The sequence below is a fragment of the Peromyscus eremicus genome, chromosome 9 (assembly GCF_949786415.1).
Source record: "Peromyscus eremicus chromosome 9, PerEre_H2_v1, whole genome shotgun sequence".
Lineage (NCBI taxonomy): Eukaryota > Metazoa > Chordata > Mammalia > Rodentia > Cricetidae > Peromyscus > Peromyscus eremicus.
The window spans coordinates 42,530,778-42,602,505 of record NC_081425.1 but is presented as its reverse complement, the minus strand read 5'-3'; the positions used below and the strand labels follow the sequence as shown (position 1 = coordinate 42,602,505).

Below are 71,728 nucleotides of genomic sequence, written 5' to 3'. Positions count from 1 at the left end.
CACAGAACTGAATGGGCTAGTAGAAAGTATCTATTATTCAATGACTTAATTTCTCAATTGATTAAGAAAATTCAGGCTAAATATCACCTGAATCAGGTCTCCAGTTCTGAGGTTTAATTGACAATTCACTGCTATAAAACTGTATTATATTGTTTATTTATTTAGACTTAAAAGAAATTTGTGTGTGTGCTTGTTTTGCATATATGCATGTATGTGCCCCTCATGCCTGTGGAGGTCGGAAGAGGGGGATTGGATCTGCTGGAATTAGAATTACAGGCAGTGTCAGCTGTCATGTGGATGTTGGGAACTGAACTCTTCTGCAGTCCGGGCTGGTCTTGGATTTGCTGCAAGGCCATAGATGGCCTTGAACTCTTGATCCTCCTGCTTCTATCTCCTAAGTACCCATATACCATCCTACCAAGCAATTATTTTTCTTAAAGATATAATCATGAATTTTGCCAAGAAAAATATTGTCTACTCAAATCTTCTCAGGCAAGACACTCACCCTTACTATTGACTTTAAAAGTGTGCTAGAGAGACTAGCTGTATGCCAGGTCAAAGACCCATTACAGAATCTGCATCCATATCATACAGAAAATTGATAGTTAAATGAGTAATATACATCCATAAAGTAAGCCATCTGTGTGGCAACATTGACCTTAAATGTGGAGTTTGCTTCTGTCTCTGTAGGAAGACAGAACGGACTGTGCTTTATGGTTGTTCAGTATAATTGTATGAGACCAACATACTAAATAATGAGGAGGAGATTCTAAATCGCACAGTATTCTACCTTCTATACGGAGAGAAGGGAAGATTGTGGTCAGTGAATATGACCAGATTATAAACTAAAGTCACTTCTGTGAGTTTTCTGAGATTTCTCTTAGGAGTAGCTGATTTTAAAGGCTTGTCACATTTAATTCACTCATTTTATATGAAGCCTGCCATGTGCCAGGCCACCATAATTAGGACTACAGTGTAAGTATATTCATCTGTCTTTGCATGGGTCCCACATTTGTGGGTTCAACTAGCTTGTGATTGGAAAGTATTAGGGGGAAGAGTTGTTTCTATTGAGTACCTATTATACAGACTTTTTCTTGTTATTTCCCAAATGATACTACATGACAAGCTCCCTGATAATACCTAGTATTGGATATTATGGGTACTCTAGAGATGATTTGTAGTGTAGTGGAAAAGTATGCCTAAGTTATATGCAAATTCTGTGCCATTTTATATTAGAGACTTGTAGCATCTGCAGATACTGTAGTATGAGATGCAAGGGTATGCCTGAACTCTCTGTAGATGCCAAGGGATATTTATGTTGGTAAAATATAGTCCATGTCTTTGAAGGACTCTCTTCTTTAGTTCTAGTCATCAATGAGAAGTAGACTTAAGGAGAAACTTTTAAGTGGATGTGATGGTAATCCTAGTACTTGGGGTGCTGAGACAGGAGGGTTGTGAGTTCAAGGTCAGTCTGAGCTGCATAGTAAGACTGTCTCAAAAACAAACAAGAAAAGAAAAGGAGGCAGTCCTTAAATTGCAAAGGTGCAGTGTGTATTAATGGTAGTTACATAGAAGACTGATTGTATGAGAGTACAGCCTGGTAATTAAGAGTCTTAACAAAGTTGACTGGTTGAGTCAGGTGTGGGGGTGCACACCTTTAATTCCAGCATTCAGGAAGCAGAGGCAGGTGGATCTCTGAGTTTGAGGCCAGCCTGGTCTACAAAGTGAGTTCAGGACAGCTAAGGCTATTTCACAGAGAAACTCCATCTCAAAAACTAAAAAAAAAAAATAAGAATAAAAGAAAAAAAGTTAATTGGCTGGCAAGGTGGCTGAATGGGTAGGGTGATTGCTGCCAAATCTGATCACCTGAGTTCAATTCTTGGGTCCTCTGTGGTGGAGGGAGAGATCTAGCTTCCACTAGTTGTCCTCTGGCCTCTAATGTGTGCCACGGCATGCCCATGCCTTTAAACATATGTACATGCACATACACTAACTAAATGTAATTTAAAAATAAGAGTCAAAGACCACCAAGAGGTGCTGACATTCATGTTTGGAAGATAAATAAAGATCTAAAAACAGGAAGACAATAGCACCCCATGCAAAGGAACTCAAAGGAGTTTTGCAAAAGGCATTGGTTATCTTGAGTTTCCAGTTCAAAGGATATATAACTTCCTGTGTTTGTTAGTAATACAGCCAATTAAAAGACTGTAGATTTCAGGAATTCACATTATATTCTTCTATGATCCATGTCAGTGAATTTTTATAATAAATGCATGGAAGTTGTATTTCTTTCGAAGTGTGAACTTTAGCCTTTAACAGATGCACTGTCTCTCCAGTTCAAGTTTTAAATATTACTATGTATTGCTTGACACTTGGCCATATTCTGAGAAATCTGTTGGATAATTTTCATTATTAGGTAACACCATTGAGTGTGTTTATACAAATCAGGCATATGCTGTCCTATTGACCTGTACCCACAGCTTAATAGAACTTCTCTATATTATCAAGAGTTTTGGTAAATAGAAGATGTTTGAGGCTGCTGCAGATGTAACATAGAATATTCTTAGAGTAGAATGTGGTGTGTGTGTGTGTGTGTGTGTGTGTGTGTGTGTGTGTGTGTGTATTCTAAAATTACAATAAAAAATCTAGCTTAGTAAATAGTCAAACTAATTGTTGTCAAATATTATGTACTGTATATAATTGTATGAGCTGTCCTTTCATATGGCTGGCAGCTTGATGAGTTTGAACTAGAGTTATGTACTGTATTGTGGCTATTATTAATGGCTACAATATCACTAGGCAGCCAGAATTCTTCAGTTGTGTTGTAGTCTTATGACATCAATATTGTAAGAGCAGTTCATTGCTGACCAAAACATTTTTATGAAGTGCATGACACTATGCACATGTTAGGATTGTTGGGGAGTTGCATATTCACTGCCTTATAAGTAGACAACCAGTGCACAGGATGCTGGCTTGTGTACCTCTGTTGTATGTGCCTTAATTAAAAAACGAAAAATTCAGAGTAAACTAGAGTGTGTTTGGCAATGAGGGAGCATTAAATGGGGACCCTTAAAATTCTGTTTAACTGGTGTAGAAAGTTTATTTTGCCTGGCTTTTACTGTCTTCATCAAAAAAAGATTATGTCATTTTGAGAGGAAGGAATTTTATTTTCATTTAAGGAGAGTTTTCCACACAATGCCTCTACTGATTAGCAAGTCCATGGTCCTTAGTATGGCAGTGTATATGCACATGATGTGCCTATCTAATTACTCTAGAGTTGTCTTTTGTCAGGTGTCTGAAATTGTTAACCTCTCTGGCAAGCCTATGATTAAATAAGAGTGTTGAGTTTGTATTGAGTTATTTTAGTCCCTATGTTTGGGAGAGTATATTTGGTTCATTTTAAGGAAAATGTTGCATTTTGATATATAAGGCAGGAATGAACCTTTTCTTTTCTTTTTTTTTTTTTTTATTGCAGATGGAGTCTGGTGGTACAGTCTTGAGTACCAACTGGTCTGATGTAGGTAAAAGAAAAGTTGAAATCAACCCTCCTGATGATATGGAATGGAAACAGTACTAAATAAATCAATTTGCTATCACAGTATTGCGTTTGTTCACGAGTGCTGTGCTTTATCACATTCTTGAATTTTGAACAATATCTTTTTGAAAGATTAAACCCTTTGCCTCTTTGTGCTTTAGAAATGACTTTCCTACAAGTATTCTAAAGAGTGATGATCACATCTTATCACTTCTGTCCATAAGGATTTCACACGTCCTGAAACCAAATGAAATGTCATCTGTTCCTAGATAGATCAGCTCTGTCTAGTTATGGGAGTAGAGAATCTTTAATAACATCTTGGGTAATTGCCTTATTTTTGATGCAGTATTCTGTTAATAATTTATTAGACCTGGCAACTTTTTGCGGGCATACATTTTTCAACTTCAGTGTTGTATTTACTTTTAAGAGCTACTTTTGAATGAGTTATAAAGACAATTTTTCTATGAAGGTTGGTTTATTTACCTTTCTCTTAAGTTTTTACTGAGAACATTGAGAAAGTACTACAGAGAATTTCCTCATTTGGTTTTTATGAGAAGTATTTGTAATTGCACCAAGATTTTGGTTCTGCCTTCCAAATTCCAGAATAAAGCATAGGTTCTAGAGTTTAACAGCCCACAGATTTAGCTGTTTTAAAGGTAATCTGTAGCAGAGGCCAAGAAAAGCGCAGGGCGGCTCACTCAGGTCCTGCTTCCGTCTGTGCCGGGATTGCTCTGGCTTCAGTACTTTAGTGTTTTGCTACTTTGAGTGTAAATTAATATGCATGTGTTTAGTATTTTGTGCCTGAAATCTGTAGATTCTTTGAGGATAATAAAAATGAATAGACATCATTAATTTTAGAGTTTATAATATAGCTGAGAGAAAGCTGTTTAGGAAAAAGTTACAAAATGGTTGAATGTTGGACTAAAGAGTTTTCAAACCAAAAAATGTACGTATATACCACAGTCAACTTGCAGATTGGGGATCGTTTTCACAGCCTTTACAGCCTAGTGGTGGGTCTATGTTCTGTTAAGTGTCACTGACATTTTTGTGGCAAGGCATTCTCTTGTCTCCTCAGAGCTGACGGTGAACTGAGTGAGAAACATGTTGGCAAGCATTTCATTCAGCTGTAAAGGTGTAGGGCTTGGGCTCCTTCCTTTTAGCCATTCGATACGACATATTAAGAGAGTTGATACAGTTGCAGCGAGTAGGTTCCAGGTCCTTTGTTAAAGGCTTGTGGAAGCACGCTGGAGCGTAGGAGAGCTGCCTCTGCATTCCTGCGGCTCCCGCCTCTCCTTCCAGTGTGCGGTGTGCTGGCTGCTGGCGTCACGGGACCACACACCATATTTGCCTTGTTTTGTTGGTGTCACATGCTGGAGTCTTGATCTGTCCTTTTGCCCACATAAAGTCACAGGCTGCTGCCTTGTTCTTGAGGGCCAAAGGGAAGGTGAAAGCGACTTCTTGTTAGAGTGGAGTTCTGATAGTCTCTCCTTTGGATTGTGTTCTAATGTTAAATTTCCTCAGTGTTGTTGATCCTAAGTGGAAGGGAGGCTGGCTACAGAGACTATTTAATAAGCCAGGATACTGCACAAGATTCCAAGTCCAAATCTCTCTCACTTCCTAATTTTCAAGAGTTTAGCCTTTTTCCCCAACAAATTTATTTGTATTTTGTGTGTATGTATGTTTGCATGAATGTATGTACAGTGTGTTTATATGTGAGTGTGCACATCCAGTGCCACAGAGGCCAGAAAGGGTGTAAGATCCTCTGGAAATGGAGGCACAGACACTTGTGAGCCTCCATGTGGGTGCTGGGAACCAAACCTGGGGTCTGTAAGATTGACAAGTGTCTTAATGCCTGAGCCACCCAGTTTTAAGCCTGTTATGTCTTAATTCCTTTATTAAATAATATCTAGCATCTTAGAAATTATAACTAATATTTTGTGAATATAAAGAAATCATTTTTACTATTCAGCTTTAAGAGCTTTTTATATTTGGTATTATTTTTGCATTTATTTTTAAAGCTATATTGTATAGAGATGCTTTTTCATTAGCTATATTTGCTTTACATTGTTGAGATTCAGGATTTTGTTAGAGTAAATAGATTTCCTAATGTATGACTAAAAGCATTATAAAATGTACCTAAGTACATTCGATTTATCTGTCAGAGGAATTTTGAGAAATAGGCCAGACTTACCCCAAAGTGCCCATTCCAGAGTGCTGCTCCTGTTTCCCTGGTCCAGATCCTGGAAGCTTGTAAGTTTCCACAGAATTCTAAGTAAAAGTCTCTCACTGACGTCTTTATTTTCTACTCTCAGTGGACCTAGTCATTGCTTTGTCTTTTTAGACTTCCCTGTTTATTCCTCACGTTTTGCTTCTTTTAGTGTCCTAAATTAGCGTCAAATATACTGTCACCTTGGACTCCAGTCCTCCTCTACCTTCCAAGAGCTGCTATTACCATGTCTGATGCACACTGTCCCCTCCCCCTTTTCTCTCTCAGCTTAGCGAATGAAGTACTATGGTGTTCTGAATTTTCTGATAAGCCTTGGGTTATTTAGAGAATATCTTTTGCTCTAAATCCTTCTAAAACATATTAGTCTAAAATGATAAACTAGAAAATATATTTGTAGTGAAGCAGTGTGAAACTGAATAAGGGGGAGCAATACACAAATGATTTAGAATGTGAAAAGATGTTCAAATTTACACATAATTAAAGACAGGCAAGATTAATTGGCAGAAGACCTAAGTTATGCAGCTAAGACAATGGCAAAGATGAACAGGTTTGATGCTGGAGGTGGAGCTGAGTGGTAGAGTGTATGCTGTTAGTGTAGACTTGGTCTCCCCTCTTCTCTTCCTCTCCCAGGTAGGATCTTCTTATGGAGTACAGGCTAGCCTAGTGTTAACGTAGTCAGTCCAAAACTATCCTTGAACTTGCTGCAACTCCCGTGCCTCAGTCTTCTGAGCACAGGGATTGCAGAGAATCTGGGATTTCCAAGCCAACCTGGGTTACACGGCATCTGGCATTGGAGCACAGGTCCTAGAGCTGGAGGTTGCCTGATGGGTTTGCCACATACTGAGCAGAGAATGAGGCCTATAGATTCCGTGCTACACACGCAACACACACACACACACACACACACACACACACACACACACACACTCTCCCAAGTATCAGTACAAAAAGTGTTTGGAATGACATTAAATGTTAACACGTGACAGATGGAATACAAATTAGAATTTGTACTGCAGTGTAATTTTACTGTGAATACCCTGATGATATAGATGTGAATTAATTTGCATGGTGTATTTTCAGTAAACTCTCAATCTAGTATTCATCTTATTTCTACCCTTTCTTCCCTACACACCAAATTACAAGTTATATCACATTATTGTAATCTTTGCTTACCAAAGCAGTTGTTTTGGAATGTAAGTACAGTTACAGCAGAATAAATATGGAGATGAGATTGGATTACATGGATTTACTGGTTGTGAACAGGGCCTTAAGGATAAATGTGTATAAGATTTTATATTTAATGGTTTTGTTAAAACCAGATCAGCAGAACACATTTTTATGGGCCATCTGCTAAGACTAAAGGTTGTTTTGGAATCTCTCATTCCCTTAACCATATATTTGCATTCCTGCCTGTCAAGATGAGGAGACGAAAGGGAAACAGATGGAGAATTCCAGAGCTAGAGTGGATCTTAAATACTGTCTGGACCCAACCTTTCGTTTACAGATGTGCCCCCCCCCCCAAGTGCGCTCACAGCCTTTTTCTTCATAGTGATTCTTGAATCTTAGCTCACCTAATCGCCTAGTGACATCACAGTTTCTCAAAATATCAGGCAGCCGGAATTAGGGCACTGGGAAGGTGCTTCGCATAATATTTAGGATAGAGTTCACCTGGAAAGCTTGGGGGTTTTGTTTCTTTTTCTTTTTTTTTTTTTTTTCTTTTTTTTTTTTTTTTGGTTTTTCGAGACAGGGTTTCTCTGTGTAGCTTTGCGCCTTTCCTGAAACTCACTTGGTAGCCCAGGCCGGCCTCGAACTCTTGTTTCATTTTTTAAATGTAGACTTTGGCTTCTATCCTGAAGGTGTGGATCATTAGGTCTGGGGTTATGTAGTAATCTGTAGTTTTAATGATGTTGGTTTTGAAGCAGATGACTTGAGAGGAATTTAGAGCAATTAGTCAAGGAGAAGGTAAACAACTGAGGTTACACTCCAGTGCCTCCCAGCCATTTGAGAAGAGTGAAAACAAGGTATTGCTTTGAAGAACTTGGTTCCTGTTCATTAACAGGAATTAAATGGCAGGGCTGGAGTCTAGAAAGATGGCTTGTGGAGTTAAGAGCACTTATTGCTCGTGAAGAGAACCTAGGTTCAGTTCCCAGCACCCACATGGCAACAAACAAGCACCTGTAACTCCAGTTTCGGGAATCACATGCCCTCTTCTGGCCTCCCCGGGCACCAGGCATACACACAGTACACATACATGCATGCAAGGAAACACTCATTTACATTAAAAAAACAAAAAGGCAGGGCCAGGGATATGGGTTATATTGGTAGAGCATTTTTCCCAGTGTGTTTGAGGCCTTGGATTCAATTCCCAGTGATAGTGAAGATTTTCTGTTTATGTTTTTATAAGGTAGAGGCGAGTTGCTCAATGATTATTTTGAACCTTGGGGACCCTAGGATGAAGTCATTGAATTGGTGTCTGGCCATTGCCGTCATAGTGAAACACTGAGCATAGGATTTGGGCAAGACACACGTGTATAACTTGTGTTTAACTGAACAGAGAACAACAGAGGCCCATGCCACTGATTTATGATGAGGCACTGTTGCTGTTATTGCCTGTATGTTATTCATAGGACAGAGTGACTATTTTAAAGTGAGTGCTGAGCACAGTGTGGTAACGTATACCTATGGAGATCCTTTCTGTTGTTGCTTTTTACCGCTTTTATAGTTTACGTAGTAACAGGAGTGCAGGGTTTTTTGTTGTTGTTTGTTTGTTTGTTTGTTTGTTTTGAGACAGGATCTCTAGGACAGGCTGGCCCAGACTTGTAGCAATCCTCTTGCCTTGGTCTCTCAGTGCTGTGATTATAGACATTGCACCATGCCTGGTTTTTGGAATCTGATTTTAACTGAAAACAAACTGGTTACGTTTAGCCACATTATGCCCTGCTAAGAGAAATTTCATGCTTGACTAATTGTTCCATGTTTTTTGACTGTCAATATAAGTCAAACTCATTATAAAAAGAGAGATAATAGTGTAGGCTAATTAATGATACAGGCTTTTGAAAAGAAAACTCTTGGCTAGTAAATAATCTACAACATGGAATGCAGAAGATAGGAAGCCACAATAGTCCCATTTCAAAAAAGTAAAGTAATTGCCAATAGAGTTGCACACTTCAAGTCAGTTTAAAAGGTACATGTAGGTAGGTATTCTAGGCTGCCTTTTTGCTTTTAGAAGTTCTGTAGCTATCTACAGAAGAGAACATTTTTGTTTTTGTTTTTTTGAGACAGGGTTTCTCTATATAGCTTTGGTGCCTGTCCTGGATCTCGCTCTGTAGACCAGGCTGGCCTCGAACTCATAGCAATCTGCCTGGCTCTGCCTCCAGAGTGCTGGGATTAAAGGCGTGTGCCACCGCTACCGCTGCCGCCGCCACCACCACCACCTGGCTCAGAAGAGACTTGTAAAAAAGGGATGTGTGTGGCAGTTTTCTGGGGTTCCAAACCAGTTGCTAGGAATCATGGGTGAAGAGAATGTTTGTAAAGGAGCAACTTCAGCATAGTGTGGGTATATTATTTCCAGTCCCAGCACCACTTTTTGTCTCTCTGATGGTAACGTACAGTACAATACTAGAGACTGACTCCTGTGTTTTTATGTAAAAACAACTAAGATGTGAAAAGGGTTCAGTGACGTAAATGTCTTGGAAAATAGTGTTAACTATTTGCTAAGCTTAGATTATACATGCACAAATCTGTATTTGTATATATGCATATGTATATATCCTCACATTAAATATCTAAAAAGGAATTAAATACATTTGAATATAAACAGTTTAAATAAAACCTGTGGTGATTCCTCCAGTTAGTTAAAACTAACTCACTTTATAAATTTGATTCTAATATTGGATCTTTTTTTCAAAATGAAATACACTTGTATATTCATGTAGAATATGAGCATGCATATATATAAACATCCTTTAAAAGGGGTTCAGCTTTCCTTCATAACCAAAACACTCTATGCATATAAAGTGTGTGTGTGTTTTTTTTTTTTTTTTGCTAAAGTTAGTGTCATTGCTCAGATTTGCACCTTCACGTTTGTGATAATACTACCAGAACTAGCAATGCATGTAGGTTTTGTCAGTTCCTTCCATTCCCAATAAACCAGTTAGCTTTCAAAGTGTGGTCATTTCTATAAAGTACACATCGTTGAACTAATCGATACAGCCAGCTTACACGGAAACAAGCCACTCAAAGCGTTTGTGTTTTGTAAAATGGAGATTGTATTTCGCTGTAATAAAATCTGGTGTAAAATAAATGGTTGAGTGGGTTGACTAATTTTAGCATATCTTTTCAATGTTAGAATCATTTTAGGTGGTAGAAGAGATGTAGGGATAAGGCCTATGAGTTTTTAGACTGGTTGCAATGCAGTCTGGCATACTTGAATGATACAAGTTAATATGACCACACTGATACGTAAGTGAAGCCTTTTCTCTGTGTGCCCGTTGACACCTACCACATCTAAGACTGAATCAGCCCATTGTTCTGTTCTGGGTCACATTAGGACCTTGGAAACCAGCCTACGATGTTCTAAGAGTAATAGTGTGCACCATTACTGAGAAATAAGTGTCTAAAATATTGTGGCATCATTTAATACAAGTGTGAACACAGTGATATGTTTCAGTCAAAATTCAAAAGTCAGCAAAAGTCAGCTGTATTTGTAGTTTGGGATTGGCCTGCTTAGAGGCAATAGAGGATTTGTATTCAGTGATGCTTTATAACAGTGGTCCCTCATCTGTAAAAGTAAAACATCTACTTCTATTTTTATCTAAAGGTTATACTTTAACCTGGTAGAACATTTTCTGTTTTCATCTACTTGTGCTTCCATCTGGTAGAATTTTAAAAAGGAAGCGAGCATCTTGCAGAAGACAGCTTCCCGTTATGACCTGTGCTCCTTGCTAACCTACCCTTTGACCTCTGGAATGCCCTAGGTTCTCAGGAAAGCTACCCAGGTGACTGACCTACTATGAAAACCTAATCAGCCATCTCCTTGCCTAGAATTGGATTGGTTCCCACTTCTGTATCTATCAAGTTGACATCCTGTAAGGTGTAGCTTCTGCCTCTTTTTCCACCTTCACATTTCCTACTGAAGTGCTCCATTTCCAGTTTTTCCCATGGAGTGTCATGCCTGTGCCTTTCCCCAACACACTCCCTCTGGAACACACACTCTCTCACTTCACAGACTGGATCTGGCTTACGTGAAGCCCTCCAAGTAGGTGTTCTCCAAGAAGCTCTTTGCTTCCATCCTTCTAGGGATGGTATACTGACTGACTAACCTCTTTTGATCTTGTTTCTAGAACTCAGTGCAAATAACTGGGCTCTGTGGATGTGTGAGCATGGATAGAACTATATGGCCCATGTTTTGCTTGGTTAATAGGAAAGCAACCACCTTAAAGATTAAGCTTGAAAAATTGAGCTGCGGAAAGTATCTTCTGCCTGAGAACAGCATGACCAGGACATGATGCATGACCAGGACATCATGTTCTTTTATTCTTCTTTCTCAGGTGCCAATGCAATTTATCCCACTAAGTTTGATAACCAGGCTTTATGAATTCTGTGTCTTACAGATTTTAATTGACAAATACCAGACATGCAATCATAAAGCTTGTTCAGAAAGAATGTGTGTCAGCATTAAGACCCTTCTGTCACATTAGAATATTGTTTGGGTAAAAATTTCAGGAAAGTTATTTTTTTCTGTCTCTCTCAAACTATGGGGTTCAAAACTAAAATGTCACAATTATAAAACACTTCGTATCCTCCTGATCTAATATTGCCATTTCTGAAGACAATGCTTGTTTCCTTTGTCATAAGGAAGCAGGCTGTTCCTTCCCAGCTGCACCTGCCAGGCGGCTCTCCCAGGCCTGTTGTAGGAGAGTAACTGGCTGGTAATTGGACTGCCTTGGCAGCCTGATCGGTACTACAAAGGTAAAACCATTGTGCTTCTTGCTCTGTGGTTCCTTATTGGAAACACATGGAGTGTGAAGATGAATGTCACAGTTACTCCCTGTGAGTCTGATGTACCTTCTTGTGTGTTCTTTAGTCTAATGCTTTCTTCCTGGAAGGTGACTCAGTGTAGTGTTGCCCCTTGTTAGTGATTTGTCGTGGGAGTTAAAGGTAATAATTCCACATGAGGTACCACATTGAAAGTTGTACTGTTTGCTTTTAGGTGAATTCTACTCTATGTTCCCCCTGGTTTTTTCCCTTTTGGGGGGAGGAGGGAGGGGGCTCGGCACATTTGCAAGACTGGGAATAACAGTGAAGGTTAAGAACATTTCTCTATAAACAATAGAACCATTGGGATGATTTCAATCATGATTAAAGTATTCAAGTATATGACAGATCTGGGACAAACTTTAAATATCTTTCCATGTTTATTTCAAAAGTAGCTTTTAAAGACTTGCAATAGGCTTTATTGGCAAAGCAAATAGTGAAGGGATAATAATTGTAGACTTAAATTACCCTTTCAGTGTATTTGCACATACAGTTGAGAGATTCTGTTGCATTGTTTAGGATAAACATTACTCAGGTTGAATATAAAATACTTTGTGGTTCCTTGGCAAGAACATGCTTTATGCTTCTTTGGTTGTCAACTCTCAGGTTAATTCTTGCTTGACAGTCCCTGATAGATGAAGTGGTTTTTACACCATGCCCAAGATGCGGGCAACCCACCAGCTACACGGCATGACAACTCTGCAGGCTGAACGACATCCTTGGTAATTATAAGGCCATGGATAGTAGCCTCCCAGAGGTTCGCAGATCTTCTGGCAGTGGGTGTAGCTCCGCCTGCATTCTATACAGCAGATTCCCTCATGATCCAGTCTAGGGTCAAATGTCATGCTCTCTCCTTCCTGCTGCTGTGAATTGAAAGACGATTATTTTATTCCCTTTAATGAGAAGGTTACTGCATGCATAGTATTTTAAAATAAGATCCTGAGAGTTCACTGCTTCAAGAAATCAGAACAATCAGTTGTAAGTTTTCAAACTTGTGCCACCACTCAGAATTCTTTCTGACATCAAGGAACCTTTGCCTGCTTAGTCTTTCACCAGCACAAACAAAGTTGTGTGATACTTTAACGAAGTTCCTCCGTGCCTGTAAGGAGCTAAGGTTACCACTCAGAAGTGACTCACCTGCTTTAAATAAGAGCACAAAAGGAAGCATTATGATCAGAAGGAGCATCCTAACTACTAATTTTAAGTCAGTGGACAGGAATCTTCTTGTAGTGATGGTTCCCAGAGCTCTTGGGTATACATTTTAAGCTCAACTGATCTGGGGCAGGCTGGATTTCATTTCTAGTTCCAATGCTCCCAGAGCACTGCTGAGTCATTTAATTTCTCCTGCCTGTGTATCAGCAACAGAACAGAGATGCTGTCTTCATGGAGAAGAAGAGGCCCTCAGTGTTCCCAAACAAAAGCATATTGATGAAGTAAAGCTCCACTGCTGGGTAGATCGTAATACTGGGAGGGACTTACCCTCTGCTCGATTTGATATCTGGTTTATCTTTTCAAGGATCTACAGGGCAGGTTTCTGTATGTTTTTAAATATGCATTGGATATACTGGCAAGGTGCCTTTGTTTTTGTTTACTTGGAGGCATTGGTAGGGTTATACAGAGTCTCAGACTAGCCCAGGTTGGCCTTGATCTTGGAGCAAGTTGTTAGTGTTAAAGTCTCTAATCTCAGCATCGTCCTGGAGGTAGCTGGCTCTGTCCTGTGAGTTGGCTGCTTGTTCTTTTTAAGTCTAGTCAATGTGAGGAAAGTTAACATTTTCTTGAAAGTGGGAAAACCTTAAAGGAAGCATCAGTACACTTGTTTATTCTGACAGCTGGTAACCTCTTGTCAGGTTTACTTGACTTTCTCCTCTCTAGTACTGGAAAGAGGATGCTGATATGAATTTAAGGCAGATTGAAGGCATCATGACATTTCAGTTGTAAACAGAAGTACTTCTAAAAGGAATGAATGGTTATTACACAACTTCACTGCCATTGTCACACCTAACAGAACGAGCAATCCCTAAACACTGTCTGAGACATCTGTTCAGATGTTATCTTCAGAATGCCTCCCTCACTCCCTCAGACCATTCTTCCATTCTCCAGACTGCTTTCCCCCTTATCTCCTGAAATGGGCTCATTTAGAACAATAAGCAGACAGCAGCCCCCTGATTAATGGCAGCGACTTCTCTGGGGTAGAGGGTGCATAAGCGTTAATGGAGGTGTTTCCTCATAGGGAGGTTCAACAGGGGCTTCTTCGGATTCATGAAGTTGGGACGGATCTCAGCTGTTGCTCTAGACTTTCTCCTTAGAGGAGCATGTGAAGGACAGACCTTGAGGAAAATGCTTGAAGTATTTTTGCTTAATGCTCAGCATATGATAAAGGAGAAAGTTGACATAATTGGAGTTTTTCAAGGGATGTGGATTACTGGAATCTGTAGCCAGGGTAGATACGTCGCATCCCTTCTGTAAAGTGCCTGATAGCTTCAGACCTTGAACAAATTCATCTAGCCCAGCTACCTGGGGAATGAGCTATATTAAATTTTGTTTGCCTATTCAGATTATATTTCTTGTTATTCTTTGAGCTTAGGGAATAAAGTACTATGGTGTTCTGAATTTTCTGATAAGCCTTGGGTTATTTAGAGAATACCTTTTGCTTTAAATCCTTCTAAAATACGTTAGTCTAAAATGATAAACTAGAAAATATGTTTGTAATATGTGAAGCAGTGTAGACTGAATAAGCTGTGGGGGAGGGGACAGATAAACAAATGATTTAGTGCAGTGGTTCTCAACCTTCCTAATGCTGTGACCCTTTAATACAGCTCCTCGTGTTGTGGTGACCCCCAACCATGAAATTATTTTTGTTGCTACTTTTAACTAATTTTGCTACTATTGTGAATTGTAATATAAGTATCTGAGTTTTCCAGTGGTCTTGGGGGACCCCCAAAGAGCTGTGACCTACTTTTGAGAACTGCTGATTTAGTGTGTGAAAAGATGCTCCATCTTACACATAATTAAAGATGGGCAAAATAAGCAGAAGACATAATTTATCCACCTAGGAGAGTGGCAGAGGTTAGAAGGTTTGATGGGACTGGAGGGTAGAGTCACTGGGTTTATACTTCGCAAGCATTAGGCTTGGATTCAGTAGGTTTGGTAGGGCATGGGGCCTTTCATTACCTTCACAGACACATAGATGGTGTGTTCCTTGGAAGACAGTTTGATAACCTCCAGTAAAATGTACAGCTCCTGTCTACTTAGATGCATCAGAGTTATGCCTTGGTATTTATGCTAAAGACATACTTCCACTATAGAGTCTATGCACCAAGGTCTGCCTCACCTAGGTCACCTCACTTACGTGCTGCACCACAGTAGCGTTGGCAGTAGCAGATGAGAGGGAGAGACTGTATACCCATCAAAGCCAAATTAACATTGTTTCAGCACATGCCTATCTCTGTGTTAAAATGCTGCTAACTGGATAGAAGCCATTAACGGAACATGGTACAACTTCAGAGAGACAGAACCCTTTCCAAAATACTATATTCTAATCGGAGAGCAGAATGGAATCTTTGTTCTGAAAAGGTGTGTGTTTTTCTCTGTGTATACTCCTGCAAATAAACTGGACACATGGTTGTTAATAAGCTGTTATGGAGTGGAAGGTTTTGGAAACTCAATTTCACTGTACTTTTTTATTCTATTTTTTAAAAATGTATGCTTATACTTTATTTTAAACAAAAATCCAGCTACAAATAAATGCTCCATTTTTTTTCTCTCCAAGTATAGTAATGGTAAATGATAAATATTTCTTAGAATATTTGCAGTTTTAATACATTAGTGCCATTCTCACAAACCTCAATTTCCAGCACTTCAGCTCAGCGTATTGTCACCTGTGTGTGAGCCTATCCCCTGTCTAGGATGTGCGCCCCGAGGGCAGAAGTAGCAGTTGACTGTCCAGGAACAGGGCCTGCCTGAGAAAGATCAGGAAACCCACAAATGTGTGCTGAATGGATGAACAGAGTGGATATAAGCAGGGGAAGAGAATACTTTCATTCTGTGTGCTACCTTGAGGGCACACTCTTGGGAACATTTTAAATGATCAGATTCCTGGTAGGATTTATTTTCATAGATTTTTTTCCTCTGACCAAAAAATAATAATAATAATAAAAAGCATGGGAAACGACTTTGAATTTGCACCACATAGATGGAGCTATATGAAATCTCACTTAGAAATACACTCTCAGCATCACAGTTGATGCATTTGTCTGGGCACGTCATGAAAACACCGGTACGCACGTGGTATGGATTGTCGGGATTGAAAGGCTCTGCGTCGTCCTGAACACTAGGCCTGGTTTCGTTACTCAGTCTTCTAGGGCCTGGGTTGCCTCGTTCACTGTGCGGTCTTCTCGTGGTGGAGGGAGCAATGTTTCTTACTACTTCTCTTCTCTGTCTTTGGATCTCTGCAAAATTTTCTGTAAGTTAATTCCTTAACATGAGTGAGGCAATGAGATCTGCATTTCAGAGTGACAGCCACAGGTGTGAGCCACAGTCCAGCTTCCCCTTTGACTTTATAATGCTGACTGGTGCAGGCGCTGGAAGTTGGTTGACAAACCTCTGTTCTCAGACCCTTTTTTCTTTTCCTGGCTTCAGGAACTGGGCAGACAGAATGCTACTGATTTTCTGCCCTCTTGGCAGTGAGGAGTGGCCAGGCAAGCTCTTTCTAACTCTTAAGACTTAAAGCAGACTAGGTGAGCGCCGTGTGTAGGGAAGCTTTCACTTTCTTAGTGAAAGAGAACAGAAGGTTGTTTCTGTGGGTCTTCCCTAGATGTAAACGTGCTAGCTGGAATTAGGAATTGATAAATAAGCACATGGGATAAGGTAGCATGCTGCAGAGAGCAAAATGGTAAGCTCCAAGGAAACTTGGTGGTGTCGTGGAGTGGACACTAATGCCACAACCCTTATGTCTTCTGTCTTTGGGTTGTAAATATATAAAACTGCTTATATGTGGAAACCACTGCTGATCAAGTATGCTATAACCTGCAGCCCTGTGTACTCCTAATCGACTGGCTGTATAGATATAAAACTTTACATTTGCATATGAGACATTGTCTTGGTTAATTCTTTATAAAATTCCCATGGTATAGAAGAAAATCAGATGTTTTTATGTATGAGGGCGTCAAGGTACAGACCAAGTGCCTGGCCAAGATCACAGACTGCGTGACATCAAGGACAGGATAGGAACCCTGGCTTCCATCCCAGCCCTCGGGTTAGCCATCTCATCTTGTATCCTGCAGTGCAGCTGACAGGTGAGTACCACAGATGGGAAGTACCACAGAGCATTTGCTGTAGAGTCTCCCTGAGCTTGAATCTCTTTGTCTACAATGGAGATAGTAGTATCTTATCCATAGGATAGTGATAGGCTAAGGGAAACTGAATCTAAGGGTCTTGGTATATAATAAACATACAAATGTTAGGTAGCATTCTTTTATTTTTGTTTTTTAAGGTTTGTTTATTTTGTATACAGTGTTCTGCCTGCATGTATGCCTGCAGGCCAGAAGAGGGCACCAGATCTCATTATAGGTGGTTGCTGGGAATTGAACTCAGGACCTCTGGAAAAGCAGCCAGCGCTCTTAACCGCTGAGCCATCTCTCCAGCCCCGTTAGGTAGCATTCTTATAATTTGTTGTTTATCTCTAAGATGTGCCTTGAAGCCGTAGTTAGATTCCATGAATAGTATGGATGGAGGAGCTCCAAGGAGACCCGAATCAGCTCACACCTGCTCAGCTAGTTGAAGGACCTTAGGCAAATTAGTCTCTCTTTATCTTAGTGTATTTCTCTGGGTCTTGGGAATGTGAGTAGTTATCAACAGTTGTTGGTAAAGATGAAATGGGATATTGTTTCTTACTAAGCCTGCCTGTGGCCTCAGGGTCCTTCTCCGCCCTCTGCCAGGTATGACATGGCATTACTTGGTGTGGGATGAGAGTAGGCATCTCCTCCAGACTTAGAAGCAAGATGAGACTGTGAACACTATGAATCAGTTAGTCACGGGAGAATCAGAAGTCTATACTGTCTGTTGCCTGGTAGGGTATTGTTCTGATTGTGGTAGAGCAATCATAGCAATGGACAGGGTCTCATATAACACAGGCTGGTCTCACTCACTGTGTAGCTGAGGATAGCCTTCACCTGACCCTCCTTCCTAGCGCCAGGATTAACAAGCAGTGCCACCGGGCCCAGCTCACTTTAGGGAGTTCCATTCTTACAGTTCAGGGCATTAAGCACATTCACCATCACCACCATCCATCTGTAGAACTGCCTTGTTTTCAAGGTAAATTGTTTTTTCCGTTCTAAACAGTGCCCTGCCTAGCCTAATGGGTTTAATGCCTGCATTTTCTCCATTTCCTCATTGCTGTCTTCTAGTATTCCATAGAACCTTTCTGAAAAGAGCCCATCTCGTGTGTGTAAGGAGCAAGGCCTCCCTCTCCACCTGAGCCACAGCTACACAGTAGTCCTTGGGGGGACCAGTGTGTTGACCGCAGTAGAGATGATGTGTGAGGCCTGCTGGACTTCCTTGCCCTTTGTCACCCCAGAAGTGGCTCAGAGGTGTGCTCCAGCCTACTCCCCCCCCCCCCCCAGGGGACCCTGCACTTGTTTTCTCTGGCTTGGAAGCTGATGCACGAGCCTTGCACTTGAGGAATCTCAGCCTATACCCACAGCAGCTTTTGGCTGTCCCATAACTCTAGGTTTGAATATAATAAAGCATCGGCAGCGTGACAGCTTCTTAGCCCCCTGATGCTATGCTTTAAGAATAAAGAAATGTAAAATTTGAAGGTGCAAACAACGGAGATTACGGGGCAGAGTAGGAAGGAGCAGGGGGGTCATAAATAAAAGCCGCAGGTATGCAGAGGTGCTCTGTCTTCTGCCCTGTCTCCCCTCTGTGCCTTCCCTTCCACAGGCAGGTCCACCCCCACTCCCCCACCCACCTCCTCTTTTATCTCTTATGCTAGTTACCAAGACTCTGCCAACAACTGTCCAGAGTTACCTTTCTGTCCCAACTCAGGCCAGTGGAGGGGGCTTCTGAGAGCCACAGTGACAGGGAGACTTCCAAGCCCTATGACAGAAACTTAAAACTTTACCTGTTGGATACATAGGCTTAAGCCAGAAAATAGGGAGGTTGCCACAGAGTTCAAGGACTTTAGAACTCAAGAAGCTATTGTCCTTCACAGGCTGGTCCACGGCCACCCAGATAAGAGAGTTTTCTTCATATTTAACTGGCATGATCTTGCCTTCCTGTGAAAATGAAATGCCTGTGAGCAGAGCATGGTAGAACATGTTGAGTCTGGCTACTAAAGGATTATTTTGCTTTGTGCAAAGTGAGGGACAATTCTGTGTGTGCACAGACCATGCATGCACACTTTAAGGCTCCAGTCTCTGGCTCTCATACCCAGCACACCTCCCAACACCCTGCTCCTAGACAGCCCTGATGTGTGAATAGAAATGTTCTGAGTCGAAGTGAAAATTACTTGATACCAACTTTGAGATTTAGGTTAATCTGATGTTTTCGATCAAAGATGTTTTTGAGGAAAAGCAATTGAACAGACCCTGAAATCCTATAAAGGATAGAGGAACCCTTCATTTGAAGTGAAAATCTTTTGGGGTTTTGTTCTGCAGCTTCCGAACAACAATGGAAAAAGCCAGTGATTGGTTCTTTAATGTCTCCAGTTCAAAGTATTATTTAACATAAACCATTTCTCCGTTCCCCAGCTATAACAAAACATATTTCAGATGTTCCCCACATCAAGCACACCACTGAGATTTCAAAGCTAAGCCCTGGATTTCCTTCTACAGCGAGATGCTGAGGGTGGTTTGATAACCCAGGAGACAAATTTATTTTTGCCAGGTTGTTCCTTTCATGTATTTATTACTTTGCAGTAGGTTGGAGAAATTAAAATGTTTTCCCCTCACTTTAGGTAAAAGCAGCACTTCATTTGTGTTTTCTCCCTCGGGCGCATGGTTGCATTAAGCAACTTAAAGTTATTGGAGGAAGGTAACACTCAGGTAATCCAGTTATTTACCTTAAATTAAATGGCTCCATCCAGGAAATGAATGCTCTTTGAGCACAGCAGCTTTGTATAACTTTAAGTTATACAAAACTGTTGAAGAATTTATGAGAGCAAGTGGCACATAAATCTGCCCCATCATAGTCTGACATAGTGTGGAGACGAGGGCCTGACTGGGATGGTGTGTGTAGATACATCCTGTGAGCAAGAATGTTGTCAGTCTCGGAGCGTGTGGGCCACCCCCCCCACCCCCCTTTCTTTGCAACAGTCATGCTTTTTGTTGGAGGCAGTGATGTGTCGTTGTAAGGAGGAACACTTGCTTCTTCATGCTTCCCAGTGGCCAAAGCCAGGCAGTGACGTCTAGACTGAAATATGTTGCATGGCCGTGAGTGAGAGGCCTATTTCTCCCTATAAAGGTACGTCAGGGTTGGTTGGCATGGATCAACTTTAAAATGTATTTATTTATTTAGAGAGGGGGAGTAAGTATAGGCCAGAGGACAACCTTGAGTGTTGTTTCTCAGGCGCACCCCCCCCCCCCCAGACAGGCTCTTTCACTGCGTTGGAGCTCCTCATAGGCTAGACTAGCTGGTGAAGAATTCCCAGGTATCCTCCTGTTTCTGACCCCTAGTGCTGGGACTCCGTGCATGTGCTACACACTGTGAGTTCTGGGGACTGAACACAGGTCCTCCTGTTTGTCCTCAGTAACTGTAATTACTGAGCAGGCTCCCTCGTTCCTAAGTTGTGGGGAAGAACTGGGGAGGACGGCATGCAGCATCGGCACGTTTAGCGGTGGAAGGAGAGATGGTAATAATGAAAGTCACAGAGATGCTGCCACTGAGCCAGTGCCTGCAGATGCTGGCCTCAAATCCCCACCTGCTGAAGGGACTCTAAATGGAGTCACACGCTACTGACAGCTATGGACATGGCTGATTTACCCAGCTGTACTTTCTGAATTGGGTTTTATCCATCAGAGGATCTACCATGCATGCTGTAGACAACAAAAACACAAGACAAGCTACTCTGGGCTAACGGGCAAGTGCAAAGATTAAAATGCAAAACTATTTGCCATAGTTAATTATTTTCAAATACTATTATCTGAAATTGAGGGTACCTGAAATGTTTGACTAGAAGACTTTCAAAAGTATAGTCATAGCTGGGCATGGTGGCTCACACATTTAATCCCAGCACTCGGGGGGCAGAGGCAGGCAGATGTCTGAGTTCAAGGCCAACCAGGGCTATGTAATGAGACCCTGTCTAAAAATAAAGGAAAAAAGAAAGAAAAAGGTATAATCATATGCTGGTCTATCGTTTATTCATTATAACCTACAATTTAGAACTAAAGTCAAAACAAGAATCTTGTAACAATTAAATTGCATTTCTGAGAAGATTATTACACACAGGACACAAAGTTCACCAAACTGTTAACATTAGTTACTTTTAGATTATGCAGTTGTGATATTCATCTCCATACTTTCATGCATTTATCATGAGAAAAAAAAATCATTAAAGCCAGTGAGATGGCTCAGTGGGTAAAGGCACTTGCTACCAAGCCTGAGGACCTGAGTTTAATCCCCAGGACCCACATAGTGGAAGGAGAGAACCAACTTCCACTTGGTTATCCTGTGACCTCTTCCGCACAAGACTGCACACACACACACACACACACACACACACACACACACAGACAGACAAATAAAAATGTAAAGTTACATGCTACAAAGTTATGATCAGAGCTGGGTGATTTACAGCGGCAGGAGTTGGTTCTCAGGGAAGGCAAGAGAGACTGAGTTCATACCCACACGTGAGAAAAACAGCAGTGGAGTGGCAGAACTCCACAGTAATGCCATGAAGAGAAAGAAGTGCAAAGACCACAGCAGAGGAGACCCCACCCACCTCCAGGCTGCCATTTGTGAGTTCATACTGACTCATGGCCTTTGACTCCAGAGCAGAGCAGCAAGCTCACAGGGAGAATGAATGGAGCGAGGGGGTCTGGCCTCCATCTTACAGAAAGAACCCTGGGGTAACTGGGAGTGGGAGAAGGAAGATGACATCCTGGCTCGCTTTCAGAGCCCACGGATTGGTTTGTGGTTGTGTTTTGTTCTGTTTTGAGATATCACCTGCTGCTGCTCCCATGGGAACAAACAATTAGGTGGTTTCCAGGCACCTTTGCCTTTATCCACCGGTTCCCTCTGTGGCCCTGAGGGAGCTGACGCTCATTCACTTCCCTCTCTGGAATACTGAAGGCTCAGAGAAGATCATAATAAAATTAGCAATTATGAGTGACAATCTTCCCATTCATCTTCTAGAAGATTCTAAGGCCATGGGCACAGTGTGTATGCAACAGTTTGAAGCTGACAGACCTGCCACATTTACAGCAGGTGGATCTACGTTTTTATGGCTCCCAAACCTGTCTTCCTTCCACAGCCCCTGCCGCAGCTCAGATGGAAGACAGTCGTGGGTGTGACTACTTTGTAAGCCCTAAAAGTATAAGATGGGAAATATTATTATTAAATATGTTTCTAGGACACTATGCAACTCTTCAAGTACATTTTAAAAAAAAATCAGGTTTAGGGCTGGGTATAGCTTGTGTAGTGATTACCTAGCATGTGTGAGGCCTTAAGTTCAATCGCCACAAATACGAAACCAACAAAATACCAGGCTTAAAGGCAAGTCGCTGGTAAGAAAGGGAAGAATTATGTTTTTAAAATGTGTATAGTGTGAGGTCAGCCTGGGCTATGTAGTGAGTTCCGCGCTAGCCTAAGCTTTCAAGGCCAACCTAGGTAACTTAGTGACACCCTGTGTTTAAAAAATAATTATGGGGCTGTAGCTTACTTGCCCTGCTAGCAAGGCCTTTGATTCAATTCCCTTGCTCTAACAACTAAAAACAATCTATGAGGCTTGTGTAGCTTCATTAAGCTGAATTGAACCAAAGGGAAGAACTGTAAGAACTGTAGGGGAACATCTCAGCCCAGTGCTGGAGGAAATCCATAGGAGAGTGTTCCGCCCCAGCTTTCTGGAAGATGCTGGGTGACCAGCTATCCAGAATATTTAGGGAAGAATTCCCACATTTCATGGGACTGAGGCTAGAAGGCTTCTCCAAGTCCCTTTAAATAAGATTTCACCATGGACTTTTTTAATCTTTATTTTGAACTTTTTTGTTTGTTTGTTTTTTGAGCCAGGATTTCTCTGTGTAGCCCTGGCTGACCTGGAACTCGCTCTGTAGACCAGGCTGGACTCGAACTCACAGAGATCCGCCTGCGTCTGACTCCTGAGTGCTGGGATTAAAGGCGTACGCCACCATCGCCCTGCTATTTTGAACTTTTAATCGCTGGTCTGATAGCCATTTAACATTGGACGGATAAGGGCCATCTGAATACCAAGCCCCTAATGAATGCACTTAGACATCTTTGTGTGTGTGTGTGTGTGTGTGTGTGTGTGTGTGTGTGTGTGTGTGTATGTGTATATGTATACACAGCCACAGCACACGGGTAGAAGGTGGAAAACAAGTTGAAGGAGCTGGTTTGTTCTTTCTGCCACGTGGGTTCTAGGAATCCAACTCAGATTATCAGGCTTGACAACAAACGCCTATACTCACTGGGCTGGCCCACCTAAAACACTTTAGAACACAGCTTCCCTAAACCTTTAAATATGGGGCATCATGTCAGAAAGATCGTTTGTAGCCGGCAGGACAGATACATTCTTCTGGTAGAGAAAACAAAACAAAACAAAACACTTAAGTTCTCGTCGTGAACCTGTCCAGGAAAAAGGTGGTGTCTTCAGTGTCTACCTGTTGTGTGTGTTGGCACCTACCAGCTCAGAAGAGATGCTTTGCTTGGTCACAATGCCCACCTCAGGGACACGAGCCTTCACCTGTGCCTTGATGTAGCACTTCTCTCCTCCAGCAAAACGGATTCCGGTGATCCCCTATGAGATAAGAGTTTATTTGTCCATCCACTTATATATTCAATCCATTGCATGTCTTGTATACCGGTTGTGGGGTATAAGATATTTTTATAAGATAAAAAATCCTGGCTTTTATGGAATTTACCAACATTGTTTTCCAAAAAGAAGAAATTATGAATTCAGGTAGAAATAAGGGTTATAGAAAAAAAATAAATAAAGCCGATGTAGAGGCGAGAAAAGGCAGGGGGGGAACTTTAGAGAGCACACTCAGGAGGTGTGGGATATCTGAGCCTTGTGGCTCCTGTTGTTACCCCATCTGTGTGTCTGGACTCAGATGGACTGCCGCTTTAGCTGTGCAGTCTTTGCTGAGCTTGTGGCCGAGGTGAGTTCTGTCTCTGACTTTTTCTAAGCTCATCTGTGATTTGTCACTTGGTCCATAGTTCTCAGTTATAAACTTCTTGAGATCAGTAAACGATGTGTGTGTGTGTGTGTGTGTGTGTATCTGTCTGTGATCCTACAAAGCCTCTCATAAAATGTTGGTCAAATTAATGAATTCCCTTAATTCTGAGCTTTCCCCAGTTACCGAGTCCGAAGTAAACACAAAAGCTTTATACAGCACCAGGAGCTAAACCTTACCCCCACACTTAGGTGTTTTGTTTTGTCCCCTTTGAGATATAAACAGTGTCTCCTCCTGGCTGGGGACCAGCCTTAAGGGACACACCGGCACAAAGCTCCCTCTGACTTGACAGCTTTTACCTGAAGAGGACGTGAGAAGGAACTGCACAGTCTGTCCCTGGAGTGTTTACTTTGATTCTGCTGACGTCATTTCATAATGAATAAATGATCTAAATATTCTTAAAGGTCAGAAATTTTATGCTTAATAATATGGACTCCACCACTTGTCTGAACCCTGATAACCTCCTGGTGTGTTGAGATCAGTGTAGGACAGGGCTGAACTGGCTGAGTCAATGTTAAGGTGTGGGGGAAGAAAAGCATAAACCCAGAGCTGTGGGCTCAGGCTTCTTAAATGGAGAATGAAGTAAACCATAAGTCCTGTTGGAGGAGAATCACAGGAATCTACCTTACCCACATCCGGGACCTGAGACCCACAGAGCCGGCAGGTCACAGAAGAGAGGAGGGAAGACGGGGATCTTCCTGCATGGCCCATTCTTTGCTCGCTCACACCATGTAAGCCCTGTCACCTTGTCTCCCCTGACCCAGCCCCTCGACACCGCAGGGACCTGGTCTGACTGCAGCTTCTGCTTTGGGCACCAACATCCCCTGGAGAGATTTTTAAGAACAAAGTTGACAAAACCAGGCTTGATGACACAGCACTGGGGAGGTGGAGTCAGGAGGGTCAAAAGTTCAAGGTCATCCTTAGTTATATAGTGAGCATGTAGGCCAGACTGAGGTATATGAGATCTAGTCGAAATCAACAGGCAAAACAAACCTAAAAACAGAACCCAGCTGCTGGGCCCTCCCAAAATATTCTTCTTACATTGATAATGTGGCGCTCAGTCTCTTGAGTCTTCTTAAACTACCCAGATGTCCCTGATGGACAGACCACTAGAATTGAGGCCCAGCAGTTTAGGGCAAAGGGAACTTGTTCAGAGTAAAATTTTTAAATGACTGTAACAGTCTTTCAGGCCAAGTTTCTCCTGTACCTGGGGCTCATAAACATTTGTTTGTCTCAGAGTCACTGGGACGAAACCCAGAGAGCTGGGTCCCAAGCCCAGGGTGAGGATTTCTGATGCAGTACACCTTAAGTTTGTATTTTCAGCAAGCCCTGGGAGGCTGCCCTGCTGATACCACAAAGAATATAGCTTGAGAACCACTGGTGTCTGCTGTGTTACTTCCCAAGGCTCTGCCACTCTGACTCTGAGTGTAAATCTAGGACTTTTAGCTTAAAATACAAGGGAAGGAGAGATTTCACTGTTTCCCTATGTGGTAGGTTTTCTAGTTCCAGACGTGCATGCTCTCTGAACATGAGACATGTTGGGAGGACAGCATACAGCATTCCAGCACGCCTGGAGAGAGCAGAGTCCACTGCAGACCCACTACACTTGAAGAGGACCTAACACTGAGTTAATTGTGCCAGTGCACACATTGCAGAGGTTGCTGACAGTCCACAAGGTGGGACTAGTGGAGGTGAAGTCACACTTAGCCGTTCTGTCTAGCTGCAAATCCGCATCAAGTGGCCAGATATATTAAGCGATTAAGCAGATGGAGAAGTACAAGAAAGGCAGACAAACCTCCTGTGTTAGCAAACAAACAGGGCCTGAGAAGTCAGTGATAATGAGGAAATTTGCTAACAAAGGCAACTAGTGAAGATAAAAAAAAAATCAACATTTGTTCATCAAAAGAGCCACATGCTATTGCCCCGGCTGCCGCTCCTTCTGTGACCCCTAGAGGGCCTCAAGGAGGGAAGGGAGTCTTGCCCCCAACAGGCATTTTAGAAATCATTGGAAGAGTCTGATGCAAAGATTGGGGTATTCTGGCCTTTTGGGGTCCCCCAGAGCCCTAGAATCCTGAAGAACCAACTGTCCTGGGTCCTAGGGAACAAAGCTGTTTGTAGGTATCCGCCTGGCACAGAATACCGTTTTCATTTTGCCTATAAACATACAGTGACTGAGCATAGCTCACGGCACAGTGAGTTTCCTACAAACAGTTACTGAGAGATGGAAATAAATTAGTTTTTGATTTTTTTTTTTGAGACAGAATCTCAGGCTTGTCTCAAACTCACAATCCCATTTCAGCTTCTCAAGTGCTGGGGTGTCAGGCATGCACAGCCATGCCCATCAAGAGATTGGTACTGATGCCTACCGTCAGAAGGTTTCGTAGCATTTAATTGCCAAAGCACACTGGTGACCATCTGCATTGCGGGTGTGTGCATTGGCAGTCTTTGAACGACCAGTGCACACACTCGACTTTGTTAATGCCAGCTAGTGCAGCAGGCTGAGCGTGTACATATGAAACCCATATTTCACTATAAATTACCTTCATTTTATTGTTCCTTTACATTACAGTTGAGGGTTATATTGATTTTTGAAATCAATAACCTACCTACCTTCTAGGTAGGTTATACTGTCTTCTTTTCCCCCTCTAGCTTTTTAAATCACAAATTTCAAATATCCACATATTAAAAGAATTGTTTTCTGAAAACCCAGAATACCCATATGCGCTCACCACTGCTGCCTATTTTTAGTTTTTACTCATGGCTCTTGTTACTGGTCTCAGGTCTGAGGAACTTGGCTTTAGCCAACAGCACGAATGCTTGTCAGGCTATAGTCTTTCAGAATACAAATCACGAACTGTGTATCAACTCAGTCTTGTTTTGTTTCTGTCTCAGAGAACAAAGTTTAGAGCACTTGGTTTTCAGCCCTTCTCTCTCTTAAGGTGTCTGTTCTATGCTGGACTGTGTTAAAACGCTGGGGTGGGTCCCAGGTGCCAGTTTACAGTTCAGAGCCTTGCATGATATAACCCCACCTGCCTCTCCATCAATCTCCATTCCCATCCTTGAGCCGACCACACTGGGATCGGACTGTGAATCCTTTTGTGGTATCCTTTCCAGCCCTCCCTGTGAAAGGTCAAGCCATTTTTCAAATGGGGCTATAGCTCAGTGGTAGAGTGCTAATCTAGCACAAGAAAGAAAGGCCCTTGGTCCAATTCCCAGCACCAATCATTCCTCGGGACATTATTCAATTATTATGTCATCGCCTGGGCTAAGCCTGTGCTAAGCCACTAATCGGCAGCGATGCCTTTTTGTGTGGAGCACACTCTACCCATAGCTCATTATGGCACATTTCTGGGCATGTGTCTTTCTCTTAGACTGGACCAGAAGGTCCTTGAAGGATAAATGTCAGTCATCTTCCATCCCTTGTGCCTAGCACCATCCTCACATATGGTGAGCCTTAATCAACACTTCCCGCATTTGACTGATGGTCTAAAATGGGGACAAAAGTAATAGCAGATGACCACGGAGGCTGATTCATGTCTTTTCAAAAGTCCAGGCCTGTTGAAACCCATAACAGGTACTATCCATCAAAAAAATGTTCCACTCACCCGTTCTGACTCAGAGAAATGTAGGAGCTATCAGAGAGAATTGATCAGTTTATAAAATATTTGTGGCCCTGTTGGTCTATGAGAACAAAACACAATCAATACCATTATTAGAAAGAACCAAAGGATTATAAAACAGATATATAGGTTTGGGATTAAAATATTTTCAGAGGATATTCTTGATACATGAACCTCTCAAGAGTGAGGGGCCTTTTGTAATTCATCCTCAACTCCTTTTTGCATATTTTGACAGTGTGGCACATCATAGGTATTCAATTTTGTCCTGGATTGAATGATGTGTGTGGAGGAGCCACATTTTATTAGTTTATATTGAGTAGTGTAGAGAAAAAATGTTTTGCCCTGTCCTGGATTTTGCAGTAAAAGCATTTAATAGGTCCAGAGAAATTATACTGGTGCACAGACCAGAACCATTTGCAATGTGGTGACCGAACAGAGTGCAGCTGGGCACACTCAGAGCTGCAGAGCCTGTCCCCAGGGCAGGGCCCCCTCTGAACACAGCCAGTCCTCGTCGGCATCGTCGGCATCAATGCTCAGCCTCTCTGAGCACTAATGCCAACATCTGCTGGGAATTCAAAAGGACTTGTGAAGCGTGTTTTGGCTCCCGCAAAAGGAGTGCTTTTGCGTAAATGAGAAGCGTCTCTTCGTTTTTTTTCATCAATCAGAGGAAGATGGGTTGATGAGATGTTTGTAGACCCATAAACTATCAGAAGAGACATTATTTTCAAGAGCCCTCCTTCATTATGAAGTTTCACCTACTTCGTCTGCAGATTTAGCAGAAGAACCTAAATACTGATGCTTCTTCCTCATCACAGAACATAAGAGAAGAAGATTGTTGTCAGCCAACTGGAAATTTAGCTGGAGTGACGCTTCTGTTACTGTTAGCAGATGCACGCTGAAGCGTCAATGAACAATCTAATGTCTCAGGTTGCCTGTAAATTAAATTTTGGTCAAAACAAAAAGAGGGCTGAAATGTTTTTGTTGTAATAGGCCATGCCAGAAAACCTGGGCTGTAATAGGGAATCCACCCATGCCTGTTTTCTGGATTAAATGGGAAATTAGAAAAATATGGAAGTAAAACCTACTGTTGTTGGGAAACTACCCAGTCATTAAAATGTCTTTATTCTCTAGAAGTCCAAAGTTTTGTTCTTGCTGTCCTTGAATATTATTTGAGCATTTTATATGTCAAGTTATAGAAAATCACTTGGAACGACATAGTTCCCATGAGTCTTTCTTGAAGACTTTGTGCAAGTCCAAGAAGAGCTTGTTCTTGTCAATGACATATTTTTCCATTAAACAAAAGCCTTATTTTGATTTCTAAGTCCATGTATCTTTTGTTTTCTAGAAGTAAACTCATTTATTTAAGGACATGAACTGGATTAGAGTGTTTTGTCTTGTCTTGCTTGTTCATTTCATTTTTATTTTTTTTCAGAGCTGAGGACCGACCCCAGGGCCTTGTGCTTGCTAGGCAAGCGCTCTACCGCTGAGCTAAATCCCCAACCCCTCATTTCATTTTTAAAAAATTTTTTTTCTTGCTTGGAGGTGGGAATCTCATGGTGCCAGGGTGCTTCAAACTCCTGGGCTCGAGTGACCCTCCAGTGTCATCCTCCCTGACAGCCGGGTCTACTGGACCCAAAGAGGTTTGGCCGTTTTGTGTACTCGCCCATGTTTCTTCCTTTTGAGAACATGGAAGCCAAAGCAAGCCCCTTTCTCAAGGAGTACAAGTTACAAAGTGCGGAGGGGTGGCATCTGAGCTGCTGTAACAAACAGTAACCACTGGTACACATGAGAGATGCCGCTTCTCCTCAGACTGGAAAAGCCGGGGCTTGCCAGGGAAACTCTCTAAGTGCGTGAAATATACTTACATTCTGGAAATCATTAACTTCAATCGCTTCCTCGGCTCCACTTCCCATTTTAAAGGTCTCCAAGTTGTTCCCAGCATCTATTTCCATTGACCCATCTTGTAATTTCCCATTGATACTCATGGTGTAATGAATATTGTAAATCTAGAAGTGAACACAAGAGTCAGTGATGCTTGCTTTCTTCCAGCAATTTGGGGCTTCTCTGCAGACCTGCAAGATGTGAGGTGGGGTTCATCTTTTTCACAGATGTATGGAAACACCATGAACAGTAATACATTTGTATTTGAGGACTTCATCCATACACCAGTCACTTAGTACAATGATTTCTTTTGTGTGTGTGTGTGTGTGTGTGTGTGTGTGTGTGTGTGTGTGTGTGTGTGTAAGCTAGATGTTAATGTCAGGTGTCTTCCTTAGTCACTAACCACCTTTTTTAAAGACACCGTGTCTCACTGAACCTGGAACTGACCAATTCAACTAAACTGGCTGGCCAGCAAGCCTGTTTTGGCCCCCTTAGTGATAGGATTATTATGTGGGTTCTGGGCGATCAAATTCAGTTCCTCAAGTATACATGGCAAGAACTTTACAAAATGAGCCATCTCCCCAGCCTGATTTATTTTAAAACGCTTTCTAAGTAAAATCTTTGGTAGTATTTGATAGCTATTTAAACAGCTCCAAGACTTGAATCTTGGCTGCTGAATAGATGCTCCAGGTACCGTGTCTGGACCAATGACATTAAAGCCTGTGCAGTTGGGGTTGAGCAACAGTACTTAGTTTTCTAAAGTCTAATTCTGCTTGCACTTTGACTAAGAACCACCTATGGAGAGATTTTTTTTTTCAGCTGAAACAGTGGCATCTTTGTTTGAAGATTGATTTTTTAAAGTTTATTGGTCAAGATTAGATGTGGGGAATGGCATATGGTAAAGATTTCAGACAGGACTGGGATATGATTTATACACAACAGCACTTGGGAGGCAGAAGCAGGCAGATCTCTGTGAGTTCAAAGCCAGCCTGGTCTACATATTAAACTCTAGGATATCCAGGGATACAAAGACTACCTCTGAAAAAAAAAAAAAACAAAAAAAATTTTTATCACTAAATTAGATGATCCAAAGGGCTTTCTTGGTTTAGACAACTTTATCATTGCAATAGCTTAAAAATAACCAATAGCCCAACTTGCTGCTCTCCTGCTGGACCTTTCTTTCTATGTGTGGTGGGCCAGAGGCTGGGTTTCTCTTCTTTCTTTCTTTAGGACTTTAGCAATCTATCTGTCTTCATTAACTGTCCATCATCTGGCTGATCTGTCTAACATACAAAGTGTTTGTGTGCTCATGCACATATACATATATGTAAGTCTTCAAAGCAGAAAGGCTGAGAACTGAAGAAAGGACTGAAGAAAGACCATTCCGACCTCATGCCGGGTCAGCCAGTCTGAACTGTAAATAGCTGCAATTCTGGTCAAGTCTGATTTTTCTTCTGCATTATGAAGAGTGACTACTACGTGGATTAAACACTAGAAAGTGTAGTTGTTGTTCCTGGATCATCACTTGGAGGAAACTCATCATCACTAGCCCCACAGACCACTATTTTGTCATCAGAGAGGTGGAGACGGATTGGCCACGCCCACTCATTCTCCTGGGCAGCCGCCTACATTTGGTAAGAGAAAAAATACCGGCACCACCTTGGCGTGACCATCTCTCATTCCTGCCTTACTTACCTCCTTTCAGGAACTCAGATGCCTGCCGTTTCCTGCACTGCTCTGACCACGGGGGCCACGTGTAGGATTCAGAGTTAGCAGAGATGGAACGAACGGGGCCCAGAAGCCTGCTTTACCTTCTCCCCCAGAAGCAGCCCAGTTAGGGAAGCCTGGGTTTTTGTTTTGTTTTGTTTTTGTTTCTTTGGCTGAACCAGGCCTTTTCTGCAGGCCAGCCATTGTACACAGGGTTAGCTGTGGCCGTCCCAGGAACCTGGCCTGTGAGTTCTTACTGGCAGAAGTGTCCTCCACTCTGGCAAGCAGTGCAACGTCTAAGAACGTAACCATTTAGAAATCCTTGTTAGTTGGTTCCTTGTCATTCCTCCTTCCCTCCCTTCCTCCTTCTCCTTCCCTTCTCTCCCCACCCCCTCCTCCAAGTCTCAATATGTAGCCCAAGTTGGCCTCGAGCTTGTCATATTATGTAGCCAGTCTGGCTTTGATCCTTGCAGCTCTGATTTCACTTCCCACCGCTTCCACTGACTCCTTCAGCAAAGGCTCCCTAGCCTCAGCTCACAGCCTCTGGATTCAGAACTGGTCTATCTTGCATGCTCATCCTGGTGGCTGCAGGAGAAGCCTGTGCCCTCTTGAAGTGATGGGGGCAGAAGTGGGGGAGGGTGGAAGGCAGTCTGCAGTTTCCAAAGTTCTGGGGCCCCCCCCCGAGCTGGGCAGGAAGCTGAGCTGCTGGAGCGGCAATTACATTATCTGCTCTAAGCCCAGGGAGCTGTTGGCACCTAAGGCTATTTCTCGCCAAGTACAATGCAGTTTATTATTTGCCAAAATTCTGCTCAATATGGTGCCTTTTACAGCCAAGGATATTTGCTAATGAGTTTTTAATAAGGCCTCGGTTCTATAAGATTAATTACATAATGTTTGGGAAAATGTCTAGAAAAATTAATCTAAGAAAAAGGCCCCAAGCAATGGTCTCCTCCCATCCCTAAATGGGTAGAGTTGTCAGTTCTCGGGCGCTGATGGGAATTTCCCATATTTCAATGCCTTGTTCCATTTACAACAACGTGGATGAAAAATGGCCTCAATATTTGAGCTCAGTCAGTGATCCCCTCATTATTAGTATCCTGTGCTTGGTAGCCCTCCAGCTAAATTTGAGTAGACCTGTCCTTGGGGATTGAGTCATGTGAGATGGGGAGTGTAAACTGAGAACAGAGGCATGTAGTCTCTCTAGAAAAGGAGGAGTCCCTTAGCTTGATGGCTGTGTCTGCTTGACGGAGACTTACCTTTTTGACTGTGCTGTGCTTGGGCAATTTAGAATTATATTCAGGGAAAGTAGAGCCATGCATAGCACAGGCATGTGCCAAATGTACTCTATTCCGAATTTTGTGATTTGTTTTCCAGACTTAAATAATATGGAACAGTATCAGACATTTTTTTTTCCAGAAAAAAAAAAAAAGAACTGCCATGCTTTTTCTTCATTCTCCTGTCTGTGTAGGAAATAGCAATAACTTTGATTGTTGGCAATAAAATGTGATTCACTATTCCTCTATATTCTTAGAATTTAATACTGATCTTTGAACAGACAACCAAACATCTTGCCGTAAAATGAAAGGTGTGGGGCAAGGGAGTCCGCTTCTTCAGTGCAATGGCTCATTCTCTCTAAGAAGCTTGTCAGCTAGCCATGTGTGTCTCAAATACTTAAATGCCAAATGGCAATGCTTTTGTGAATTTCATGGCCAAAATATTTACCAAAAAGCCTTAAAAAGCAAAGCTATTTTTGTCTCCCAATGACTTCCATTATCGAGGTTTTGTTATCCAAAAGAGAGTATTTACATTCTAACACCATCAAATTTCCCAAAGGGTGACACTCTCAACCCTGCTACCAATGGGGATGTAGACGTTGAAATCATTTTCATGTTCAGATTCTCTGCTTTCATATGTGAGCATCTGGCCCAGTGTCTATATTTAAAATACAAATACATTAAGGCACTTTTCAAATCCACACAAAATACAGCGCAATTCTGATCTTACAAATTGATGCTTGTAAATTTGATATAGTCTCTAACACAGACTCAGTGCTAAATGGCATGCTTATCTACATTAGGCATTTGAGTTAAAAATACAAATTATGCAGTGACTGCCGAAGATGTGATGTGTAAAATGGTTGAATTGCTTTCAGCACCATTTTCTCTAAGTACTGGGATTCGTTCATGCTTTGAATTTCATGGTGGGAGAGGAGGAGAAAAAGCAGTAGTCACTGATCCTGGGAGGACAGTGATTAAGAAAGAGCCCTTTGTGTGCACCCTGGAGATGGAATTCTTTTCCATTAGTTGAAATAGGCTTATACCCTGTGCGGCAATGGTCACCAAGATAAAATGCCCCCTTTTACATAGGTGGACACAGTCAGGTATTTAGAGAACACACTGGAGCTCTGCCCAGTGCAGACAGAGCAGTTTTTATGCTCCGTGAGAGAGTCCATCCAGCTTTAAAATAAACGAGTAGATAAAAGTAGGATGGTAGTTAGGGAGACATTTGCCATTAAATCACAGGTGACCAGACTGAGTCTTAAAAGAGATTTGTCACCTCTAAGGAAGTCAGACTTTCTGTTTTAATAAAGAGAAGGGGGTAGGAACGAATAGGTCACCAACACAGAAACCTTAAGGATAAAGATTTACCCCTAGCTGTGGTCGGAATATTCTCTCTTCCCTTTTGTCCTTTTTAAATTTATAGCTTTTCTCAGCTGGGGCAGGCCTTAAGGATCATTTTCTTTCTTTCTTTCTTCCTTCCTTCCTTTCTTTCTTTCTTTCTTTCTTTCTCCCCCCCCCCCCCCCCCCCGGGATGAGACGTTCAGAGAGGCCACATACCCTGCCCACTGTCTCACAACTGCATGGTGGCTGCATTAGGCCTAGGTGGCAGAGAATGGCTTTCCCCGAAGTGTCCAGGACATCCTTGAACATTCTCCAATTCCCGCTTCTGTCCTAGAAACCCTGAGCTTGCCTACACTGTGCCCAGTACCCTCGTGGGGTTGGGTCCACTAAGTGTGTATGTGTGTGTATGGGGTATCCCAAGAGGACCAAAGAGAAGGAGCAAGTAGTATTCACTGGCAGACCAGGGCTCTGGCTCCACCTAGGGGGACCGGCCACCCCACGCACCTGGCGGCCCTTGCACCCCAGCTCTGGTGGATAGCCTTCCAGCCACTCTTTGGACTTACGTGATTGTCATTCCCCTTCCAGAAGTAGAAGGCTCCGATGGCGCCGAAGAGCAGCAGCACCGCGCCGGAAATGAGGACCACGGCTCCGACCTTGAGCAGACGCGTAGGGCTGGAGGGTTTCAGGGTCACGGTGGCATATGCCTGCAGAGCAGGAGAGGGACGGGTCGCCGCTGCGCCACGCACACTCCCGGTCCCTGCACCGTGTCCCCCGGGCACCTCGAGGGCTGGAGTGGGAGGCCTTGGCCACGGCACACAGACGCCGCCGTCTCCTGAGGGTCCCTTGTCCTTAGGTGTGGAAATAACAGCACTCTTCCCCGGGAAGGGCCGCTAGCCCTGCAAACCTTCACCCTTTGCTGTCGCTAGAGGTTCCCTCCACACCTGTGGTGGATCCTGTGCACCCTGCCACTCCACCCACACACTGGGCGCCCTCATTTGATGCCCTCACCCACCACACATTCAATGGCACAAATCCCTCACACCAGAAGTGGATCTGGTACCCACACGCAGCCTGGGTCCCTGCGTGTGGCCTCACTCCACACCAGGACCAGGGGCCCAGGGGGTACTCACCGGAGGACTGCAAAACTCAATGTCATCAGGTCCTACCATGGTGATCGGAACTTTGTCCGAGTTCTCTGCCATGGTTAAAGACGGTGAAGAAGGACACCTAGACACCTCTGTCCCAAAGACGAATGTCCCCTGCACACCAAGCAGCCGCAGCAGCAGCAGCAGCAGCGTCCTGTTCTGGCCAGCCCTTCTGTCCCCACCCCTTCTGCACCTCTCCCCTCCCTTCTCCCTCCACCCCGGAGCAGCCTACTCAGCCTGTCCTGCATTCTCAGAAGCTCCCTCTCCTCTCTCTCCAGGCCAAAGCCCCCCCCCCCCCAGTAATGTCCAGATAGGTCTGAGTGTGTACGGGTGGGTGCATTCTTTAGAGCAGGGATGTCGAGTCTTGGAAACTCCCCCTCCCCCCAATACTAGCTTGTCGGGGCAATTAGCCGTCCACCCAAGGATTTCTTAGAGCATCAGAGGGCTTTGCCGTGACACTGACTGGAGGTTATTTTTTGAGGGTGCTGATGGAAGGGGGTTGAGAGGAGAGCAGGATGGTACCAGCAGATAGGGACGTGGCTTAAGTGCCCACGTTAGGACACCTTTCCACTGGGGCGGGGGCGGGGCCGTTGCTGGACTCCCCTGAAACCAGAGTGTGGAGCTGAGTCTCAGAAACGGCCTTTTGCCCCTGGATTCTCCAGGGGAGGGTCTTAAGTTGCAGCAACAGTGAAACCCGAGCAGAAGGGGCCTGCAGCAGAGGAAATGGGGAGCCTGGAATGAAAATGCCTACAGTTAAGTCAAAACAACAATTAAAGGAAACAGCGGCAAACTTCTCCCAAACACCAATGGGATGCGTCTAAAGGAACAGCTATAATGCGTGTACAGATCATACACATATGCACAGCATCATTAGGTGAACAGAGAAGATATTTCACCTTTTTTGTTGTTGTTGACAGTCACTTGTAGCTCAGGATGACTTAGAACTCCACATGCAGCTGAAGGTGACCTTACATTTTGAATTCTCGCGCTACCATCTCTGGAGTGCTGGGATCACAGGCACTGGCCAATGCTCCTCATTTTGTGACGGGCATGCTTTCCACAGAGGCACATCCCCAGCCCCCCGCCCTTTTCTCCTCCTCCATTTTGAAGAATGTATCTTCTGTGGTGGTGCCTCATTTGCAGCTAGGGTTGCTCAGTTCACACTGGGGGTTTTAGCCATTTCAGAGTTCTCCACTGAGGAGTGAGCGAGAGCTGGTGCCTGGGAGAAGATGAAGTTTTCTGAGTAGAGGGACCAGGAATGTGCAAGACGGCAGCAGGAGAGTGTTGAAGGATCAAGAAAGGCATGCTTCTGTGGAGATGCCCATGTGGGGCTGCAAGGGAAGAGTGGAAGAGACTGCCATAGCAGAGCTGGCGGCGGCGCTGAGTCTGGGGAGGCTGGGGAGACAGTTTCCACCAGGACTGCAAGAGCAGCAGAGCCCAGTGCGGAGGGAAGTTGGAGGGGCGGTTTTTAGATGGTTAAGTTTGATGTGCGGCAAGAAGAGTCTAGCAACCAGCCTGGGCCACTTGGTCTGCACACATCCTGGATGTGTGAACACCCTTGTCTGCACACCCTAGATGTTGAACACCCTTGTCTGCACACCCCTAGATGTTGAACACCCTTGTCTGCACACCCTTTAGATGTGTAACACCCTTGTCTCCACACCCCTTAGATGTATGAACACCCTTCTCTGCACACCCCTTAGATGTATGAACACCCTTCTCTGCACACCCCCAGATGTGTGAACACCCTTGTCTGCACACCCCCAGATGTGTGAACACCCTTGTCTGCACACCCCTGGATGTGTGAACACCCTTCTCTGCACACCCCTGGATGTGTGAACACTGTTGTCTGCACACCCCTGGATGTGTGAACACCGTTGTCTGCACACCCCTGGATGTGTGAACACCCTTCTCTGCACACCCCTGGATGTGTGAACACTGTTGTCTGCACACCCCTGGATGTGTGAACACCCTTCTCTGCACACCCCTAGGTGTGTGAACACCCTTCTCTGCACACCCCCTAGAAGTGTGAACACCCTTCTCTGCATACTTCTTAGATGTGTGAACACCCTTCTCTGCACACCCCCTAGAAGTGTGAACACCCTTCTCTGCACACCCCTGGATGTGTGAACACTGTTGTCTGCACACCCCTGGATGTGTGAACACCGTTGTCTGCACACCCCTGGATGTGTGAACACCCTTCTCTGCACACCCCTGGATGTGTGAACACTGTTGTCTGCACACCCCTGGATGTGTGAACACCCTTCTCTGCACACCCCTAGGTGTGTGAACACCCTTCTCTGCACACCCCCTAGAAGTGTGAACACCCTTCTCTGCATACTTCTTAGATGTGTGAACACCCTTCTCTGCACACCCCCTAGAAGTGTGAACACCCTTCTCTGCACACCCCTGGATGTGTGAACACCCTTCTCTACACACCCCTGGATGTGTGAACACCCTTCTCTGCACACCCCTGGATGTGTGAACACCCTTCTCTGCACACCCCCCAGATGTGTGAACACCCTTCTCTGCACACCCCACCAATGGTGCCAGGGAAGTGCCCAGTGTGACCCTGCTGGGCTTCTCCTGGCCTCTGCTGAGCAAGGGTGAGCAGACGGCTCTTCCCAAGGACACTGTCCCAGGAGTTTTAGGGAAGCAAAAGAGATGCAGCAGAGAAGTGGGAGGCGAGGCTTGGTGCAGAAGTGCACATCGCTGAAAGAGATTATTCACAAGATGGACCGGCAGAGTAGAACGCTGAAGAGCATGAGGGCCAAGAAAGGCTTCGGGTTTTTGCCATCAGGAGGCGGGGAAACAACAGTAGAGGAGTGCATTTGTTTCATTGGGCATGTAACGTGGATTACAAAAGGTTAGGTAGTAACTAAAAATAGGTGCAACTAATATCATAGACAGGGAATGAATTTTTCTAATATAGGCTGGCCCTAGGATCCTTAAAAGACCATCTCCAACCAGGCAAAAGATAGGAACAGATGATTTACGGAGGGAGAAACACAGAAGGCTGAGAAATAGGAGTGCTTGAGTACATCCCTAAAAACAAATGCAGATTGAAAGTGTGCTTTTAGTGTTATCCATATGGGATTTGAGTGCAGGGCTGACCTTCTGGGTGTGGGCAACCTATCAGGGGGCTCGTCCATGAAGAAAACGGAGTCTCTCTCCCCGAGCAGACACCAACTGCCTGTAGCTTTTAAACTGGAGGTAGGGCCTGGTGAGCCCTTCCCTGCCATGGTGGGAGGTTGACTTGTGTAGTCTTGGGCAGGCAACCTTGTGGAGAGTTCAGGGGAAGCATCCTTGTCGTATTCAGAAGGTGCCATTTCACAGCAGGCCTCCCCAGCCTTTGGATCCTACCGCCTTTGCACCTCTTCTTCCACAAGGTTCTCTCAGCACTGGATGCAGGACGTACTATAGGTGTCCTTTTGGGAGACATGCTCCCCACAATCACTTATTCTCTGTACTGTGGCTCATTGTGGGAAATAGCCACTGGCTGCTACAAAAAGACACCTCTTTGATGAGGGCTGAGAGCTGCAGTAGTCTACGGATAAGGGTAAGCATTTAGAAGACAGTTGGATTTAACATCAGGTTAGCAAAATGGAATCAAGGATCTATGACCTCTCTAGCCACAGGTTCTAGGATACATACATGCATGCATACATATACAATTACAGAGGAAGAGGACATGAGTTTTGGAGAGGGATGTGGGGGTACAGGAGGAGTTTTCAGGGGAAGGAGAGGGTGAATCCAATAAAACTATGTGTGAAATTAAAAAAGAATTTAAAATTATACTTTTCACCTAACACAAACAGCCATTAAAAAAAATCTCTTTCATAGCATGAGGGGAAACAAGGCTCTCCTGTGTCTTGCTGTGGGTAGATGAGATGGTACGGCTTCTGTGGAGAGCAATTTGATTTCAAAATGTAAAATGCAATTTCATTCTGTGGCTCCTTTTCTGCAGAAGCACTCACAAGGGTGGCAGAGCAGACATGTGTAAGGATGCTCACAGCAGCGTGTGTGTTAGAACAAAGGACAGAAAGACCCTTAATGTCCAGAAAGGGGAACTGGTGATGTCTTCACAGTGGGACCTTGGCGGCCATTTAGAAGAGCAAGGCAGCTTTGGATATACTGACACAGGACAGCCTCTAAATACTTTCAGTGGAAAAAAAGCCCAACGGTAGAAAATGCGTACAGATGCCTCCATTTGTCTAAAAATATGTGCATGTGATCTATGGAGATTAAGGAAGGAGCTGGACATGGGGAGATCGTGGGACCAGGGAGACAGGTGAACCGACAATGGTTTGCTGTACATCTTTCGCAATGTTTTAAATGCCGAACTGGAGGTAGGTGTTAACTTTTGAGAAATGAGTGAATGAAATCAGGGAGTGGATGGGAGGAGATGAAGGCTGAAAATGGAGCCATTCTTTGAAGAATTCCAGCGTAGAGGGTGAGAAGAAAAGGTCAGGAGCACAGACGAAGGGTGTTGGAGGACAAAGCCAGAGCAGTTCCGTCATCTTTGGCTACCCACTGAATCCAAGGCTAGCCTGGGCTATAATTAGACTCTGTTAAAAAAAAAAAAAGATGGGAGAAGAGAATAGACCCAGAGGGAGCGAGAAGGGGGACTTAGAGGAGAGAGGGATTGGAGGGAGCGAGTGGTGAACAGACGCATCGGAGACACATTGACATTGAGGAGAGAGTGAGGATTGGGGTGGAGAATGCAGGCACTCGCTACATTCATAGACCCTGAGCTCATGCTCACAGAGAGCAGCTGGCAGGGGTCAGGGGGGAGAAGGGTGGGGGTTGCAGGATGCCTTCTCTGAGTACATTCTGTTAACATGGCATTTGTTTGGCCACCTTAAGGCCAAGCATGAATTTGTAGACTATGATTCAGGAATGACAGTAGAGAAAACAACACAGAAGCCAGGCTGGGGGCTCATGGAGAACTGGGTTGGATAATTACCTGCTCCACACACTTACCATCTCCGGTACCCGGCTAGTGGACCCAGCACAAGCTCACTGTTAGGATCCAGCTTCGCCTTCAGCTTGGGTGCTGTGATCGGAATGGGGCCAGGCCACTGGCAATGACGTGTGATTGCAAAAACGACTTATCAAATATCAGAAAAGATGCTCACTGAGAAGTTATTCACAAAAGAAGGAGGCCATTGCATATGTGCTAAAACAGTGTGTCACAGCGTACGGTGGACTCCAAGATTGTGTACTATCGAGTCTGCACTGGATGAGGGAAACAAGTAGCCACTAAGGGAGAAGAATCGATGCTGAGAACTGGTGGGCATGGGAACACGTTCTAAGACTCTGAGGTTGCTGAAGGGTTTGATAGTTGAAAGCTGGCTTGCAGAGAGTAGAAAGAAGGACAGCCAGCAATGACGTTGAAGAGAGAGGAGTGACCTCAGCTGACAGGATCTTCTAGAGAATGCTAAGGCTTTAGCTAGTGAAATGGCTGAGTGGTTAAAAACACTTGCTTTGTGTACAAGTATTGAGGACTGGAGTTTGGATCCCAGAACCCGCATAAAAGTCAAGTATGCTCACACACATACCCATAACCCCAGCACTGAGGAAGGCAGAGACGTGAGTGGGACTTAGTGACAGTCTAGCAGTAAAGCATAGCCCCAGGGTCAGGGAGAGCGCCTTCCTCAGAGGAACAAGATGGCGAGTGATAGAGGAGGATGCTCTTCCTCTGGCCTGCACACACACATGTGCACCCATACCCGTACATGCACATACACCACACAGAGATACACCACACACATATGCATATGCAGAAATATAATAAACAAGTAAAGATTTTAAAAAGGCATTTTCCCTTGGATTCCCTCCTATTTGTGGTAGGTTCCCCCCGCACCCCGCACTATTCCTTAATAAATCCATGAGGCAGTGAGATGCTCAGCTGGTAAAGCACTTGCTGTGCAAACACAAGACCTGAATTCAAACCCCAGAGCCCATAGAAAGAGAGAACTGGCTCCCAAAAGTTGTCCTCCGACCTCCACATGCAAGCCATGGCACGCATCCACCACGGCTCACAAATACGTGATACACCACCTGCATACAATCATAAATAAAACCTTTAAAATATTAAAAATATTCCTCTTCACATTGGGAAGCCATTTAGGGGTCTGAGACAGTGGACTAGCACACTCAAGGCTGTATTAAAGAGAAAAACAATTTGATTACTGTGGGGTAGATTCATCAAACTAGAGGGGAACAAGAGAGAAAGGGGGACATTTTTCTAAGGATTTGATTATGTGTATATGTGTATGTCTGTGTATAGGTACGTGCACATGCATGCAAATGCCCAAAGAGGCCAGAAGCTTTTGACCCCCTGGAGCTGGAGGAACAGGCAGTTATGAACCACCTGACGTGGGTACTAGAAACAAACTCAGGTCCTCCAGGCAAACAGCAAACACTCTTAACTCCTGATCATCACTCCAGTCCCAAAGGGGAATGTTTTTAGGAGGTTATTGCAAGTGGTCCACGTGCAAGATGATGGTGGTTAAATCCAACTGTAAATGATGAAGGTGAAGTGGGATGGATAGATGTGAAAACAGCTCTGGACGTCCAAACAAGCAGCTGTGGAGATGGAGGTGAGGGTGAAAGAGGTCACCATGAGCCACTGCCCCAACATCAAGCACAAACAGCTGGGTAGAGGGAGAGAGCACTGACTCCATTTTGGACCTACTGAGTCAAAGAGCCAAGAAAATTTAAACAATGGTGTGACGTCTGGTGGTGTCAATAAAGATACAGAGTAGTTCATCTGGTGCCACCGGAGGCTGGGGATTGGTGGGGCCTGGTGAAGTGTGGGAGAAGCTGGTAACTGTTCTGTGAAGAGCATAGAATGAACCTCACAAGAACAGTGACTGTTTGGTGCTGTGGGATGGTCTGTATGTCAAGTGTGTTGCTGATTGGTCAGTAAATAAATCACTGATTGGCCATTGGCTAGGCAGGAAGTATAGGCGGGACAAGGAGAAGAATTCTGGGAAGTGGAAGGCTGAGAGGGAGACACTGCCAGCCGCCACCATGACAAGCCGCATGTGAAGATCCCGGTAAGCCACGAGCCATGTGGCAAGGTATAGATTTATGGAAATGGATTAATTTAAGCTGTAAGAACAGTTAACGAGAAGCCTGCCACGGCCATACAGTTTGTAACCAATATAAGTCTCTGTGCTTACTTGGTTGGGTCTGAGCAGCTGTGGGACTGGCAGGTGACAAAGATTTGTCCTGACTGTGGGCAAGGCAGGAAAACTCTAGCTACAGTTTGGGACTAGACACCATGAGCACGTATCAGCACTGAGCAAACAGCAGACACTGGCTGGCATTAGGGGCAGATGAAGAGTAAAGGAAGTGTTGACAAGGCCAGAATGTCAGAGTCTGGGTGGTTCTAGGATATGGGTGAGGAAGGGAGGTCTGTGAAGTGAGTAGGGGCTAATAAACTAGACTAGGTGAGGACTGGCATCATGGTGGTGGCCTGATAGGACAGAGGGACAAAAACGCTAACATTATAAACAGAGAACAGCCTGCCAGGCAACATGTGCCCCCTGGGACAATAATGGCATCACTGTACTAGGAATAATAATACTTTACAGGAGGCAGTTAATGCCTGGTACTGTAAACCTGGTCAAAAGTCATGGCTGGGGAAGTCATAGGCTCTGGTGGGGGACCTACTACTATTGTCTTGCTAAATGGACATGTTGTCTGTTGCAGAATATTATTTTAAGGTGTGTTATTTTTGTTCATGTCGCATTTGTTTAACTCTGTGATGCTGTGTTACTGTGCCTGTCTAAAACACCTGATGGTCTGATAAAGAACTGAATGGCCAATTGCAAGGCAGGAGAAAGGATAGGCAGGGCTGGCAGGCAGAGAGAATATATAGGAGAAATCTGGGAGAAAAGAGAAGAAAAAGAGATGGAAGAGTGAAGAAAGAAGTAGTCAGAAAAGGAGGAGGACTTCAGGGGCCAGCCACCCAGCTACACAGCAAGCCCCAGAGTAAGAGTAAGATGTACAGAAGTGGGAAAAGCCCAGAGGCAAAAGGTAGATGGGCTAATTTAAAGTTAAGGAAAGCTGGCAAGAAATAAGTCAAGCTAAGGCCAGACATTCATAATTAAGAATAAGCCTCGGTGTGTGATTTATTTGGGAGGTGGGTGGCAGGCCCCCCAAATGAGCCAAAAAAACCCAACGACATTGTCTAACTGCCTTCTAAATATTTATGCTTACCCATAGATTAGTGCTAATCTCAACCCTAGTCAAGGAAGCTTCTTCTTCTTCTTCTTCTTCTTCTTCTTCTTCTTCTTCTTCTTCTTCTTCTTCTTCTTCTTCTTCTCCTCCTCCTCCTCCTCCTCCTCCTCCTCCTCCTCCTCCTCCTCCTCCTCCTCCTTCTCCTTCCTTCCTTCCTTCCTCCTTCTCCTCTCCCTCCTCCTCTTCTTCTTCTTGACAGGGTTTCTCCTTGTAGCCCTGGCCATCCCGGAACTCACTCTGTAGACCAGGCTGTCCTGGAACTCAGAGATCAGCCTGCCTCTGCCTCCCATGTGTTGGTATTAAAGGCAGGTGCCACCACCACCCAACTTAGAAGCCTCTTTGTACAGTGGGCAACAGTCAGTGCAGGCTCATAACTGATCTCAGAGACTCATAACAAGTGACTGTGGAGTGATTAGCTCAACATAGTGATTAATGAGACATCACTATTAACCTCCTAAGGCTCAGGGAACATCACATAAAAGGTGGTGGAAGAATGTAGGAGGCAGAGGTTGGGGGTGGCGCTGTGCAATGCTGCTTTCTGGACAGGGTGTGACAGTCACACCCATGAACTCACAGCAGCTGTGCTTACCTGCACAAGATCAGTCCAGTCAGCATTCCTGCATAGATGGGAGAGGGTGTGGCTGATGATAGGTTGCTCACGCTCTGGTGGAAGATCCTACAGTCATCCTGTAGCACTAGTTGAACTCAGTGGGTTAAACAAAACAAAACAGAGGAAAAAGAGGATGTGAAGGCAAGGGAGGGATGTGTTGGGAATGTTTGAGAGTGGATAGGGGATTTGTGGGGGGGGGTTGGATATGATCACAATATAAATATACAAAATTATCAAAGAAGAAAGAAAAATATTCCAAAAAAATAATCAGAGAGGAATTTGAGGGTTTTATTTTTCAGGGTTTCACTTTGTAAGGGAGGCTGGCGCCAAATTCACTATGTATTCCAAGTGGCCCTCAAAGTCATGGCAATGCTCCTGCCTCAGCCTCCCAAGGATTACAGCTGTCAATCACCATCACCATACCCAGCAGAGTCTGACACCTTAAAAGTCAACCGGCTTCACAGAAATTTGGTCTGTGTGGGCTCCACAGTGGAGAATTCTAGAGACAGCAACATTCCCCGGAGCTGGGGTTGTGGGTCGGTGTGGTGTGTCAGAACCAGTATGGGTTTTACAGTTGCTGACTTGGCTGATTTATGCTGCTATCAAAAACACAGTAAGCCAGTGAACTCAAAGACACCAGATTTTTAAATAAAATCCATCATGTGTGTTCTGTGTGAGTCAATGTCACATGTGTGGGTCCTTTCAGAGGCCAGAAGGGCAGTGCATCTATCTATCTATCTATCTATCGATCTATCTATCTATCTATCTATCTATCATCTATCTATCTATCTATCTATCTATCATCTATCTATGTATCTATCTATCTATCTATCTATCTATCATCTATCTATGTATCTATCTATCTATCTATCTATCTATCTATCTATCTATCTATCTATCATCTATCTATGTATCTATCTATCTATCTATCTATCTATCTATCTATCTATCTTTCTCCTTCTCTCCTTCCCTCCCTCCTTCCCTCTCACCCCCCTTTTTTGTTTTGTTTTGTTTTTTTGGTTTTTTGAGACAGGGTTTCTCTGTGTAGCTTTGCGCCTTTCCTGGAACTCACTCTGTAGCCCAGGCTGGCCTCAAACTCACAGAGATCCGCCTGCCTCTGCCTCCCGGGTGCTGGGATTAAAGGCATGCGCCACCACCGCCCAGCCCCTTCACCCTTTTTTGAGACAAGGTCTCATGTGTTCCAGGCTGGCCTTGAACTTGCTGTGTAGCTGAAGGTGACCCTTCCCACCAAGTATGGGGATTACACCACACCCAGTCTGTGTGGTGCTGGGGACTGAACGGACCAGGGGGTTGAGCGTGCTAGGTAATCGCTCTACTAACTGAGCTACATCCGCATCCCACCTATAGAAATTTCTGACGGTGACACCGGCATGTACAACCTATAGGGACTTGGGGGGCACTGATGTAAGGCCGTCACAGGCCATTGACTTCCCGCGCTCTCCCCCCCCTTCGCCCAGTGCCCCTCTCTGTCCTGGTGAGCTGCCTCATGGGTTCTATTTGCTTTCTCTTTCCCACTTCTTGCTGCCCAGGCTGTTTGGAGTTAGTACAGAGAGAGCATTATCACATTGGCAACATAAAAATATACTGTGTCGTTGGTACATAGACCCCGGAAAATAAAATGCCATGCTCCAAAGAGAAATACCAGGGACTTGTTTATTATCTTTCTTTTGGGATCATCAAAGCAGGGTTTCTTCCCTTTAGCTCAGCCGACTTGGAGTCTTTTTGAGTTTACGTGGGATCACTTGGGGAGGTTAATTTTCAGGTTAACTTTAGTCTCCGTCCCTCCGAGGTGCCTCCTTTTCCTCATCTAAATGTCAGAGTGTACTAATGTGCGCAGCCCGCAGTGATGCGGAGCCCGGGAAAATAGCTGGGACAAATCTCTCCTGCATCCCTTGAGGTGACTTTTGGCTTGTGGGCTTCATATCACACAGTTTCTTGCAAGACACAGCTGGGACTAATGGCACAAACCTGCAACCTCAGCTACTGGGAAGGCTGAGGCGAGGGCATTGGCTGCAAGTTCAAAGCTCCCCTGGGCAACTTAGCAAGACCCGATCTCAAAATAAAGTAAGGAAGGGGCCAGGGAGGATATAGCTTTGTCGTAACGCACTTGCCTAACGGAGCCCTGGGATAAACCCCAGCACTGCTGACATACAAGACAGCAAAGGCCCCTGCAAACCCCTGTCCATGGGGCTTTACGTGGCAATGGCCTCTGAGGTGATCCAGGCTGCTTTGGCTGTCTGTCTCTGCACCGTGGCGACATCAGCTTTTCTAAAGAGCAACTCACAGCCCCTCACATTTCTGCTTAAGGTCCTGTTGTGGTGCCCAGGGCTGCTAGTGCAAAGGTTAAATCTCGAGTGTATCCAAGGCTAGGGCCATCTCTCTCCCTGGTTGCCTCTTCTATTCACCAGCTTCTATGTCCATATCCATGAAGAAACTACCAGGTAAGCTTCTGGGAACTCAGTATTGTGCCGTATTCACAGTCGTTCACTGGGCATGTGCTTAGTAAATTAACCAGTACGGACAGGAGCAGAACCCAGGCTATTAAAAACGTGTGCCGAGGCACAGGATGGCAAACCTCATTGAAAGACCTCGTTTCCTGCTTGCCACCACTGTAGAGCTTTGAGTGGCCCGTCACCTGACCATATGGAGTGCTCAAGTGGCCAGTGGCTATTGTTTTTAGTATAAATATCAGAACTCAGTGTTTGATAGAACATTTTGTCTCACTCCCATACAGAAGAGGAACATTTGGGGTATCTCAATGATTTATGGGGAGACTGACATAGAAAATAAAGCATTAAAACAACCCCAGGAAATTCAGGACCTGGGCCAGCAGATCTCATGACTGCCCACTGATGACCTGGTGTTCCTAGTCCGTCTTAAGACACCAGGCTCCCAGCTTGCTAGGGCGGCTCTCAGACCTCTTTGCAGCCTCCCCTTGTTTAATTTGGTGCTGAGCACACCAGGCCACTCAATGTTTATTGAGTGGCTGAATAGGGACTAAGTCAGTTACCTCTGTGTCACCAGGGATTGCTCCAGGGAGTAGAGACTGAATATTCAGGAGCTCCTGGAGTCTTCACAACAGAACAATCAGCACCTGAGCCTGTTCGCTGGGATTTGCCCTGGGTTTCCCCAGAGAACAGCGCATCCAATTAATAGTTTATTCAAAACCATTCTAACTTGCATAGCTCTTGCCTCGGAATCACGGAGAACAGTGATCCAAGCTGACAATTTGCAAATCCCATCTGCCTGGACCTCGGGGTTTTCTCCAATCGTGTTCACCTGGCTATCTTCTTCTGTCAGTCGTGGAAAACGCCTTCTAAGAATAGGGACAGTGCAACCAGATAGGGGAAGCCAACTGAATTCTCCTTGCTCAAAGTAATATAAATGGAAATGGTGAGGAAGGAATAGAGGGAGCATTCTGAAGGGTCGTTAGGTCGGCCTCCTCTTTATCATTGCTGAATAGCTATTGAGTGTCAACCCGCAGCGGGCACCGTAAGTGGGTAGGATCCCTGTGCAGTGAGTTAATCCATATGCAAACACAATGACCCCAATTGCTTTGCAATAGAGAGCCACATGGCCTGCGCCCTTAAAATATATCATTTGGGCAGCTGCCAGGGGGCTGATTTATCCCAGCTGGCCAGAAACAGCCCTGAGATCATCAGCGCTTTTGTTAATTGGGAGAGAGGGGCAGAGGAATCAAGATATTCCTGGGCACTAAGCATTCATTAGCCACCTGGCATCCCTAAATTACGATCCTGCCATGATTTTCCCAGTGCTTCGACTGAAATTTTAATATTTGGAATGTATTAATAACTCGGAACATGTCATTTGCTAAATAAGCAATGCCCCTCTGGACCCATTGGAGAAGGGAGCCCAGAGAATAGTTAAGCAGCATGCACAGATATTGGCTACTCAGTGAGGGGAGCCGTGTGGGGGTGACCCTGGAAGTTCTATCCACAGAGTAAATACAAACAGATGGGATGTGTGCACAGACCTCTGGGTTAATGCCTCTGATTTCTATTCATTTGTTCTTTTCATATAGCATCTTAACAAGCCCCAGGAAACATGGTGAAACGGATGGTAACAGACGATAATCCTAGAGCGTGTACTACGCATGGCTTCCTGAGTGTCCCCGGGTCACCTTAGCATCCAGTGAGGAGCGTGCTAACAAGGGCTTGCTCTGTTGTGCTTGTCTTTTGTCCACCAGCACCTAGAACACGTGTTGGCACATAGCAGCTACTCAATCAAATATTTGGTGAATGACTGAGCGGGTCTCCATTCTAGATGAGGTCTCCAAGGTGGAAGTTGGTAGCTCCCTTGGGTAATCTGGTTTTCAGAGTGATGGAGCCAAGGTTCACAAACTCATCTTCCACCTTCAGGTCTCTTCTTGTGTTGGAGCTCAGAGCTCCATCAGCCTTTGACTCAAGTCTCTTCCTGTTAGTGCTATGTCCTCCCAAATTGACCCTTGTTTGTACAGAATGTGAAAGCCCTATCTCCACTGAAGGGGACACCTTTGGAAGGTAATTTAGATGTAGCTAAGGCCCAAAGGATGGGACCTTCATGACAGGAAGAGGGGGACACCCTGAAGTTTCCTTGGTCCCCTGTACAAAGAAAAGTTAGCCGGTGGCTGCTTGTCAGCCAGCTAGGGAGCCCTCACCCAGCACCCTGGCACTTTGATATGACTCCACCAGCCAGTCTGTGGAATTTTACTACAGCAGTCCAAGCAGACCAGCACGACCCTCTGGGTTCACTCATCAGCATTTACTTACCTCACAGGATGTCCCTTTGGGGCTCTGGCTTTTGTTGTTCAACATCAGCTTGGGATACACAGCTTTCTGCTCCCCCTTGGAGCCCCCTCGCCACTTCAGCACCTGTGTAGACATCAGAGTTTACAAGAAAAAAAATCTCATACATGCTTTCACATGATGCTCAGAGCCATCTCTGTCAGATAATCACACAGAAGACATTTTAATCAACCATCTGATCAATAGCGAGTGACTTGCCATGACCACTCAGTAAAGACAAGGCTCAGCGTCCCAAGCTCAGTGGTACTTTATGGAGGATAGGATGCATTTTCACTCATGAGCAGGTTGCATTGTAGCTGGAAGCTGATGGGGGGGGGGATGTCAACTCAAATGACTTTCTTGTGATAGTGTTTTGGCAGATAAGCACAGAGATTTTGGAGTGTGTCCTATACCCAATGCCAGGGCAGGATCATTTTTCTGAAAATCCACCGAATAAGTGTGCTTGTCACATCTGCACCCTGGATGAGTTAGTCTTCACTCTGTGGCCATTCTTAGATTGTCACTTACTTGTCACCCTCCGACCATCCCACATCTCCAGAATATCCTATCCATTTTATCTGGGCTGTTGATGTGGTCTCCTAACTGGACTTTTCCTGATAACAGATCAGTAACAAAAGTGTCACGCTTAAAAGCCCACGTCTGAAGAGCTGTAAGAAGTGAACATGGCTGGGTATACGGCTCAGTTGTTAGATGTTTACCTAGCATACATGAGGCCCTGTGTTTGATCCCTAGTGCTGCCTAAAGGGGATGGAGAGATGGTTCAGTGGTTAGAAGTACATGCTGCTCTTGCGGAGGACCTGAGTTTGGTAACCAATGCCCACGTGGTGTGATTCGCAACAGCTTATGACTTCAGTTCCATGGGAGCTGACACCTCTGGCTTCCACAAGCTCTTGTCTTCATGTGTGTAAGCGTAAATAAAACACATCTTATGAAAAGGTAAGTGACCATGGGAAAGGTGAGGAGCTAGGGACGCAGAAGCTCTGTGGTAGAGCTTTTCCCTCACACGTGCAAAGCATTGAGTTTTAACCCTCAACACTGTTCGACAACAAACAGAAAAATTCAACAAAACAGCAAGAGCAATCCCCCCTAAACCAACCACCTGACCAGCCAACACACACTCATGACGTACATGGAAAGACGACAACTTTAGTGAAGACTTAGAAATAGCTTTGTTTCCTCTCTTTCTCCAAAACCTAAGCTTTGTAACTCTTAGACAGGCATCCACTCTACCACTCAGGTGTATTCCGAGACCTAAACACTTTTCTCTTTCTTCTAGAACGTCAGCTAGGTGAGAGCAGGCTTTTCATGGACTTAACACACACTTGTTAGACACCAAATATTAAATAATACAGGAAAGACGAGCTGCACACAATATCAGTCCTGCTAAGGTCTGAGATCGTCCGTGTGCCACATCATTGAAGATAAATTCCATTTAAGTATATCTTTAAAGGGTCTACTGATCTTTGATGCCACAGTCCAAAAGAAGAGAGAGAGAGAGAAAAAAAAGAGAAAAATCAATAAAAATGAAGATGACTATTGTGGAGTAATTTGTAATGAAGAAAACACCAGAAACAGCTTAAGAGCGAGTGGTTAGGCAAATTATGTCATATCATTTTGATGGACTATCATACAGCCACTAAAAATTATAATTATGCAGTCTGCGTAGAGCGTCGGATGCTTATGATATAATGTTATTGCAAAGTGGAAGCGCAAATTGAATGTACATTTGATTACAACTCTAAAAATCATGTTTACATGTGGGCAAGGCCTGGCAGGAAGCAAGAAGAATGCAAACAAATGATTAGTTTGGCGGGTGAGCTTATGAGGGATTGCTCTTTGAGTTTGTGTTATACTTATCGTGTTGTTTGTGCAGTTTTGAAAGGGCTAGCCAGCCCTTTGGGGGACCACTTTTAAGATTGTGAGCCCCAGGCAGGCATGTAAATGGTAACCAGGATGGCAGATCCTGATTACAGCTCACCGCGGGTCTCTCCTGGGCACCAGGCTCTGCGGGTGGGAATTCTCTGATCTAACCTGAGCATGGCTGTTTGCACGCTTGTTCCCAAACAGAGCGTTGCCGCAGAAACTCAACCACGGGTGAATACTTATGCTTACATGCGCTCCTATTCATAGCCATTTACCACAGTTCTCCCTTCATTTTAGAATAACCGGAGCACAGGCTGGGAAAGCATTTTGGATGGGATGTTGTAGAGAGAAATGCTTATTGGGGCAGAAGCTTGAACTAGATGATCCCTGCTGGGTCCAACTCATGACCCACATACCCTTTGCACACCACACTGAGGCTTTCTGTGTTTGCAGGCCCTTTCACCTTTGGCAGATGGGACACGTTGTTTACGGACCAGCACTGGGATGGATGAGCCAGGCTCTGGAGTTGAGAAGTCCTAGGTTGAACTCCAGTTCTACCACCAACAAGCTTTGCGACCGTGGATGAGTAACTTTATATCTCTCGGAACCCTGGTTTAAGCATCTGTCAAAGCTGGGTCATCAAAACCCACCCCTGTAGGTTGCAGAGAGCATGGAAAGGGACAAACCCATCAAGACGCCTGCACAGAATGGCAGGCTTGGAGGAGGGACTGATTGAGGAGAAACCCAGCCCCTGTTCACAAAGCAGGCTGGTGGACGTCCACACATGGCTGCCCAGGAAAAGTGACTTTAAAGCCGGGGCTGGAGGAGCAGAGCAAGCACCCCAGAGGCAGAAATGCTGTCTCCAACATATGCTGCAGCATAATGCAAAGGCTAGGCCTGACTGCCAGTTTGCAGATGGTAAAAATACTGCCCCTCCCGGAGTAGCTGTAACCAAAACAAATGTGAGCAAGCAAGAGGCTTTTATTTAATTGCCAAAAAAGAAAAGAAAAAAAAAGAAAAAAGAAAATCAAATCCATAACCTGAGAATCACCACATCCACCTGCTCTACCTTCTCTGCCTCTGTCACAGGCTGTGGTGGACCAGGTCACCAGAACAGCTTCCCCTCCTGTAGTTCAGAGAAGCCTCCCCCTCAAAGGTGACTTCTCAGATACAGACTAGCTCCATATGCCAGTGGAATTCTTTTCTCTTTTAAATCCCTCACAGTTCTCATGGGACTGAGATTTCCACTGATTCAGAATTAATTCGAAAACTAGTTACATAAGGAGCAGATAAACTAAAACAGAAAACCAGTTTCACAGTTACATAAGAATTAGATAAATGAAAACGGGAAAACTTTCGACTTTGCTAACTTAATGTAAAGGCTTGTTTTCTCTTAGTAACTGCCTTCACTTTGCTGAGGAAAGTAAAAATGTTGACAGGAAAAAGCGGTGTTTATTATTTTTCACAAAATTTAAAAAGCAATGAGCAATTTGAGTTTTCAAAAGCACATCCTGGGTACGCCAGAACCTTGTAATATTTCAGGAATGTAAAAAGTGAAGGAATGAACACCCTGCATGAAAAGATTCAATAGAGTAGATGGTGTTTCCAGAGTCAACAGAAAACCCCAGGGGCATTTATGGCATCTGAAGGTTGGTTTTAAGAAACCTCCTGGGCCAAGTGTCGTGCTGAAGCCAATCCATGAGAAGGATCGGACAGAGACACCATTCATAGCGAGCGGGGATTTGTGCAGAAACGACTTACAGATTTTTTGACAACCTTGTCTTTCAATTCAGATGAATGAAGCACTATTGTTTGGCCATGAAGAACCTTAATAAAAAAAGTTGTCACTAAAGCTGTTTCTCATTGGGTGCAAGTATGCGGAAATGACAGTCTTTAAATTTTGCTTGAAAAATGAAATTATACTAGACATCAAAATCAATGTCAAAATGAAGTTAGCGTTGAATTTTAAAAAAGTGACAGTCAAGTTAATAGATGCATTCATGTCTCTCTTGCACATTGGGTCCTGACTTTGAAGACATTGAGGAAAGTGCTTTGGGCGTGTGGGGTCAGGGGGCAATTTTGCAGATGTCTGCTCAACAGTTGCATTGTTGGATCCTGCCTGTCTAGAGTTTTTAATTTAATACATGGACCTGGTGGATGGCTAAGTGATGGCACATTGAGATACACATAGGTCTTCAAAAACTGTGGTCTTTCTTGGTTGAATCTCAACTCTCAAATATTGTGCTCTACACAGAGGCATGTTAAGACTTCCATACTTCCATATGTCTTCTATTTGTAGAACAGTTTCAATTGACTTGTGTAGACTAGTGCTTCAATACCTACTGAGCTGGAAGAATCAACACAGAGCCTTGGAAAGCTAGGGCTCTCAAACTATCTGGCTCAACAGATCCCACTTGAGAAGAAAGATTTGTTTCTCCATCTTTTTCAAGGCTTGGTGGTTTAGCAGAAAGTAAAATGATTTCAGCCCAATAAACCTGGGTTTGAATTCTTATGGGAAAAGGATGACTTTGGAAACTGAAATATGGGTATTATACGAGCCAACTGTATCAACTATGTGGCCTTTAAAAGGGAAATTCTCTCCTTCAGAGCTTCAGTTAACTGGTCCCACAGGTAGCATTGTTTTCTTGGAACAATCCTGAAGGTTCCATGGAATATGATGTATTCACAAGTGCTCTGTATTTTGCGTGGTACTATTTAGTTAACTTTTTGTCATTGTGACAAAATAGATGATCGACTTATGGGGAAGAAAGGTTTATTTTGGCTCATGGTTCAAAGGTTTCGGTCCATGGTTGCTTGGCCCCATTGCTTTGGGCCTGTCAGTACATCCTAGCAGGAGCACATGGCAGAGAAGGAGGCCTATTCACTTGGCAGTGGCTAAGAAACAAAGGGACAAGAAAGGGCTTGGGTCCCAGTTTCCCTTGAAGAACACACACCCAAAGATTTAAATCCTTCCACTAGGTCACTACCCAAGAAGACCTCACTTCCTTCTACTACCTCCAGTAATACTGCAGACTGGTGACCAAGTCATCGACACAGGGGCCTTTGGGACATGCTGTAGCTCCAAACTACAGCCAGCACTATACTAATTCAGCCATGATGTGACCGTCAGCAAATCTCGTAGCTTTCCAGATTATTGTGGGATGTCTTCCTGTCTGCTATGAATATGTGTTGCTCTGATTGGTTGATAAATAAAATGCTGATTGGCCAGTAGCCAGATAGGAAGTATAGGCAGGGCAAGCAGATGAGAAAAATTCTGAGAATAGGAAGTGCAGAGTCAAAAGTCACCTGCCAGACACAGAGGAAGCAAGATGACAAGGCAGAACTGAGAAAAGGTACCAAGCCACGTGGCTAAACATAAATAAGAATTATGGGTTAATTTAAGTGTAAGAGCTAGTCAATAATAATCCTGAGCTAATGGCTGAGCAGTTATAAATAATATTAAGCCTCTGAATGATTATTTTATAAGCAGGCCATGGGAATTTGGAGGCTTGGCAGGACCAGAGAAATCTTCCAGCTACACCAGATATCTGAGTTTCCATCTCCATAAAGCAAAGAGAGTAATTCTTTCTACTTCATAAAGGTGACTTTTTATTATGCTGTTTTTTATTGTATTATGCTGTTTATTTATTTACTTATTGGTGTATGTGTGTGTGTGTGTGTGTGTGTATGTGTGTGTGTGTGTGTGTGCGCGCGCGCGTGTGTACTGCTGTGCATGTGCCGTGGTGTACATATTGAGGTCAGAGAACAACTATCAGGAGTTAATTCTCTTCTTTTAGTATGTGAGATAAAGGGATTGAGCTCAGGTCAGGCTTGGTGGCAAGTGCCTTTCCCCAGTGAGCCATCTATCCAGTCCATAAAGGTGTCCTACACCCCAAAAAAATTCTGTGAGAAAACTGGTTTAACTGAATAGTTCTTTATTATTTTATCAACTTTTCACATTAATTCAAAAGTATTCAAGTGGAATAGCTTGTGCATTATCCACTCTGGAGTGATTTAGTGATGTCTATAGCTTATTGAATGCTACTACTGTTCATTTAATTTGATCTACAGATGATTTCCACTATTTTGATAATCCTATAAATAGTTAAAGGCATAATTAAAATGTAGAGACTTAAAAAAAAATCAATGCTTGTTTGTTACCCAGAAAGCTCTTTTCAATGACCTCTCAGGACAACCCTTCCTGGAAGTGGCTCCAGTATATCCACCTTTTCTCCCTTTGGTGGCTTTTGCCTCTCTTGCTTTTTAATCTCTCTAATTGCTACATCAGTGATAAAGGTCTGTCACCCATTGTCTAGAGCATCCCTACTTCCCTTATGGGCCCTTTCATCCCCTGCACGTCCAGAAGAGGTAGAGACTTAGTTTCTTTTCTCATTGCTGTGATAAAAATAATCTGAGAAAAGTGGTTTAAGGGAGAAAGGTTGATTCGGGCTCATATTCCCAGGTACTGTCTATCATGGTGAGGCAGTCAGGGCGGCAGGAGCCTGAAAGCCATGCTCTAACCTCATCCACGCTCAGGAAGAAGAAAGCGATGAATGCTTGTGTGCTCAGCCTCATCCTTTTCATACAGCCTAGAATCCAGCCCCAGGGGACGGTGTGATCGACTTTTCCAGTAGATCTTCCCCTTTCAGTTAACCTTGTCAACATAACCCCTCATAGGCAGGTCCAGAGGCTAAACAATCCCTCCCAGGTGTGCCTGCAAGCTTGTTGCCTAGGTGAGTCCAGATCCTGTCAAGGTGACAATCAACTCTAACCATCCCAGATGGCCTTTGCTAGGAAATACGCATTAGTTATGCAAGATCTTTGAAGCTGAAAGGAGCCTCAGAGATGCTATGGAAACCGACAGAGCTAGACAGATGGACCTCCCCCAACTGCACCAGTGGCAGCCTGGAAGATGAGCCTTTCTTGATGTGAGGTGACCCTGCAGCTTTTGACTCATTTTATGAGGTTTTGATGGCATTGTAACACAGTGCTCTCAGAAGCCATCTTGCCGTGTCAATTTCTATCATGCTTTTATTTAGAGAGGGTTGGCTGAGCCCTGCTGAATACATAGGGAGCAGCCCAAAGACAGACACTGTTGACTTTACCTTCACAATTTCAAATAGAACTATCCCTGCTCCTGTCTCAGGATCCACCCACACTGCCAGCTCGCCTTCACAGTTCACAGGGGAGGAGAGCTCGCCTGCTCTCCCAAAGCCCTTCCCAGCAGTTCCCTAGCCCCATCAGATGGGGAAAACGAAAGACTTATTTCCCAGGGTGTTTTGAATTTCAAAGGATGCTTGGCAGGATGCTGGGCCATTGGAGCTGGAATATGTCACATGAAGAGGCTGATCTATCTTTCACATTTCTGTGTGAAGTTCCTAAGTGAAAAGCGGAGAGTGATCAGTTTAAAATTGGAACCATGACATGACACAAAAGATTAAGTCTTTCTGAAAAGCAAATAAAAAAGTAAAGTAATACAAAACACCAAACGGTACTCACTAACAGCTACCTAAGAAGTAAAAACCAGAAACAGCACAGCTTCAGATCTGTGTGCACATGTGTGTGTGGGTATACATATACATGCAGTTTGTGTTATCAAACAAGGATAGAGCAGCCTAATGGGCAGGGTGTAGTGGCACTTACATATAATTCCAGCATCTAGGAAGCTGAGACAAGAGGAATATGAGTTCAAAGCTAGCCTAGACCACATAGCAAGAACTGTCTCAAACAACAACAATAAATACCAGACTAAACTAACCAACCAACCAACCAAACAAACAACCAACCGACCAAATAAAAAACAAACACAAAGCACCATGCTCAGGAGGCAGGCAGTCTTGTGTTGAATCTAAGTCTTCAAATTACTTCTTTGTGTCTTAATATTTTCATCCCCAAAGAGAAATGGTACCAAACTCTTTGGACAGTCATGAAGATTAAGTGAGGTAGAAGTTACATGAGACACTTGCACCCTTATTCTGCCTTTCTCAATCATTTCGTGCAAACACACACGGTAAGATGAACAGGTCAGTGGTTTGGGGCGTCTGAGCTTGGATTTCCTATCTTCTACCATCATAAAAGGGAAACACAAGTCCCTGCTCTAGTAATTTTCCAGGACTTGTTGGGGGGGGGAATCAATTTCTTCCCCCATGCTTTTGCTTTGGGAATATTTTTTGAATGGTGATCTTTTTTCTATCTAGAGAGTGCTCTGTTTAAAATATTCTCATTTCTGTGAGCATTTGGCATATCTTTTCCTTGTTCAGAAATGGTTCTTAAAGACAGTATTTTCTTTTTTTTTTTTTTTTTAACTGATATGCCATCTTTTATTATCTGTAAGGTTACTAATTGTAGCTTCTATGGAGGTTTTCTTCTCTATGTTTTCTTCATTTCTTCTTGGTTTCTTATTGTCTCTGGGCTTTTCTTCTTGGGAAAGGGTAGCTTGACTCTCAGGGTAGGGAGACAGGCACTTGGGTGCTGTTTTGGCTAAAAAGCACTGGCTCCTCACTTGAGTACAGAAGCAGGAGCGAAAACCAGCATCTCATCTTCATTTTCTTTTTGTGTCCGTAACCTTGGTTGAAGGCACAGAGATAAGCTACTGTCCCAAACATGAAGTCAGTTTGGATTTTAGGACAGGCAAAGCCTTTGAGGACAGCATCCCATGACCCCTTGTGAGGACAGTCATCTCTGAGGAAGAGGAAGAATCCCTCAGTAGGAGCAACCATTGCCTGAGAACCCTTGGCATCCCTTCAAGCAACAAGGACTTTTTCAGACCATCTTGTGGGAGCTGAGACAATGATAGGCAGAACTGGACCTTGACCAGCGCTGACTACGCATATGTCTTGTCCCTTGCCCTCATCCTTCCTCTATTTAAACCCAACCTCGTGTCTGAAGATGAATTCAGGCTTGTACACAGCTGAAGTTCTTGAGAAAAAAGATGGCAACTCTATAAGCTGGTATGAGAAACAGAAAAAGGGCAGGAAACTTTCTCTGCCCATCCAAAACATAGCTCTTATGGCAAAGGGAATGAGATAGTTTATTCTTGAACCAACTATGAGTGACCGTGGCCTGGGAACATAGACTCAGGTTGTCCTGAATACCATGTTTCAATGCGGTAACCATTTCATGACATTCTTATAGTTAGCTATAGAAAGTTATAGAGGACAAGTGGTGGATCAAAGCACTCTTCAAATATGTGGCTGGACACTTTGGGACGGTGGGTTACAGCAAGGCCAGGAAATGTCCGTGGTAAGCCTCAGATGCTATACAATGGATGACACCTCAGCTTTTGGGCTGGTGGAACCTAGAAGAATTAGTTAATACATTCCCAAATTCCCCCCAACATATGTCACAAGGATGTTAGGTCAGTCACAGAAGTGGCTAGTGAATGGCTTTTAAGGGACGTAAATATATACCAAGATCATTTTGGCTCTGGATTGCCAACATCTGGATTTGCCACACTCTAACGCAGGTGTGACTCCCTGCGGACCACAGAAATATCACCCTATAGCACTGTCCTTATTTCTCCTGTTTTCAGAGATACCACACCTGCCTTCACCTTTGCCTTAGTCTCGGGTTCATGCTTCTGGCTGCTGATCCCCTGCAGAGGGTGAACCTCTTTGCTCGGCTATTCGTGGGAAGGGCCATTGCCTGGGCACAGGATAAGACCTTCGTTCTGGCACAAATTGCTTCCTAAGAAGGCTTTGACTAGCCTGCTTTCAGCCCTCTCTCAGACCTCTGCCTTCAGAAATCTTGCTAGCTGGACCAGGGAGATGGCTCAGTGGGTAAATGTGCTTGATGCCAAGCCTGAAGACCTGAGTTCAATCCCCAAGAGCCCATGGTAGGAGGCAAGAATTGTCCTCTGACCTGCACACCATGGCCCATGCATGCCTCCATACATACATGACACAGAATTAGAAAATTAAGGAAGTTTTACTAACGGATGGCAGCTTCCGTCTTAAGCTAAAGAGGGGAACGGGCGGTTCTCCCTAGAGAAGAAGACAAAGGTTTATTTTCAGATGACAAGGAAACAAAATGCATTGCAGTCCATGTCCTTGGCCCCCAGCTGGTCAGTGCCTGAGTGGGAACATGCTTTCCCCGTAGCCACTGGGACTCAGTGTTCCTTGTCTCATCTTGGATGGAGTTTCTATATTGCACGTTGTCTCCTATTCTTTTTGCTTTGTGGTATTTTTTTCAATTCATTCTTTTGCTGTCATTTTGGTGGGTTTTAGAAAGATGTAGAGATAACAACTGTGTTTGTTTAATCAGAAACCCTCCCACAGACTCTTAACTATATACAGACATCCCGATCTGATCCCATCCCCTGAGTATTCTCACTAAGGGGCTGGGGTGGAAATCTGTCCATTTCTGCGTCTCAAAGGCTCCCCAGGAAGCTGGCAGGTAAGCACACCGTTGACCCCAGAGGAGTGTGGCTTTGAATGCTCTCACAATCAGGCAACATCTCTCCTGCTTGCCAGCACAGCAGGACATGAAAAGCATTTATTGGGTGTGCTCCATGCTCCACGTACTGTGGTAAAGGATGCTTTCTACTGCAGATAATCAAACAGCACTGACTGTGTAAGTAAGCAGGGAGAAACACCACATGGGCCTCCTGGGGCCCACTAATTCTTCCCTGCGAGCATAGGCTTCCTTTTTTTCCACAGAGGCTGGAGCCGTTTCCACGATCAGAGTCAGCTTTACATCATGACAGATTCACATCTGGAGGGGAAGGGTCTCTCCCTTCCACACTGCTGAGTCCCCACTCAGGGATGAGCAGGGGTAGGGCAGACCCTGAGCTTCTCCCACTATTCAGGGTTTTAATCCCTTGGCCACTAGTGATAGATGAGGTGGGATTTTATAGGACAGTGACAGCCTTATAGCCTAGAGAGAAGGGCGCGGATGTGTGTATGTGTGGGTGTGTGTGTGGGGCGGACAGGGAAGGATGGGTCTTTTAAAGGAGAATCTCAGGAGAGGAGGGGGAAAAGCTTGTTTACAGATGAAAGGGGAGGTGCTGGGTAACAAGAAAAATGAATCTATTACAGCCCATGTCCTTGTTTGTTCAATGCCCTACTGCTACAACCATAGCCTTCCAAGACACTTCAAAACATGTCCCATTTAGTTGACTTTAAATGTAGCATCTAAAATGATAGCCATACTTCTCTTAGCACTAATTCTTTTTACATTTATTTGTGTGTTTATGTGTGTGTGTGCTACAGCTCTCACAGGAGGTCAGAAGACAACTTTCTAGAATCAATTCTGTCTTTCCACTGAGTGGACTACAGGGAAGGAACTCAGCTGATCAGACTTGGTGGCAAGCGTCCTCATGCCCCGAGCCACTTCGCCAGTTCCTCATCTCAGCGTTTTGAAGTGTTCTGAAATCGTGTTTGTTATTTGAGATCTCACTTCTTAGTCCTTTTGATCTCCACGGAGAGAATTCAGGTGAGACACAGAAGGTAGTACAGAAGAGAGGTGGAGTTTATTACAAGGTCAAACATGACACTGTCAGGAACGAGAGTGACCACAGGTTCAAGGGACTGTTGTGCCAACCACATTTTAATGCAGGCTTTATACTATTTCTAAATTCTTTAGAACAGACAGACAGCTCTTCCTGAGAGGGTTCTGTCCAAGCAATTGACAGGCCCATTCTGATTGACATGTACATGAGAGGGCAATGGTATATCTTTGTTCTTTACCAGAAGGTCTTGGCTAGCTAGTAACCCTATGACCTTCCAGGTAGTACAGGATGTTCATCACTACCAAGGTCTGAGCTAGGACTCAGCTCCCATTTTAACACGGAGCATAGAAGATTAAAAAGAATTAAAGAAAGAGAAAATACCAATAAATTTATGAAGCTAGCAATACATTACTAGGAAAAAAACCCCCAGCCTTTCCTTGATAAGCCTCAACAAAGGATTGCTAGCTCCACTTTCCTCCCTTTCGTCCTATCTGTAACTATCCTTGCACACGGTCTTTAAAACTTTAAGGAGGCAATTACAGCGCTTTCTTCCTTCACCCACCACTGTGGTTTCTTTACTTGCAAGTTAGTGTGTTAAGGAGGGCAGAGTGGGTGAGGCCTGAAGGTGACTTTGAAGGAAAGCCACCACCCTACAGCTCTGCCAGCCAAGGACTATCAGAGCACTCTGCTGAGTGTGGGGATCTTCCATCCATCACCCCCACAAAGCCCTCGAGACTGTTCCCCCTTTGGAAAAATGGGTTATGCCTGTCTTAGAGTTGGACAGGCTTTACTCCATCTTCTCAACACCAAACTGGAATAAAATGAATCTCTTCCTTCAATCCCTGTCTCCGGGTTTGTTTTAGTAGAGGTGGTGGGCAGGTTGTAGGATGTCCAGTACCAGTAACAATGGAGTCTAGAAGCTTCAGTTCTTGGCCATATAAGCTGCTGTTTATGTCAGAGGGATCCATCTTCAATGGACCCTCAAGCTTCTACTATCTGCCAGGCTATCTAATATGGTTCAACTATGCACCTTTGTGTATCTTGGGTGATGTCCATTTCTTTTCATTGGTTCCAGAAATAGCTTCTCACAATTTGCAACTTGTAGGTACTATGATACATTCAATCCTTCTCAACTTGCTTAAGTCCCTTAAGCTTTACTCTCAGTGCGCTGAGTCCCTAGACACAGTAGCAATAATTTAGAAAACAGCTATACTGGTTCTTAGCAAAGATAATGTCAGAACGATGACCCCTGACTTCCCCTTGCTAGTCATCTGTTACCACTTGGCAAGGCACTCCACACATTGGCTGAAAAATACAATCAATTATATTTGCTTACGATTCTTACAGGGTTGACTGGGCTCAGAGAGGCTGTTCTCAGTCAAGGTTGCAGATAAAAGCTAGGGTTGGTTGGGGTTCTTTGAAAGGTTTCTTCATCTCACAAGGGTCCCTAGGCAGAAAAGATCCCGCCCGGCTCAACTCTTTGGGCAAGTCTCTCCACATGGTTCTCTACATCAGGCAGACACATATCTGACTGTCTTTCTTTAGGACTAAAGACCACAGAGTAAATGTCCTATAGTAAATGTCCATGGTGTTTTCTTTCCTAACTTTAGGAATCATGCAGTGTCATTTCTACTATATTCCTTTATCCAGGCAGGTGCCAAGAACAGAGGGTCTGCCTCTTGATGGCTGGAATGAACATCAAAAGATTACAGACATGTTAAAACTTCTCTGCCAACCATAGACTTGTCTGAACAACAGAAGATTTCTCAGTAGAAACTTTAACATCCAGAAGGGGTTGGAATGTTGTTTTTCAAGCTCTGAAAGACAACAACTGACGTAATACAATCAGTTCTATATTTTAGACCCTATCACGTTAAGCACCCCACTTCTGGCTTATACAGAATTCCTTTCCTAACATGCTATAGTACTACAATTCAAATTAGTAGGCAACCAAGTTACAGGAAGGCAGGATAACCGAAGCCAGGGATTTCAACATCTACACACCTGTTCCTTTCAGAATCCAGGTACTCAGGCTATATACCCTAGGATCAATGATGGTACTTATGAGAAATGTACCATGGATGAGTGATCACTACATGGTCAGCCACTATCACCAAAGTGTTGTGGAAATTTAGTTGAAGATGTGTTACATTTGTTTATGCTATGGAACATTTGTTTAATGATGCAAAGATGTGTTGCATTTTTTTTTATGTTGTATTTGTTTAACTCTGTGAAGTTGTGTTATTTTGACTGCCTAAAACACCTGATTGGTCCAGTAAAGAGCTAAATGGCCAATAGCTAGGCAAGAGAAAGGATAGGTGGGGCTGGCAGGCAGAGAGAATAAATAGGAGGAGAAATCTGGAGATAGAGGTAGGGGGAGCGAAAGGAGAAGGAGAGGAGGACTCCAGGGCCCAGCCACCCAGCTACACAGCAAGCCACAGAATAAGAAGTAAAGAAAGCTATATAGAAAGGTAAAAGCCCAGAGGCAAAAGATAGATGGGATAATTTAAGAAAAGATGGCAAGAAATAAGCCAAGCTAAGGCCAGGCATTTATAAGAAATAATAAGTCTCGATGCGTTTATTTGGGAGCTGGGTGGCAGGCCTCCCAAAAGAGTAATGGTGTAAAAAGATAACAACAACATCAAAGTCATATGAGAAAGTAGCATTTCCCACAGGACAATGGGGTTAAAGTCTGAGTAAAAGTGCAGTGCCCCAAAAGGAGAAGGCAAGGTTTGCTAGAATTAGGGGTGACGAGTTGCCTGAACCGCAAAGACCCATCAAAGGTTTACATATATCATCTCATGTCACCCTAGCAACAATCTACCATGATGTAGGTCCTACTGTAAACAAATGAAAACAGTAGACGCTTAGAGACACTCAATGTCATGCTGTGAATATGTGTTGCTCCCAATGGCTAATCAATAAAGCTGCTTTGGCCCATGGTAAGGCAGGTTAAGAGTCAGGTGGGAAATCCAACCAGAGATAGAGAGAGGAAGGGCGGAGTCATGGCAGACGCCATCCAGCTGCCCAAGGAGCAAGATGCCAGCAGACCTCCGGTAACGCCATGGCCATGTGGCAATATATAGATTAATAGAAATGGGTTAATTTAAGATGTAATAGCTAGCTACCAATAAGCCTGAGCCATAGACCGAACAGTTTGTAATTAATATTAAGCCTCTGAGTGATTATTTTATAACCGGCTGTGGGCCAGGCAGGACACAGGAAAACTTCCGGCTACAATGTTGTGTGCAAGATCAGGTGGAATCGAGTCCAATTCAATCTGGATGGAAAGAGTGATCTTAACCTTCTGTCCTCAGTCTGTAGCCCCCACTCTTCAGTCAAGGTGGGCTGGAGACCCTCGGAGCTGCAGATGGTGAGAGGGAGCACTGCAGGATGAGGAAGATCCAGGATGGTCTCTAGCCTCTGATTCTCAGTTTGTCCTTCCTGCCCCCTCCACCCTGCACCCATCTGTTCTGCCCTGTTTCATCTTTGCTGCTACTCTGAGCTCCGCTCCTCCAACTACCTGGGCAGGGGCAGGGCACAGTCTGATCTCTGTTGGTTACACCAGACCAGATACCTGCATCATTCCTGACCCCGTATCAGCTGAAAAAAAAATCCTATTAGAAAAGGCACTGAGTAACCAAATTTATACCGCACCACATGGAACTACAAGAGGAAGAAATGGACGTGATCCTAGAGTGCCGATTGCCTGCCTGCACTGCTTTCCTTGAAGTTTGGCCACCAGGTTACTCCCAGGCTCCTGGACCTCTTGTTTCTTTCCCTAGCATGTCCTGGCATGGTTTTTCCCAGTCATGCTCACACGATCTTCCCAGATGTTGGTCCTAACTTTCGGTCAGGTGTGATGGCTAGTCTTTGTTGTCAACTTGACTGGATTTAGAACCACTGTGGAAACACACCTCTGATTGTGACTGTGGTGGCGTTTCCAGAAAACGTTTAACTGGGGAGGGAGGACCCGCCTGGATTTGGGCAGTACCACATGGACTGGGGTCCTAGGAAAGCGAGCCGAGCATCAGCACTCATCTCTCTCTAGTACCTTGTTTACGCTCAAACTGGTGGTGGGAGGGACCTGGGAGACTGGAGCCTAAAAAACGAGACCAGCTAAAGTCTCCTGCAATAGCCAACTTTATTCAGAGCATCAGGCAATTCGCATTCTGAGGGTTAAGAAGAGTCACATCAGGCAATTCACATTCTGAGGGTTAAGAAGAGTCACATCAGGCAATTCACATTCTGAGGGTTAAGAAGAGTCACATCAGGCAATTCACATTCTGAGGGTTAAGAAGAGTCACGTGAGTAAAGCACACAATCACAAGGACAAACCACACATGACAAAAGCATGTTTTTCCACAGAGGCATATAAACAAATAACAAAAGCACATTCCAAGAACAAATCTGTGTTTTTGAAGAAACTGAGGTGACAAGACCCTTGTCTTGTTTTCTTGAAATTTTCTTACAAGCCCTCCAGAATTCCCCTTGCACAACTCCACTCCTGGACCATGCTCTGACACTTCCTGACTGTGGATGCAATGTGGCTAGGCTTCATGTTCCCACTGTCATGATTTCCTTATCATGATAGACTGTACCTTCAAACTATGATGCCTTTTCTAAACTGCGTTTGTCAAGTATTTTTGTCATAGCATGAGAAAAGTAACCAGTACATCAGGTATGTGTCTATGACCATGAAAGGTGGTTTATTAGATTAGCTTATGGAACTGTAGGCTGGATAGTGCCATAATAACCCTCTACATGGTGAAAGCTAGATAACCCGGTGGCTGCTCAATCCAAGGAGCATGCAGCTTGGGAGCTCTCTGGAAGTTAGCTGGTGTGAGTCCATGGGGAAAGGCTAAGGTGAAGACGCTAGGGTTGGATGCCTGCAGAGTGGCGTAAGAGTGAAGCTTGCCTGATTTCTTACCCTTCCACTTTTTGCTCCACCCTGGCCTCCAGCTTATTGGATGCTACAGTTCACATTCTGGGGTGAATCTTTCCACCTCGGTTGCTGTCCCCCAATACCAACTGTCTCCGGTACCTCTTTACCCCAGACTCCTAGGTGGTTCTTGGTTCCATTAAGCCAATCATAGTAGGTATATGGTTTCCATGGAGGACACCATTGCTCTTTGATATGCCACATTCTCATTTGAAGAAGACTAGCAGGTTGCATTCCTTTCACTACACACAAGTGTTAAGATCACATTGAAAGTCCCTGAGTCTCTCCCATGCTGCTCATCCACAAGTCCAAGATCCATTGACATGGCCATCACTGGAAGGAGAGGAAGGCTTTCCACTTGAGTGTATTCCTAGCATATCATAAATGTACTTTCCCTCTCCCTCCTTAACTTTCCCAAGGGCTTCCAGGACTCCTGCTGGAGTGCAGTGTAGCAGAATTCTGATCACTGTCATTTTTCAATCTCAAAGCTTCACACACACATGATGACAGCCCACAAATAGTCAGAGGAGGGGGAACGAGAGAGTTCTCCCTGTGGACCTTTGTGGACCTCAATATTTGGGGAAAACCATCTGTATACACAAGGGAGAAGCAGGAGGACCCGAGGCAGGTGCTGCTTCTAAGCCTGGGCCCAAAGGTTGGAGAGCGAACTCTGTTTTTAAACAACTGAAAGTGCCACAGAGTAAAATTACAACACTTTGACAGCATCATTTTAATAAGTTTTGCTTTATTTCTGGCACCGAGATTCATCAAATCATGGCTTGAAGCAAGAGCGGGATGAGAAGGCGGGGGAACAAGTGTTTTCAGCAGAAGCTGCGGCTGCGGAAGGAGCGGGGAATGTTATTCGGTTGTGAGAGTTGTTCATGCTGCAAATATTCTCGAGTGCTTTATTGACTTAAAATTAAAAAAATATTATTTAGTGCATTTGGTTTTTCTGTCTGCCCTTGAGAGAACACTGCTATCACTTTCCCTGCTGAGGGAGGAGGGGCAGGGCAGGAGTAGCATCTCCTCCCTCTGCTTTCCCTCTTCCCTGGGCTGTGCAAATAGGGACGCGCTCTGCTCTCCCTCAGGTCGCGGCTGAGCTTTCTCTGCGGTGCTTCAGATGTGCAGGGCAAGGAAGCTGGCCAAGGAGCAGCCGCTGCTGTGGCCTCCAGAGAGGGCTCGGACACTCTAGGATATCTGGAACTCATTCGAGTGACCAAACCATTTGTTTCCTGTGCCTCTGCTACACGCTCGGCTTTGTTCTGGGTGACAAGGATGCAGAGGAGAAAGGGTACTTCTGTTTTCTGTCCTCCATAGATTATGTGTCTCTACCCTGAGCCTTGGGGCCACTCCCTTAGGAAACACTGAAACAGGTTTGCCTCTAGGGTCAGTATAGGCCTAGTGGACCCTGAGGCAACTCGGGGACGTGGTGACATCTTCCCAGGTTTTCCTCTTGGGAGTAGAGGTCTAGGAGTGTGACCTCGTTCTGGGCGCACACTACATAGGTGACTGGTCCTGGACACGGATATTCCCTTACTCTAGGGGTTGGAGAGGGGGCTCCAGCAGTCAAGAGCACTTGCTTTTTTAGATGACATGAGTTCAGTTCCCAGGACCCACTCCAGGTAGCTTACAATCATCTGTAAGAACAGTTTCTCAAGGGCTCACTCACTCACACATACCCACATTCAGGAACATGTACCTATATGTAATTAAGAATAATAATAATTAAAAAATAGCCAGGGAGTGGTGGCTCACGCCTTAAATGCCAGCACTCAGGAGGCAGAGGCAGGCAGATCTCTGAGTTTGAGGCCAGCCTGGTCTACAGATCAAGTTCTAGGACAGCCAGGATACACAGGGTCAAGAAATCCTGTCTTGAAAAAACAAAACAAAACAACAACAAAAACAACAAAAGAATGATTAAAAAAAATCTTAAAAAGATATTCCCTTACTTCTGTGGGTGTGGGGTCTCTGGGTTTCTGGCAGTATGCTTTAAATGCGGGATAAAAATCTGACTTACTCATTAGCATTAATGACAGACGGTCTGCTGATCCCTACTGCCCCAAGTAACACTAAATAGGAATGATACACATGTTTGTGAAAGATTTCTCACTTAGGGCTGTCAAATCATGTCAGTTTTCTACACTGGCAGTTTCTCTCCCATCCATCAATCGCCTCCTTCCCGTCTTGGCTGGCCTAGTTCAATCCCTCATTATCTTCTGCCCAGGATTATTTTGTCTGGTTTCTTATTCTTCTTGCCCCATCCTCTCTGCCTCTGAAGCTATCCCACATAATGCTGCTGGATTAATTTCTTTAAAGTATAGCTCAGATGGAGCCATTCTTCGGCTCAGACAGATTTCTGTGACTTTTCCCCCATGGCCTATTAAATTAAGAGAACACTCATTCAGCCCAGCACAAAGCAGGCCCCCCAACTGCGTCTTCCCCATAGTTTACACATTCATGCACATGGTAGTTCAGCAGGACTGAGTGTCACTGTTCTTGGATTTGCTTCTCCTAGCTCTCTGGCTGGAGTGTTCCTTCTGATCTTCGTCTATGGCAACTCTCCTTATCCTTTGGGTTGCCCATAAAACGCCTCCTCAGGGCCTGGGGAGGTAGCTTGCTGGGAGGCGTGAAGCCCTGAGTGTGACCCCCAGTGCTTACACAAAGAAAAGGAAATAAAACCAAAATCCAAACCAAACAGCAACAACCAACAACAAACTGGGCGCAGCGGTGCTCACCTGTAATCCCAACCCTGGGGAGTGGAGACAGGGGATTGGGGGCTTGATGGCCAGCCAGTTTAAGAGAACCAGTGAGTTTCAGGTTAAGTGAGAGACCCCTTCCTCAAAATATGAGGTGGAGAGTGACTGAAGATGATGCCTGACATCAACTCCTGACCTCCACACACACACATGCACACCCTTGCACACATGTACACACATCCACAAGAACACAGGTATATATGCACCCGTGCACATACGTGTAACTTCTCAGTCATAAAGCCTTCCTCACTCCCACAACAGGGTATTATTAGTCCTACCTGGAGCTGTTATGGCAAGGATTTTGTCCCCTTCTTATGACAGTCATCATGGCATCATAATTAATGATGAGTGCCCTCTTGGGACAACAAGCCCATGAGGGCAGTGGTTTATATTAGATGCAAAAACCCTTCCATTGACTCTGGTGACAGAGAAGCTCCCAAATCTGTGTGTGGCTGGCGGGCAGCACCCGTAAGTGAGGGCTGAATTATTTTGAGGAAAATAGACTGGGATCCTTCAAATCACACTTGTCCCAGTGTGAGGATAAAGCAATAGAAGTTTACATCTTGTCCACATATTCATTGATTATTATGGTGTGTAATGTGTGAACAGAACTCCAACTCAAGCTGTCAACAGGGGACTAGATAGGACATGATTTTGCAGAACTGACCCGAAAGAAGAAGTATTGAGGGCACTTTCAGGGACATCGAGGACCAAATCCAACAGCACTGTGTGTTGGATAGACCCTTGTGATGTCACTTTGATTTCTCCCTGGAGCTTAGCTTTAAGGTAAAGGTGGAGGGCTGAGCAACGATGAGGATGTAGGAGGAGGGAGTGGACTCTTTGGGTTGTTCATAATCAAATAAGGTGATTAAGTAAATGGCCAATCTCAGTTCTATTGCTTTGGGCCCAAACTGCAAGATTTATTTAAGAGCAACCCCCAGAGTACCTAACTGCCTCCACTGAGCTTGCAGAGGAAGCAGACCCTGGGGCAGGCTGTCCCTTCCCTACACAGATGGATGTGAGAGAAATGTTGTGTTTGAATGTCTTTGTCTTCCTGATTCATATATTCAAATCTTCACCCCAAAGCGGTGATATTAAGAGGTGAAAACTTTCGGAGGTCAGAACGTTATGAAATTATAGTCCTCAAGAATTGGACTAGTGGTCCCATAAGAGAGCCCCAAGAGGCTAGAGAGATGGCTCAGAGGTTAAGATCACTGGCTGCTCTTCCAGAGGACCCAGGTTCAATTCCCAGCACCCACCTGGTGTCTCACAACCATCTTTAATTCCATTCTCAGGAGATCTGAAATCCTCTTCTGGCCTCTGAGAGCCCTGTATGAGTGGGATGCACAGACATATATTCAAACAAACACTCACACACATGAAGGAAATAAAATCTCAGAGATTATTTCAAAAAGAGATCTGTAAGAGCTGTCTAACCCAGCCCACCATGGGAGGAAACTGAAAAGGTAGCATCCATGGACCAGGCCACAGACTCTCATTAGACACCGAATCTGTGGGCACTTGGCCCCCAGAAGGGTGACAAATAAGTTTCTCTCTTTATAAGATATACTGGGACAGTTCATTCAAGGGTCCCGAAGGGCCTAAGACAAGGAGGATCAGAAAGGATATGCTCATAGCTGGAGCTAGAGAGGACTGGCTATGATGGAGGAGCATGGAGGGGTGGGGAGAAGTCATGGTTCCAGACTTACTTCAGCTTTAGGTACAGGGCAGGGAAGGTGAGAGATTTAGTTACCAGGAACCGATAAAAATGTCCTGGTTCCTGGAGCAATTAAGTCACTTGAAAGGACTTGTAAGACTAACTGAAGAAGCAGGTAATGAGATATTCGGATCTGTGAGTCTATGACTGATGATAAGAAACATCTGCCTACAGAGGTAACCTGAATATTTAACATTGTGAATCTATAAATATTTAAGTACATTCAAATATTTAGCTACCAAAATTGCCTCTCTCTCTCTCCTTCCTCTGTCTCTCTCTTTAAAAAAAAAGTTTCTCGGAATACAGGACCATTTTTTTCCTCAGGTCACAATCTAGTCTAAGCAATTCATTTTAAAAAGTCTTTCTTTGACAACTTATCATTGATTACAGAACACAGCTCAGTGCGTGGTAGAATCCTTTCTGTACACCGATCAGACAGAGTGTAATAAAGATCCCAATCTGGCTATCTCTCATCACACCACAGGATGTCGGAAAGCCTCTCCTGGCTTCTTGACATTTACAGATCATATCCTTTCCTTATGTTCCCTACAGGAGTCTCGTGAGCCTCTCCGCTGGGCAAAGCTGTGCCCCAGTGTGGAAAATACACCAACTGATGAAATGACCAACACCATGACATGATAGCTAACGACAGGGTCAGATGCTTCGGAAGGGGAGGGAGGGAAGCACAGCTCGGATGCTTGGCCACGGTTCATCCTTGGGCAGATTAAGGATATGGAAATGGAGGCCGTGGATTTCAATATCCTCCAGAACCTACATTTCCCATGTCCTCTGGGAGATATTTGTTCCCCCCACAGGGCTTGAGTTCTCAAGTTGGACCATATACTCTTTACTCACATTCTCTTCTGCTTCTGAGGGTGCTCTTTTCCTTCTAACATATTTTCCTCACTCAAATGTAGGGGGAGACCTTTAACATGGCCTCCAAGCAAAAGAGGAGCCTCCAATGGACCCTGTTAATTCTACCAGCATCGCCTACATCTCGAATATTTCCACTGTGTTCCTATCACAGCCGCCTGACCTGCTTCTCTGATATGGACTCTGGTTTTGTCAGCTACTCTGGAGAGGCCCAGGGAATTCATGCCCCTTAGCTGAGTCATGGAAGAGATGTGTGTGTGTAAATGCAACAGTGTGTAAGGGACATTACTCATGTTAGCAGCGTACAGCTGTTGAGTCCTAGCTGTGTGGCAGGTCTGCCACATAGACCTTGTGAATCCTCACAACTGTCCTGTAAGGCAGACAGAGTCACCTCTGTTTGTGTCTGAGCCAGGGTGCCGAGGTCCTTGCGTGTCTCTTTACTGAGAAGTATTGGGCCACTGTCGTTGTAAGGCAGAGGGCTACAGACGGCCTGCAGCAGACTAGTAAACACCACAGGACCTGGCAATCCTGGAGCTCTTTGGAAGACCTCGTTCTATCCTCATGGCACCCCCACATAGTATGTTCTTGTCCTTGTGTCTACTTATGGGTAGAGGCCCAGAGGAAAGTAAACCTTGGAGTCTCGTTAGTGATGAGTTTGGAGCTGGAGTCAAATTCTGATTGGCTGTTTCCAGGTGGTGGCTCAGGATTAGACAGAGAGAATGGAGGGGCTGGTGATATCGTTCAGTAGTAGATTACTCACCTAGAACATGTGAAACCCTGAGTTCAATCACCAGTCCCTCCAAAAATCAAATCAAACCAAAAGACCTCAAGGTTGATAGAGGGAATGGAGACGTGCTCTGTCCTCAGAAACTGCTTCATATAGAGACACTATGACTGGGCTACAAGCACTGTCCTTGGCATGATTATAGCACAGCTGTGCAGGCTGTGATGGGCGTGTCTGAGGGAGGAGCAGAGGGCTGGGGACTGGGGTGCAATGGAGCATTGCAGCAGTCTGTTCCTTCCAAACACTGTCCCCAAGCCACAGTTTTGGACTTCTCTGCTACCCTTTAAAGGACAGGTCCCAGGAAGCAGCTTCCTGTTTACTCTTACAGCCCTGTTTCTGCCTGCTTTCTCCTCCTAATCTTCAGGGCATGGAGTAAGATCTTTAGACAGTGTTTATTAGTCAAATGTTTTTTATCTTTTTATTGAACAATTTTAGACTAGAAAAAGATGTAGGAATGGGGAAGAGTCAAGTTTAAGGATA

General features: G+C 44.3%; 2 protein-coding genes across 4 annotated transcripts in view; one reads left to right on the top strand and one right to left on the bottom strand.

The window, feature by feature from the left end:
- The window catches only part of Sugt1 (SGT1 homolog, MIS12 kinetochore complex assembly cochaperone), a 34,334-nt gene extending 30,733 nt beyond the window's left edge, over positions 1 to 3,601 (top strand). The window contains exon 12 of the mRNA XM_059273282.1: positions 3,476 to 3,601. Coding sequence (XP_059129265.1) covers positions 3,476 to 3,577 — 102 coding nt within the window. The 3' untranslated portion in view covers positions 3,578 to 3,601. The remainder of the gene's footprint in view (positions 1 to 3,475) is intronic.
- An 8,844-nt stretch (positions 3,602 to 12,445) lies between these two features.
- Cnmd (chondromodulin) lies at positions 12,446 to 35,233 on the bottom strand. 3 transcript variants are annotated; one of them, XM_059274327.1, is made up of 7 exons: positions 35,162 to 35,233; positions 34,595 to 34,735; positions 29,688 to 29,828; positions 23,653 to 23,766; positions 18,919 to 19,072; positions 16,083 to 16,258; positions 12,446 to 12,661 (listed from the first exon to the last, which is right to left on the bottom strand). In XM_059274327.1, the coding sequence occupies exons 1-7, from the start codon at positions 35,231 to 35,233 to the stop codon at positions 12,446 to 12,448; spliced, it is 1,014 nt and encodes a 337-aa protein (XP_059130310.1). The 3 variants fall into 3 exon arrangements, with proteins under 3 accessions (XP_059130310.1, XP_059130311.1, XP_059130312.1); XM_059274328.1 differs by having other exon boundaries at positions 16,083 to 16,246; XM_059274329.1 differs by having other exon boundaries at positions 12,446 to 12,658; positions 16,083 to 16,246.
- Between the last annotated feature and the right edge of the window lie 36,495 nt (positions 35,234 to 71,728).

Bases quoted from the DNA above. Each gene is read 5' to 3' on its own strand.
- Cnmd (XM_059274327.1), bottom strand. From the start codon at position 35,233: ATGGCAGAGAACTCGGACAAAGTTCCGATCACCATGGTAGGACCTGAT. The intron at 29,829-34,594 runs GTAAGTCCAAAG...GTTCACTTCTAG, and splicing joins GGAAGGGGAATGACAATCAC to ATTTACAATATTCATTACAC. The intron at 12,662-16,082 runs GTGCGTACCGGT...TTCAATTCACAG, and splicing joins ATCCCGACAATCCATACCAC to CAGCAGGAAGGAGAGAGCAT.